We start from the raw sequence: 72,089 nt of genomic DNA, 5'->3' as shown, positions 1-72,089 counted from the left end.
CACACGTGGTTCTGCACCATACACCTCGTACACACGCGGCTCTGCTCCGTAAACACACGTCTCAGCTCCGTACATTTTGTACACACAGGACTCCGTTCCGTACACCTCGTACAAACACGGCCCCACTCCGTACACCTACACACGCGCCTCCGCTCCGTACACCTCGAATACACGCGGCACTGCTCCGTACACATGCGACTCCGCACACCTCGTACACACGGCTCTGCTGCATACACCTCGTACACATGCAACTCTGCTCTGTACACCTCGTACACACGTGCCTCCGCTCCGTACACCTCGTACACACATGGCTCTGCTCTGTACACCTCGTACACACATGGCTCTGCTCCGTACACCTCGTACACGTTCGGCTCTGCTCTTTACACCTTGTACATGTGCGGTTCTGCTCTTTACACCTCGTACACGTGCGGCTCCGCTCCGTACACCTCGCACACGTGAGGCTCCGCTCCGTACACCTCGTACACGAGCGGCTCCGCTCCGTACACCTCGTACACGAGCGGCTCCGCTCCGTACACCTCGTACATGTGCGGCTCCGCTCCGTACACCTCGTATACACGTGGTTCCACTCCTCACACCTCGTACACACGGCTCCGCTGCGTACACCTCGTTCACATGCAACTCTGCTCCGTACTCCTCGTACACACGTGGCTCCACTCCGTACACCTCGTACACTCGTGGCTCTGCTCCGTACACCTCGCACACACGTGGCTCTGCTCTGTACACCTCGCACATGGCGCAGCTCTGCTCCGTACACCTCATACACGTGCGGCTCTGCTCCGTACACCTCGTACACGTGCAGCTCTGCTCCGTACACCTTGTACATGTGCGGCTCCGCTCCGTACACCTTGTACACATGCGGCTCTGCTCCGTACACCTTGTACACGTGCGACTCTGCTCCGTACACCTCGTACACACGCGGCTCTGCACGGTACACCTTGTACACAAACAGCTCTGCTACATCCACACTGAAAACCCCTCCCGACCCCACACATAAACTTCACCTCATCCAGCACCATCCATGACAACCAGCACAGCAGAGTCCTGCAGACACGGAGGGTCGGGATGTGCACACAGGACCTGTGATGAGGTCACAGGAGGGGAGGAGTCAGGGGTCACATGATCAGGGGCATTGGACGCCCCTGATCATGTGACCCCTGACTCCTCCCCTCCTGTGACCTCTTCACAGGTCCTGTGCGCACTGAATAGCCCAGCTATCGGCGATCTGTTATTGCTGGGATTCATAACTGTGGGTGTTAGGAGTCAGGTTTCTGCGGTCGCTATGCAGGAATCCAGACCCTCACATTCTGCAGTCTCTCCTGAGGCTAAGTCCTTCTGTCCTCTTACTGAGCATGCTCATGGGACGATCTCCCATTGGAGATCGGGAGTCATGTGCTCAGGTCCTGCTCCAAATCTAATTGGTCCATCTCAGAGATCTGGAGGCATGTGGAAGGTCCCGGCTGCTATAAAAGGCACTCATGGCTGTTCCGCCATGCGCTAGTATAGACCATACTGGCTGCTGTGTGAATGACAATGAATGTATGATTCTGGTGAATGACTCATTTGAAACCGCTACCCTTTGATATTACGCTTGTGTGAGGGATTGAGTTGAGAACCAGCGCGCCTCTGCTTCATTGTCCACAGCTGCTAGCGTCCGACATTGCGCTTGCGTCTAGCATCGTCGTTTAGCGGCAGTGTCCTACGCCGCGCTGCAGTAGCAGCCAACTTGAGCGTTCGCGGCTGCGACGCTACACACAGTAGGTCTAGAAGGACTTAGTACCGCCATCTTTGGCTATTCCTGTGACCTTATACCGTGTGTGTAACTACTCTGAGTACTTGTGCCCTTAACAGGCTCAGCTCTTTTGTTTATGTTCATAGGCATCTCTGTGATTTAACAGAGATTACTCTGTGCACTTGGGTGACGGTTAACCCTTCTGCCACCACTTAGCAGCGTTTATATCACCTACTGCACGGTGGGCCCCGAGCGGCGAACGCACTTTATTAGTTTTTTATTTAATGCGATCCGCCGTTCCTAACAGTGGGGCTGCGGTGGCCGGTGGGTCTCTCTGGGAGGGCGTGCGGCTCAGTGAAATGCGGGAAAAATAAACAACCGCCCGGGACAGCGGTCAAAAACCGGACTGTCCCGCCAAATCCGGGACGGTTGGGAGCTTTGCATATTATCAGTGTTCAGTTCATAGCACTACATAGAACATGGCATCCTTTAGATTGCAGTCACTACACACGCTAGTCATCCACTGACTAGTTACCGTGGGTGTCCTGCACCGCTGTCTCACAGTCTCTACTCACAGCCGTACACAGTCCTCAATGTCCTCCAGGTCGCAGCCGGGCACCATATCCACCTGGTTGTAGCCATTAAACATGCTAGTCCTTTATTCGGGCACAGGATATCCACCTCTGGTCCCATCACCGTGGAAGGCAGCACCTCTCTGTACGCTGTGGGTGCCAGGCCTATTGGCTCTGCTCTGTCCTGTGCTCTGGACACCAACTGCTCTGCACAGCAACAAGCACCAACTCACTCTGGCCCTGACACGCTTGTACAGTGTCCATTTTAGGACATGATCATATATCAAAATCAAACATCAGAAATACTCTGTCTCATACCTGACTCTGATACCTGATATCTGATACCTAACTCTGATACCTGATATCTGACCCTGATACCTGACTCTGATACCTGATACCTAACACTTGACTACTATCAAAAATCAAATATCAAAATGCTTTACAGATACAGTACTTGAGTGGTTCATTTCATAAGGCAAGACAAAGGAACCTTTCACTGCCAGCTGAGTTGATGGCTGGGTGGTTAAGTCTCTGGTTTATGGAATAGAAAATGTGAGTTTGAGTCTTGTGGAAGGTTTTTTTTTTTTTATATGTCACATTCTTCACTCTTCAGAGAGATGTTTCACTTTGAGTAGAGAAAGTCACATATCATATGTCAATATGAAAATCCGAATCTCGGTGCCAATCGCAGACTGCTGTGATTTTACACGCACGCTGAATACGCCTGATAAAATAAATGCTGATGGGAGCTGCCTCATAGATTAACACTGGGCCGATGTTTTCTCGCATAGCACTCGACCGTATTCTACGGTGTTGTGTGACGCCGGCCTTACAGAGAGAAACGACACTCCGCAGATCTGTGAGATGGCAATGAACAAACGAATGAATAGTATAATGGCTTTTGTAATCTAGAAAATACACATGAGATACTTAGCACAAAATTTGGCCAAAAGATGTGAGCCCATTCACCAACGTCAAGGTGATCTCATTGAACGGTCCCCTATTCTAACTGCCTCATGTGAACTACTGGCTAATAACAAGATAAAGCCTATATTTATGACCTTGACGTTGGTGAATGGGCTCACATCTTTTGGCCAAATTTTGTGCTAAGTATCTCATGTGTATTTTCTAGATTACAAAAGCCATTATGCTATTCGTATTTCACATTTGATATGCCTTAATACAATTGAGTGCAACCATTTCCTTATTTGATATGTAAGCTGTTTTTTGGTATGCACCTATTCAGACTAGTTCTAGATGTGCCGTCAGTTTTTTCTGTCAAATAATAATAATAATAAATTTTATTTCTATAGCGCCGACATATTCTGCAGCACTTTGCATTTCGGAGGGGATTTGTACAGACAATAGACATTACAGAATAACAATAATCACATAGATTATTACAGATACCAAGAGGAATGTGGGCCCTGCTTGCAAGCTTACAGTCTATGAGGAAAAAAGGGGAGACACGAAAGGTGGGTGGTAATAGTTGCCCTGATTGTATGGACCAGCCATAATGTTAAGTATGTAACAGTACGGAAGCAGAGGGCTAATGGATGCATAAAGCATGTGGGAACATGATGCGGGGAGCCTGGTTATGGTAAAACGTTTGACTGTGCCACACAGGGATAGATTAGGTTAATGTGTTGAGGCGATAGGCCAGTCTGAATAAATGCGTTTTCAGGGCATGCTTAAAATTGTGGGGATTGAGGACTAATCGTATTGACCTGGGAAGTGCATTCCAAAGAATTGGCGCAGCACGTGTAAAGTCTTGGAGACGGGAGTGAGAGGTTCTGATTGAGGATGTTAAACTCAAGTCATCAGCAGAACGGAGGGCGCGTGTAGGGTGGTATACTGAAACAAGGGAGGAGATGTAGGGTGGTGCTGAGCCATGAAGAGCTTTGTGGGTGAGGGTAATAAATCTGCAAACTGAAATGCTCACCAAATACTCTTTGTGGAAATGTAGCTTTATTGAAGTTATTTTTTTCTTAAGAGTTTTTTGCACGAACAGACGCACGTCCCCTGCAGAATCAGATAGTGTAAGACACACCCATAGCTCCGTTTTTTGCTGCTACAGGAGGACCATGCTTTGTACACAGTGGATTAGTGACACCCCCTAGTGCTCATGAGTTGTAGCCAGTTCTTGGGTGAATGCAAACAAAAAAATTCTATGAAGTAATTTGATCATTAGACACAGCATGTCCGAAACTCTTTACTAACACGTCAGGAGGATAAAAAGAATGTCAGATATTAAAAGTGAAGCACGATTGGATTTTGTGTGGTAATCTGCTATTTAAAAAAAAAAAAATCAGATGTGTGACTTGAACCCACGTTTCCTATTCAATAAACCAGTTGCGTAACCACTCAGCTGGAAAAGCCAAACTTCACATGCCACAAATGCAAGCTTGTGACCCTGTTGGAGGAAAAGTTGCAAAATCTCGAAGAGAGGTTAGCTACGTTGAAGATCATTAAGGAAGGTGAAGAGTTCTTGGACAGAGCAGAATTATCTCTTCATGTTACAGAAAGAGAAGAAATTCGAAGTGCACCTGAAGAAACAGAGGATTGGAGACATGTGACCCAGAGAAGCAGGAGGATCAGGAGGCAGTCAGCACCCATACTGCTCAGAAACCAGTACCAGGCTCTCACGCAGGAAAACGATGAAGAAATACATCAGGATAAGACTTTGCCAACAAACAGCAACCTTGTACGCCTTCAGAGTCCTCCTGGATGGAGAAAGAAAAATGTTGTGAAGAAGAAACGGAGAGTGGTGGTCATGGGGGATTCCCTGTTGAGAGGAACAGAGGCCGCTATCTGCAGACCGGATATAACTTCAAGAGAAATGTGCTGTCTTCCAGGTGCAAAAATTAAAGATGTGTCTGACAGGATATCAGGACTCTTCAGACCTACAGATGACTACCCATTCCTGCTACTACATGTGGGGACAAATGACACCGCAAGAAACGACCTGGAAACCATCTGCAGAGACTTTGAAGACTTAGGCAAGAAAGTGAAAGAACTGGGAGCGCAGGTGGTCTTCTCTTCCATCCTCCCAGTGGATGGCCATGGAACAAGGAGGTGGAATAAGATTCTGCAGGTGAACAACTGGCTACGTCGATGGTGCCGTCAGCAACGATTTGGATTTCTGGATCACGGAGTGAACTACTTATACGATGGACTACTTGCTAGAGATGGGGTGCACCTTACGAAGACTGGAAAGCAGGTATTTGGAAGTCGCCTTGCTACACTTGTAAGGAGAGCTTTAAACTAGAACAACATGGGAAGGGAAGCAAAAGACCAGAAAAAGCCATACACCTGACAAATGCTACTGAGAACTCTGCTATTAGAAGTGGAAAGGAAGAACAAAGACGAAAGAATCTAATTTAAAAAAATATTGGAGAAAGAGAAACCAATCACAAACTAAAATGTTTCTATACTAATGCACAAAGCATGGGCAACAAACAAGGAGAATTGGAACTATTAACACAGGAAAAGAAATATGATGTCATTGGAATCACTGAAACTTGGTGGGACAATACACATGATTGGAATACAAGACTAGAAGGATACAACTTATTTGCAAGAAACAGACTTGATAAACGAGGAGGGGGTGTCGCATTGTATGTTAGAAATGCGTATATCTGCACAGAGACTGGGAGTTCTGTGGAAACTGTTTGGGTAAGAATACAAGGACAGAACAATGGCAAGGACACCATTGTAGGCATTTACTACAGGCCGCCTGTGCAAGCTGAAGATATGGATGAACTCTTTATGCATCAAATGGCCAAGTTCTCCAAAAAATATGACATAGTTGTCATGGGAGATTTCAACTATCCAGACATTTGTTGGGAATCTCTCTCAGGCAAAACTAACAGGTCAAGGAAATTCTTATCCTCTCTTGCTGACAACTTTATCTTCCAAAAGGTAAAGGAGAAAACAAGGGGAACTGCTACCTTGGATCTAATCCTTATAAACAGGGAGGAAATGGTTGAGGAGGTAAAAGTGGCTGGGACCCTAGGAGGTAGCGACCATGCTATTTTAGAATTTTGGATAACTAGAGGCGGAAGACCTGTGAAGACTCAGACGTCAAGGTTAGATTTCAGAAAGGCAGATTTTAAGGGATTCAGAAAGAGAATTGGAGGGATCCAATGGCTGGATATCCTTAAAGACAAAAATGTCCAGGAAGGATGGGAAATCTTGAAAAATGAAATTCTCAAAGCACAGTTGTTAACAATTCCGAAAAGAGGGAAGAATAGGAAGCATTTAAGGAAACCAGGATGGATGAACACAGAACTTAAGCACATGCTAAAAAGGAAGCAAAAAATGTTTATAAAATGGAAAGAAGGAGGCATATCTAAAGAAGAATATAATGCTGTCTGCAGAACCTGCAAGGCACAAATCAGATTATCTAAAGCTGAAAATGAATTGAGGCTTGCAAGAGATGTCAAAAGCAATAATAAAGGATTTTGGGGATATGTCAAAAGTAAAAGAAAAGTCAAAGATGCTATAGGATTTTTACAGGATGAAAATGATGAAATGGTAAGACAGGATGTTGAGAAGGCTGAACTTTTAAATTCCTATTTTGCATCTGTTTTCTCTCAGAAAGGAAATGTAACATCAACTGTTATTCACTGTCCTATTAAGGGAATAGAAGAATCCAGGATATCTATAAACAGAAAGATAGTGAGGAAACACTTAGCTAACCTAAATGTATTCAAGTCTCCAGGTCCAGATGAATTACACCCCAGAGTACTGAAGGAGATAGCAGAAGAAATTTTTGAACCTCTCTCCATAATCTTTGAAAATTCTTGGAGAACAGGAGAAGTGCCAGAAGACTGGAGAAGAGCAAATGTTGTTCCTATCTTCAAAAAGGGGACCCAGGCAACTATAGGCCGGTGAGTCTGACTTCTATACCAGGAAAGATCTTTGAACAAATTATTAAACAACATGTATGTCAATACCTGGATAAGAATGAAGTGATTAAACAGAGTCAGCATGGGTTTGTAACTAATAAGTCATGTCAGACTAATTTAATTTCCTTCTATGATGGTATTACTGATTGGGTGGATCAAGTAAATGCTGTAGATATAGTATATCTTGACTTCAGCAAAGCATTTGACAAAGTCTCTCATACAATCCTTATTGAAAAAATGACTAAGTATGGAATGGACAAGGCAACTGTTAGGTGGATTCATAACTGGCTTAGTGATCGGACCCAAAGAGTGGTCGTAAATGGCTGCACATCCAGTTGGAAGAATGTCTCAAGTGGGGTACCACAGGGCTCTGTCCTGGGCCCTGTATTGTTCAACATCTTTATCAACGATTTAGATGAAGGAATTGAGGGTAAACTGATTAAATTTGCTGATGACACAAAGCTAGGAGGGATAGCTAATACTAGAGAAGAGAGAGAGGATTCAAAAAGATTTAAATAAACTGGAGAAGTGGGCAGCAACTAACAGAATGGTTTTTAACAGGGAGAAATGCAAAGTACTACATCTGGGCAATAAAAATGAAAAAAGCATATATAGAATGGGAGGAATAGGGCTAAGTGACAGCACATGTGAAAAAGACTTGGGTATACTAATAGATCACAGACTGAATATGAGTCAACAGTGTGATGCAGCAGCAAAAAAGGCAAATGCAATTCTAGGATGTATTAACAGAAGCATACAGTCTAGATCACGTGAAGTAATTATTTCCCTCTACTCCTCTTTGGTCAGACCTCATCTGGAATATTGTGTCCAATTTTGGGCACCACATTTTAAAAAAGACATCAACAAACTGGAGCAAGTTCAGAAAAGAGCGACCAGAATGGTGACCGGTCTGCAAACCCTGTCTTATGAGGAAAGGTTGCAGGATTTGGGAATGTTTAGTTTGCAAAAGAGAAGACTGAGAGGAGACTTAATAGCTGTCTACAAATATCTAAAGGGCTGTCACATTGTAGAAGGATCAACTTTATTCTCATTTGCACAAGGAAAGACTAGAAGCAATGGGATGAAGCTGAATGGGAGGAGACACAGATTAGATATTAGAAAAAACTTTTTGACAGTTAGAGTGATCAATGAGTGGAACAGGCTGCCACGAGAAGTGGTGAGTTCTCCTTCAATGGAAGTCTTCAAACAGAGGCTGGACAGACATCTAACTGGGATGATTTAGCGAATCCTGCTTTGAGCAGGGGGTTGGACCAGATGGCCCAGGAGGTCCCTTCCAACTCTACGATTCTATGATTCTATGATTCAGCTAACAGCTCAATTGGCTGTGAAAGGATCCTCTTTCTTCCCTTAGGAGATTAACCATGCAAGTACTGTAGTGAGGGGTATCTGAAAAACATTTTGATTTTGATCTTTGACTGGTCAAGTGTCAGGACTCAGACAAAAACATTTTGATGTTTGATGAAGTCAAGTATCAGGTATCAGATAAAAAAAAATTTGATGTTTGAATGAAGTCAAGTATCAGGTATCAGACAAACACATTGTGATTTTGATGTTTGAATAAAGTCAAGTATCAGACTCATTCTTCAAAACTACACAGTTGCCATTTAAGTGTAGTGGTAATGTAATGTGTGTAGGATTATAAACAAGGGATTGTGAGTTCAAATCCTTGCAGCGGAGCTTGATTTTTTTTTTTTTATAATTTTTCTTATTATTTTAAACCAAAACTATGTTTGATGCAGATGCCTCACCCTTAGGCTATAGATTATTAAATTAGAAATGAGGAGGATGATAAGAATGTCAGATATTAAAAGTGGAATGCAGTTAGTTCACCCTTAGACTATAGATTATTTTATTACAAGAGAGTAAGATAATAAGAATGTCAGCTATTAAAAGTGTAGCATGATTGGAGTTTGTATGTTAACCTGCATAATTTGAAAAAAAAAACGTGGGATTTGAAATCATGAAACACCCAATTCTCAAGACAGCAGCCTTACCACTGTACTACAAGGCCAAGTGATCCTGTGCTTTCATTTTATTTGCCTATGAAATCTATGTACACTCTCAATGATGTGAAAGATCATTTTGATTTTCATATTGACATATGATATGTGATTTTCTCTACTCAAAGTGAAACATCTCTCTGAAGAGTGAAGAATGTGAGATATAAAAAAAAAGAAAACTTTCACAGGACTCAAACCACATTTTCTATTCCATAAACCAAAGACTTAACCACTCAGCCACCAACTCAGTTGGCAGTGAAAGCTTCCTTTGTCTTTCCTTATGAAATGAACCACTCAAGTACTGTATCTGAAAAGCAATTTGATGTTTGATTTTTGATAGTAGTCAAGTGTCAGGTATCAGGTATCAGATATCAGGTATCAGGTATCAGATATCAGGTATCAGGTATCAGATATCAGGTATCAGGTATCAGATATCAGGTATCAGGTATCAGATATCAGGTATCAGATATCAGGTATCAGATATCAGTTATCAGGTATCAGTTATCAGGTATCAGATATCAGTTATCAGGTATCAGATATCAGGTATCAGGGTCAGGTATCAGGGTCAGGTATCAGGTATCAGAATCAGGTATCAGAGTCAGGTATCAGGTATGAGATATCAGAATCAGGTATCAGGTATCAGAGTCAGGTATCAGGGTCAGATATCAGGTATCAGAATCAGGTAACAGAGTTAGGTATCAGGTATCAGATATCAGGTATCAGGTATCAGAGTCAGGTATCAGGGTCAGGTATCAGGGTCAGGTTTCAGGTATCAGAATCAAGTATCAGAGTCAGGTATCAGATATCAGAGTCAGGTATCAGAGTCAGGTATCAGAATCAGGTATGAGACAGAGTTTACAGATTTTGATATATGATTATGTCCTAAAATGGACACTGTACGCTTGAGACTCCTCAGACTCCCTCAGACTTACTCAGATCTCACTAACCCTTTCCTGCAGGGCTTTTATGACAGAAACCTGTGGCTTTCAGCCACATGGAAAACCTGGGTCCGGAATGGAACAGACTGCAACACTATCATACTGCAATGTGTTTCACAACACAACATCCAGAGCAGGTTTTGCCCATCTTTGCCTTGGACACGAACATATACAAGACTAACACCTACCCCCATTATTAGTCTGCAGATCTGGAAGGTCCCGGCAGCGCACAGCTATAAAAGGCCCGCATGGCCATTCGGCCATGCGTTAGTATAGTCTCTAATTGCTACTGTGTGAATGATGATGGATGCATGAACCTGCAAATGACTCATTAAGATCCCCTCCCTCTGATGTTACGCGTGTGGATAGGGACTTAGCCTTAGAGTCAATGCCAGTCAGTGGCATGCTACAAGCCACAGTGCTCATCTCCACAGAGCTAGCGTCCTACAGTGCGCCCCTCCTGGGCATTGTCATATAGCGGCTGAGTCAGTTGCTGCGCTGCAGTCAGCAGCACTTGTGGGCGTCCGCGGTAGCGACGCCGCACGCACGGTAGGTCTACACGGACACCGACCCTTGGGCCCGAGTCCTGTGACCATATACCGTGCGTGCACACCGCTGAGACCTGTGAGGTCAACAGGCTTGGCATTTATGTTTATGCCTTAAGGCGCATCTGTGAATATAACAGAGTACGCCCAGTGCACATCGGGTGACGTTCAACCCGTGTGCGATATACCGCCATATTGTGCGTCTGCCATTAGTTTAACACCTCTGCACGGTGGACCCTGGGCGGCGAATGCACTTTCTATTATTTTAAATTTAGTGCGTTCCGCCATCCCTGACATTATACTAGCGCCAGGGTCTGGCTAGTAATGGCGGACCTGCAGCAGCTACAGCGGTACATTCGGCAGCTGGAGAGCAGGTTGGCGGCTATTGAGAGCTCCACCTTAGCTGCAAATGCTACAGTGGCCGCTGCTCAGGCAGTCGCAGACTGTCTCACGCATGTCCACACCCACGCCTATGCTGACAATAACCCGCCTCCCGTTGCCCGATAAGTTTTCCGGTGACAGCACCGCCTGCAGGGGTTTCGTGAGCCAGTGCTCTATCCAGCTGGAGTTACTGGCCACGCGATTTCCCACAGAGCGGGCAAAGGTGGGGTTTATTGTTTCTCTCCTATCAGGCAGGGCGTTAGAGTGGGCTACGCCATTGTGGGAGCGTGATGACACCATGGTTCAGGGCGCTGCTCAGTTCCTCACGGCCCTGAAGCAGGTCTTTTTGGGACCATGGATCACGCACGACACCTCTCTCCAATTATTGGCCCTAACACAGGGGTCTCTCTCGGTTAGCCATTATGCCATCCGATTCTGGACATTGGCTTCCAAACTGGAGTGGCCTGATAAAGCACTCATCCCTGTGTTTTGGAGAGGGTTAGCGGAGCATGTCAAAGATGCTCTAGCAACCAGAGAGGTCCCCATAAGTTTGGAGGAGTTGATTGCCATCTCCACCCGCATTGATCTCCGTTTTTCGGAGACCGGGCTGGAGCGTGCTCAATCCAGACGGAAGGTTACTCCGGCTCCCAACCTCTTTGAACCTCTGGAGTCACACGAGCCAGAGTGTTCACTTCCAGAGCCCATGGAGGTGTCTCGCGCCAGTCTCGAGGTGCGTCCAGCACTAAGCTCCACTTGCGGTTACCACTGTCAACACTCTGTTCCCCACAATAACAGGGCCCCACAGTGGCCAACCTCTGTGCCGCCGGGCAAGACCTTTTTCCCTCCTTGCCTTCGGCCGAAGGTTCTCGCGTGGGCACACGCGTCCAGGGTGGGTGGTCACTGTGGCTACATGCAGACCACAAAACTCCTGGCAAGGTCTTATTGGTGGCCGCACAGGGCTCGGGACACTAAAAAATATATTCGGGCATGTGCCTCTTGTGCTTGGAATACCTCCCCTAAACAGAGAGTGAAGACGCCTGCCGATACTCTGCGGCATTCCACTTCTACTTCGGTTTCTGGCGATTTTGCCGCTCCCGTTGTCTCTCATGTGTCCCTTCTCAAACCTGGAGATTTTGCCACCTCTGATGCCTTCCACGTGTCCCAGTTTTCTGTGTCACCTGCCGGGACATCAGACTTGCCTTCGGACGAGTCTGAGGCCTATACCTCTGATGGGCACAAGGTGGTGGATTGGAAGGCTCAGGGGGGAGGGGGCCCTAGGAGGGGGGGTAATGTTAGGAGTCGGATTCCTGCAGCTACACAACAGGAGTCCAGAGCCTCACATGCTGCTCTGCAGCAAGCCATTCCTGAGGCTAAGTTCCTCTGCCGCTCCACTGAGCATGCTCACGAGACGATCTCCCATTGGAGGTCAGGAGTCACGTGCTCAGGTCCTTCTCCAGATCTGATTGGTCCATCTCAGAGATCTGGAAGGTCCCGGCAGCGCACAGCTATAAAAGGCCCGCATGGCCGTTCGGCCATGCGCTAGTATAGTCTCTAATTGCTACTGTGTGAATGATGATGGATGCATGAACCTGCGAATTACTCATTAAGATCCCCTCCCTCTGATATTACGTGTGTGGATAGGGACTTAGCCTTAGAGTCAGCGCCAGTCAGTGGCATGCTACAAGCCACAGTGCTCATCTCCATAGAACTAGCGTCCTACAGTGCGCCCCTCCTGGGCATTGTTGTATAGTGGCTGAGTCAGTTGCCGCACTGCAGTCAGCAGCACTTATGGGCGGTAGCGACGCCGCACGCACGGTAGGTATAGACAGACACTGACCCTGTGTCTTGGGCCCGAGTCCTGTGACCATATACCGTGCGTGCGTGACCTGTGAGGTCAACAGGCTCGGCATTTATGTTTATGCCTTAAGGCGCCTCTGTGAATATAACAGAGTACGCCCAGTGCACACCAGGTGACGTTCAATCCGTGTGCGATATACCGCCATATTGTTCGTCTGCCATTAGATAGCAGCAGTTTAACACCTCTGCACGGTGGATCCCGGGCGACGAATGCACTTTCTATTATTTTATATTTAGTGCCCACCCATGGCCTTCATACACCTCCATGCACATCCTGGGGAGAACACACAGCGACCCCTACCTGTGACATCGGTCACTGCTTCCCCATTGCAATCCCAGCTACACCTGTGACTGCAATGCATTCCCCTAACCTCTATAAGCATCAGTGCACATCCTGGGGAGAACATACAGTGCCCCCTAGCTGTAACAGGGGTCACTGCCTCACACTGCTTAGAACAAAAAACCTGACCAGCACCTCCATATAGTGTGAACAGATGCCTACTGCAATGAATACATAACTTGCAAAAAGGAGGAACTCAGCAGCACTCTGTAGAGACCAATATATATGCAAACACAAAATCAATCTTAATTGCTGAGTAAACTGTAATAAAAGTAAAAATAAAAAAAATACTTACAAAAGTGAAGGTTCTTAGCACATGAATTGGACCTCTAATCTCTCTACTCTCTATTTCTTACCTGATGAACTAGTGGCAGTGGAATTGGTCCCTGGGCTGAGTTCAGCAGACAATGAAATGTGGACCCCTTGGTGAATTCAGGGGCTAATAAATGTAAGCCCATAGGTAAACGCAGGGAACTGTATATAGGTCCTTGGGTAAGCTTGAGGGCGATGCATGGGTCCCTGAGTGAGCTCAAAGGCCTTCAGGGATGTGGACTGTCAAACCCTGTTCCTACCCTGAAAACAACAATCACATCATGTGAATACTGTCATGCGGTTTTATATGTACAAGTAATGTGTGTGCACTGTAATGTATAATAATGATGTACAGTATGTAAAGTATTAATGCATAATATGACTATAACATATGATAGGACAGCATAAGATATAGAATAGAAATAATAGGTTTAGCATATAAGATAGGAAATGGTTAAGGTTAAAACTTGCCCAGTAGGTGGGCACTAGTGTCAATAAAAGGGGGGCACTCCTGGTTAGAGGGAGTTCAGTGTCAGCTAGTGAATTGTCTAGTGTAAACCAATTTCAGGTATGCTGGGTTGTTAAGGGCAGCATGGGTCAACTCTTCAAGGCATTGGGAGGCCAGATAGAATTCGCTGCTGGACATTTCTGCAACATCTGGAGGCTATGGCTTGGTCCAGGCATTGTGTGGCGCCCCTGAGGCTCAGTCGCCACAGAGGTACTGCACCTCCTCCTGAGGTGTAGTATCCCACCATCCAGGTAAGGTGGAGACTCCTGACCACACTCCAACACCTGCACCCCACACCACAAAGTAGTGTAGCAAAGCACCTTCGGCTGCTCCCTGCTTGGAGTATAGCAAAGCACCCATTGGTGGCTCCCTGCTTGGAACACGAAACGTGCTGGGAATCGGGTGGAGTTAGTTTACATAACAAGGAGCGGGAAGAGTTTAGGATTAGAGGTCAGTTGGTTAGAGAGTTGGAGAAGAGAAGTTCCCCGGAGAGAGGGATGGATGGAGGTGCTGCAGCGGATCCCAGTGACCTGGGTCTGCTGGTACGGGAGAGGAAGAGAAAGAGCAACGTAGCCTGAAAGCCTGATTCTCCATAGAAGGAAAGATTAGTACGGAACGTGAGGAGTAAGAGAGAACAGAGGACGTGGGTTAGAAGAGCACCCTTCCTAGAAGTTCTAAGCGCAAGGCCGGGGCCCGGTCCTCGAGGTTGTAAGTATACTAATGGTCCTGCAGCAGACACCGGAGGAATAGAAGCAGTGACCACTTTATTCCCACACAAGACTTGGGGGCACAACAGCAACTGGATAGTGAGCCGGGACTTATTAGCAAGGAGTCCCCGAAGCAGGCTACAGCTGTCTGCCATACGAGTAGAGTTCATAAGAACACCGGACAAGAGGCACTCCAGTGTAACTCAGTACTAGGAGTGCTTCACTTAAAGGCGTTATAAGAGGAGACGTTCAGAAAGACACATGTTGGCAGAGTGTTGGAAAGGAGTATTCCATCTGGCCTGGAGGTTGACTGAGCCCCTGACCCAGAGGACACGGCACGGAGGCAGGCACCTGTTTGTACAACAGACTGTGAGTAAAGCTTTGGAACTACATACTCTCGTGTCCTCCACTCATTCCTGCATCAACCTGCCCAGCACTGCTGCATCCTCTGCGCCTGACACTACACCATCTGCGTGTCACCTCACCTACACTGCCCTGGGACTACAGCCCTGCCTGTGGAGGGCTATAACATCATTGCTGCACCACACCATCTGTCCCAGAGGATCTGTCTGCAGCGTCGGCTTACATCTTCATTGCCGAACACCACAGGTGGCGTCACGAATCACTGATAAACTTTCACTACCACAAGCACACTGAAACAACTCCCCTTTACATTGGGCGCCCAGGGCTACGTGCCGGGCCACAGCTGCACTGACATCTCCCTTTGAGGCTCATCGGGCCCGGTACCGAGTATCCCACAGCCCTGGGAGGGCGACCCATTTTTGGCATCATGAACAGGATGACGAGACCCGATGCCATCGGGTTCTGTGTGCCTAAGACTCGAACCTTTTGAAAATGTGTAGAAGACCCAATTTAATAGACTGTAAAATGAACGCTAAACATGGCCGCCGGTGCGGTGAAGAAGGGCGTGACAACATGGGTGGTCCTAACAAAAGAGCGCGGACTGTCCTGGGCCTCCCCTGTTTGAACTTCTATGCGACAGCAACATGGCGTATACTGGCTTGGTATGGAGGAGTAGAAAGAAGACGCCACCCTCGGAAGGAGGGGCGAGAGCCAGTGGCGGGAAGAGAACCCAGGAAGGAGGAAGAACGCCAGAACGCCATGATGGAAGGAGCACGGAGGCCAGAAGAAAACGGCAGGGAGAAGCCATCCTCCCCCAAGCAACACCCGCAGAGTATATGACCGCTGCGACACCCTTTACAGCTCCCACCACTACCTCCAGGCCGGTGCTGTCACTGGATGCAACCTGCTAAGAGAAGGTACATGAGGGTTCCGGAGGCTGTGGGACAGAAGCTGAGTCCCAGCCCAGCCCTAGCGTGGCCGCGCAGGTTTTTAACGGCATGCCCCCATCCTGTGCCAACACGGATGCAACTACCGGCCGTTCCTCAGTCCACTCTTGGGGTTGCGGCTGCCATAATTCACCCCCCGGTGCCTCGGCAGGAGTCGGCACGTCACCGGGAAGCACCAGATGTGGTCGCCACCCCTGCCATGATCCTGGTACTAGGCGCCGTGCCTGTGGACAGGAATGGTCCGGTGATTACCCAAACCAGTGGTGGCACTCCAATAGCATTCAGCCCGCAACAACCGGCTGTGTTACCACTTGGGATCATGGAGCAGCATCTGTTGGTACGGACGGCAGCCCTTGCTGACTTGTTGGCGGCAGAAATACCATCTGCAGCAGCTGATGTGCACTCAGTACTGGTGGCAGAGGCATCACCAGCGACAGTTGATATGCTTACCCCAGCTGTATCTCAGGCAGCAGCTGTTTCCAGAATTTCCACTGAGGATCAGCGATTTATTAACCCATCTGGACACCCAGAGCATCTCTCCTGGAAGCAGCCCAAGCAATCTGCTTCCAGAAACCCAGGAGGGGATAACTAGCTACAGTGTTGATCTAAACTAACTTTTGTTGCCCAGGAGGGTATTAGCAAGTTCCAGTTTTTCTATTTTTGATTATGAGTCCCCGAAGCAGGCCACAGCTGTCTGCCGTACGAGTAGAGTTCATAAGAACACCGGACAGGAGGCACTCCAGTGTATCTCAGTACTAGGAGTGCTTCACTTAAAGGCGCTATAAGAGGAGACGTTCAGAAAGACACATGTTGGCGGAATGTTGGAAAGGAGTATTCCATCTGGCCTGGAGGTTGACTGAGCCCCTGACCCGGAGGACACGGCACCGAGGCAGGCACCTGTTTGTACAACAGACTGTGAGTAAAGCTTGGAACCACATACTCTGGTGTCCTCCACTCATTCCTGCGCCAACCTGCCCAGCACTGCTGCATCATCTGCGCCTGAAACACCAAACCATCTGCGTGTCACCTCACCTACACTGCCCTGGGACTACAGCCCTGCCTGTGGAGGGCTATAACATCATTGCTGCACCACACCATCTGTCCCAGAGGATCTGTCTGCAGCGTCGGCTTACATCTTCATTGCCGAACACCACAGGTTGCGTCACCAATCACTGCTAAACTTTCACTACCACAAGCACACTGAAACAAGGCTAAGCACACGACGTTAAAGTCACGCAGTGTGCATGGAACCTAAAAGAACCTGCCCTGTTACTCCACCGAGCGGTTGCAGGCCAGGGGGGTGATGCAGGTGGAAACTTTGTTGTTCCCTAGTGGAAAAGAGACTGTTTCTGTGCCTATAGACGTAGGGGCTCTCTCCCTGAAGGAAAAGGAGAGACAGCGCTGGAGAGAAAAGCAGTTATGCTTCTACTGCGGTAAAACGGGACATTGGAAAAGGGAGTGTCCTGATTGTCCATCCTCGACTCAATTCGCGGAAAACGACTAGGTCTGGGTAGTCAGCGGGGAGACTACTCAGACCCTCAGGTACCCTTTTCCTCGTTTTCTAAGGTGTTGCTTCATGTGGAACTGTTAGTGGATGGTTGTTTTTTTCCCTCTACAGCCTTCGTGGACTGCAGATCATCCATCAATCTTATTGACTCACAATTGGTCACACGCTGTAAGATAGGGACAGTTAGACTCAAGGTTCTGATCAAGGTGGTGGCCATTGACTCCTCCCCCGTCACTAAAGAGGGAATTCTCTTTATGTCTGACTTGTTTTCGCTCAGAGTGGGCGCTACCCATGTGGAAAACTTAAGTTGTTTGGTTCTGGACAATCTACCAGCAGGATTGGTGTTGGGCATGCCCTGGATACAACGCCATAACCCAGTTATTAACTGGAAAACGGGGGAGATTGTTCAATGGGGGTTTAATGATTCGATGTTATGTGATAAATCTGCACTACTGGTTGAACTTGTTAAATCTGTATCTGTGTCATCTGTCGAGCTGGAAGGTATTCCAGAATACCTGAAAGAATTTGAAGATGTATTCTCTGAAAGCGAGGCCGAGACGTTGCCGTCACATAGACCCTTTGACTGCGCTATCGAGTTAGTCCTGGGGGCTAAATTGCCTAAAGCCCGTCTGTTTAATTTATCTGGCCCTGAGCGCTTGGCCATGAAAGATTACATTGCTGAGAGTCTTCGCAAAGGACACATACGTCCCTCAGTCTCATCTGTGGCGGCAGGGTTTTTTTTGTAAAGAAAAAAGATGGCGGTTTACGTCCCTGCCTTGATTTTCGTGAGCTCAATAAGATTATGGTACGGAATACGTACCCCCTTCCGTTGATTCCCGATTTGTGTAACCAACTTTCAGGGGCAAAATGGTTCTCCAAACTGGATCTTCGGGGGGCATATAATTTGATAAGGGTCCGGGAGGGGGATGAATAGAAAACCGAGTTCCTCACGACAGAGGGACTGTTTGAAATTTTAGTCATGCCGTTTGGTCTTACCAATGCTCCCGCCATATTTCAGAATTTCATCAACGTGGTATTCTCGGATCTTATAGGTCGTTTTGTTGTCATTTACTTAGACGATATTCTGATATACTTTCCCGACACTCAGTCTCACCTGAATCATGTACGAACTGTTCTCCAAAGACTGAGGGAAAATCATCTGTATGCCAAATTGGAGAAATGTGTGTTTTTTGTTCAAGAATTGTCTTTTTTGGGATTAATTGTGTCCTGTGAGGTTTTTCACATAGACCCCAAGAAGTTGCAGGCCGTTGCGGATTGGGTTCAACCCCAAGATCTTAAGGGTCTTCAGCGCTTCTTGGGGTTCGCCAATTATTACCACAAATTTATTCGGGGGTTTTCACAGGTGGTTAAACCACTCACAGATCTTACATGTAAAGGTGCGGATGTGAGAAATTGGTCCTCGCTTGCAAAAGATGCCTTTGCGACCCTGAAAAGATGCTTTATGTCTGCTCCCGTGTTGGTACAGCCAGATCCATCCAAGCCATTCATTGTGGAAGTGGACGCCTCCGAGGTAGGGGTGGGGGCGGTGTTGTCCCAAGGGCCTGCCACCCTAACCAACCTCAGGCCATGTGCTTTCTTTTCCAAGAAGTTCTCTGCTGCGGAAATAAATTACGACGTGGGCAATAGAGAACTTCTTGCGGTCAAATTGGCGTTTGAAGAATGGAGGCACTTTTTGGAGGGGGCCAGTCACCCGGTTACTGTGATCACCGATCACAAAAATTTGTCATACATTGAGTCTGCTAAAAGACTAACACGCAGACAGGCCCGTTGGTCACATTTTTTTTCCCGTTTTCAGTTTACTATTACATTTCGTCCAGGGTCTAAGAATGTCAAGGCTGACACCTTATCTCGCAGTTTTCAGCCGATGTCTCCCCCTGAGCCACCGTCCTCCATTCTTCACCCTGGGGTTGTGTTAGCAGGGGTCTCGTCTGAATTGGAACAGGAGATTCAGGGGGCCCAGTTGCTGGCTCTGGCGGCCAAGCCGGGGGGTAAGTTGTTTGTCCCAGAGCAACTTCGCCTGAAACTCTTGCAGGAGTTCCATGAATCCAAGCTGAGTGCTTACCCTGGTATACCAGCCACGCGTCTGGCGGTGGCTAGGATCTTTTGGTGGCCAACCCTTAGTTCGGACATTAAAAAATTCATTTCTGGTTGTGGGGTCTGCGCTCGTTCTAAAAGCTCTCATAGCCGGCCGGCAGGGGAGCTGATGCCCTTGGCAGTGCCCGAAAGACCATGGACTCACTTGTCCATGGATTTTGTGACCAATCTCCCTCCATCTAAGGGTAATACAGTGGTATGGGTAGTGGTGGACAAATTTTCTAAGCAGGCACATTTTGTACCCCTGTCCGCACTACCGTCAGCTGAGATTTTATCCAAATTGTTTGTGCAGCATGTGATCCGGTTGCATGGGGTACCCCTGAATGTGGTGTCTGATCGTGGTGTGCAGTTTGTGGCTAAGTTTTGGCGTGCTTTCTGCAAAAAATTAGGGATGTCCCTGTCCTTTTCGTCTGCATACCATCCTGAGAGCAATGGTCAGACGGAACACACTAATCAGTCCCTGGAACAGATCCTCAGGTGTCTAACTTCTGCTAGACAGAATGACTGGTGCGATGTACTGCCGTTGGCTGAATTTCCCTTCAATAGTCGGGTGAGTCAATCCACGGGTATGACTCCTTTCTTGATCAATTATGGGTTCAGTCCTCATTTTGGTGAGTTTTCTCGTCTGGACTCGTGGTGTCCCGGGGCTGAGGGCTCTGTTCAGCGATTAAAGAATACGTGGGCGGAAGTCCAGCGGAATATATCTAGGTCTTAGGGCAGGTATAAGTTTTTCGCAGACAGGAAACGAACACCAGGTCCCACGTTTCAGGTTGGAGAGAAGGTTTGGCTCTCCACGCGAAACATTAAGTTGAAGGTTCCTTCAGCAAAGTTGGGGCCCAAATTCATTGGCCCATACAAGATTGTGGAAAAAATCAATCCAGTGGCGTATAGGCTGTGCCTTCCACCTTCTTTCAAGATCCCTAACGTCTTGCATAAATCTCTACTGAAACCTTTTGAAACAGTCCGGGGAGACTCTGAGTCTGCTGCTCCTCCTGTTTTGGTCGAGGGGCAGGTGGAGTACGAGATTGGTCATATCGTAGATTCCAGGTTGGTACGGTGGTCGGTACAGTACCTGGTTCATTGGAAGGGGTATGGACCGGCAGACAGGTCCTGGGTGCCGGCCCAGTTGATGCATGCGGATCGCCTGGTGTGGGCTTTCCATGCTAAGTACCTGGGCGAGCCTGGGGGTCCAGAGGCCCCCTGTTGAGAGGTGGGTACTGTCATGATCTCAGTGCGGGTTTGTCTCGCACACTTGGGATTAATGTCTGGAACCAGTGCTGATGACTGGCACTTCTGGGGTTAAATGTTATGATCCCAGTGCAGGCTCTTACCTGCACACCTGGGGCCTATTATTGTGGCCTCTTCCTGGGTCTGGGAAAGCTTCTTATAGCCTCAGGAAGCTCCTATCCCCATCAGTTATACTTTTGCCCTTGGCAGAGATGTGTTTGACCCCTGAGTGTGTTTGTGCTGTGCTCTTGTTTGCCTGATACTCTGTGTACGGCTTGGTCTGTTCTCTAGATACTGCTTGTTGGATTCTGCTTGGTACCTTCTATTTCTGTTTGGATTTGACCACTGCCTGGCCCTGACTCACCATTCTGTCTCATCCCTGGTACTTTATTGCTGTCTCTATGTATGACCCGGTTTTGTCTGACTTTGAGTACTCCTGTATTAGTGTCCTGCCATCTCTGGCAGCAGGACACTAAGCCCCGCCCCCTTGCAGTCACATTACCGTAGGTCCTTCACTGCTCACTGACTTCAGCTCCTCCAGGTCCTGTTTGCCTGAACTGTCCCGCCGTATCTCACCCCGGGCCCCTCTGCAGTGTGGGTGAGTCCTTGCTCAGCAGTGGCTGCACACCGACCCCCAACAGGACCGTGACACTCAGCAGCTAGTGTATAGGTCCCAGGGTGAGCTCAGTGGGCTGTATGTGGGTCCTTGGGTAAACTCAGTAGCTAGTGTATAGGTCCCAGGGTGAGCTCAGTGGGCTGTACATGGGTCCCTGGTTAAACTCAGTAGCTAGTGTGTAGGTTCCAGGGTGAGCTCAGTGGGCTGTATGTGCGTCCCTTGGTAAACTCAGTAGCTAGTGTATAGGTCCCAGGGTGAGCTCAGTGGGCTGTATGTTGGTCCTTGGGTAAGCTCAGTAGCTAGTGTATAGGTCCCAGGGTGATCTCAGTGGGCTGTATGTGGGTCCTTGGGTATGCTCAGCAGCTAGTGTATAGGTCCCAGAGTAAGCACAGTGGGCTGTATGTGGGTCCTTGGGTAAGCTCAGTAGCTAGTATATAGGTCCCAGGGTGAGCTCAGTGGGCTGTGTGTGGGTCCTTGGGTAAGCTCAGCAGCTAGTGTATATGTCCCAGGGAGAGCTCAGTGGGCTGTATGTGGGTCCTTGGGTAAGCTCAGTAGCTAATGTATAGGTCCCAGGGTGAGCTCAGTGGGCTGTATAGGTCCCAGAGTAAGCACAGTAGGCTGTATGTGGGTCCTTGGGTAAACTCAGCAGCTAGTGTATAGGTCCCAGGGTGAGCTCAGTGGGCTGTATGTGGGTCATTGGGTAAACTCAGCAGATAGTGTATAGGTCCCAGCGCGACCTTAGTGTGCTGTATATGGGTCCTTGCGTAAACTCAGTAGCTATTCTATAGGTCTGAGAGTGAGCTCAGTGGACAGGGGAATGGATTCCTGGGATGATCCCAGGATGCTCCTTTCTCATACCCATTTTTCCCTTCTTGGTGTGTGTGGCTGTGACTGCTGTGTTGCTCTACTGCTTAGTCTGAGCACAGTTCTTGAGCCCTAGAGTCAGGGATGTGAGCCTGGGGGGACTGGGTGCTGCCCCACTAATTGTCAGACTGGATTTCCCCTTGAGCTATGAGTATGCGGCTGAGAACAATGGTGCTGGGTCTACATCGGGAAGCGGAGCTCGTAATGACCACATCTCTGAAAACCCGGATTCTGCTAATGTCACTTATGATTTTGTTAATGATTTAATGTTGGAGCAATGGAGGCTGCTGGGTCCAACTTTGATTATTGTGAGTCGAGCAGAGCAACTAAAGAAAGTAATTGCGTGCCCTATAAATTGGAGCACTGTGCTGGCATCTTTATTAATTTTAAATTCACACAATGTTTATTGTTTGTGTGTAAATAAAGGAATGTGGCCATGTCTGACATGTGTATTCATTAGGGTTGAAGCTTACTGGGGTTATGGTTTGTTTCCAGGGCGTCCATCCCATATCTATCAGTCAAGACATGCACACATGTGCAGCTACACAGACATACTCTCACACACACAGCTAAACAGACATGCTCACACATGCAGCCACACAGATATGCACACACACGTGCAACTATACAGACATGCACACACACAGACATGTGCACACACGTAAGCAAGCACACACAAACATACACAGACGGATTCACATACAGGCATATACATATTTGAAGACTTATATACAAAAATATAGAAACAGACAAAAATATACACATATATTAGGGTGTTTTTACCTTCCTCTGGCTTTTCTCCTGTCAGCCCCATGCATCAGCATCCTTTCTTATGATTTGTACTTTTATATATTTTTATTGTTATTTTTTCCCTTTTATTCATACTTTTACCTTTGTGATAAAACACTCCGGGATCGGCTTTGCTGGGGTCAAAGGTCATGTGCGTTCAGCATGAAACTCAGGCGCAGAGCTGGGATTAGGGTATAACTGACCCTGGGTCAGGTTTATTAACGGTGAAAGCAATGCAAAAGGAAATAAAACATAAAACAAATCCTTGCCTGTCTGGCACTAACTAAACAATGGACAACCTAACTACCAACTGGCGGGCTTCTCCCGTCCAGCCAAACCACAGTTGCAGTGGGCACTGCTTCCACTCACGTGTGTCTCTCACACAGACAGGCTCTCTGTGTTCCCAGGCTGAGACACTCACACAACCACCTGGCATCCTTTTATATCCACCTCCCATTATTCATTAGCAAGCAGGTGCGATACTGACCAGACTAGGCCACATAGGAAAGGAATCTGGCGAGATATACCTGCCCTCATCCACTATTCCCACATGATTCTCACATATCCCCCCCCCTCTGCTCAGACCACTCCGGTCGAGCAATGACACCCGCCAAACAGTGCACTCGGGACAGGGCATCTGCATTCCCCCCCGGTGCTCCACCGTAAAAGTGTAGGCCTGCAGGGCAAGGAACCACCGGGTCACCCGGCTATTCCGTTCCTTGTTCAAGTGCATCCACTTGAGAGGGGCATGGTCAGTGATCAGCCTGAACTCTCGGCCCACCAGGTAATATTTGAGGGCCTCTAGAGCCCACTTAATGGCGAGGCACTCTTTTTCTACGACTGCATACCTTTGCTCGTGTTTATTCAGCTTCCTGCTGAGATAGAGGACTGGATGTTCCACTCCGTCCCTCACTTGTGAGAGTACGGCCCCGATACCGGTATCAGAGGCATCCGTTTGTACCACAAACTCGCTGCAGAAGTCCGGAGTCACCAGTACGGGCTGAGAGCAAAGTGCCCGTTTTAGGCTATGGAAGGCTTCTTCAGCCGCTAAACTCCATTTAATCATGACGGAGTCTTTCCCTTTTGTAAGATCCGTCAGGGGGGTAGCGATGGCTGCAAAATTGGGTATGAACCGGCGATAATAGCCGGCGATCCCCAGGAAGGCTTGCACCTGCTTCTTGTTGACAGGTTGTGGCCAGTCCTGAACCGCCTGAATCTTATCAACCTGGGGTTTAACAACACCCCTCCCAATTACGTACCCCAGATACCGGGCTTCTTCTAGCCCGATGTGACATTTCTTGGGGTTCGCGGTTAGACCTGCCTCCCACAGGTCGTCAATCACAGCTTGTACTTTCTGGAGATGAGTCTCCCAGTCCAAGCTGTAAATGACAATGTCGTCCAAATAGGCCGAAGCGTACTGCCTATGTGGCCTCAGGACTCGATCCATCAGTCTCTGGAAGGTCGCCGGTGCTCCGTGCAGTCCAAACGGCATATACACATACTGAAATAGACCTTCTGGGGTAGCAAATGCTGTCTTTTCTCTGGCAGCCTCCACCAGAGGGATCTGCCAATACCCCTTTGTTAGGTCTAGGGTCGTAATATACCGGGCTTTTCCTAGCCGATCTATTAACTCGTCGACCCGGGGCATGGGTTAGGCATCAAATTTTGAGACCGCATTCAGTTTCCTGAAGTCATTGCAGAACCGGATGGTGCCGTCCGGTTTAGGAATTAGCACAATCGGGCTAGACCACGCACTGTGCGATTCCTCAATGACTCCTAACTCTAACATTGCCTGCATTCTCCACCACAATGTGATAAAACACTCTGGGATCGGCTTTGCTGGGGTCAAAGGTCACGTGCGTTCAGCATGAAACTCAGGCGCAGAGCTGGGATTCGGGTATAACTGACCCTGGGTCAGGTTTATTAACGGTGAAAGAAATGCAAAAGGAAATAAAACATAAAACAAATCCTTGCCTGTCCGGCACTAACTAAACAATGGACAACCTAACTACCAACTGGCGGGCTTCTCCCGTCCAGCCAAACCACAGTTGCAGTGGGCACTGCTTCCACTCACATGTGTCTCTCACACAGACAGGCTCTCTGTGTTCCCAGGCTGAGACACTCACACAACCACCTGGCATCCTTTTATATCCACCTCCCATTATTCATTAGCAAGCAGGTGCGATACTGACCAGACTAGGCCACATAGGAAAGGAATCTGGGCGAGATATACCTGCCCTCATCCACTATTCCCACATGATTCTCACACCTTCTACAATATTAGTACATCGAAAAAGCATTTATTCCTCATCTATTATTTTACGCTACAGTCCATGCATCAATCTTCGTCCTGGAAGGAACATTCAGACAATCTCCTGATCTTCTAGCTGTGCAGGACGGAGGGACCAGTCTCCTTTATGACGAAGTACCAACAATGACTATGGGGTCCAGAGGACTTCTACTGTTCCAATATCTTTATCTTCTACAAAGGGACTTTAAAGGGATCCAGATTTTCCCAATTGTATCTGTCCCTACTAAGGACAGAGCAAAGTCCTATAATGCACAGGCACTTATTAACCCAAAAGTGGTTGGTGCCAGCGCATGCCCAGTACGAGACTGTGCTTTGCCTTTAGTTCAACTGTGCAGGTACATGTCTCAGTGAATAAAGCAGTTAAGGGTGATGGCTTTAGTTTATATTGGAAAAATCAGGTGATAGGTTTGTTTTAATTCACTTTTTTAATAAAATTAAATTATAATACATATTCCGGGTTCTGCTCTGTTCTGTTCCCGTAAGTATCGAATTTCGTTTTGCAGGGCTGACATTTTGTCATTAAACCCTTGTTTCATCATCATTTCTTGTTCCTAATATGGACACAAAAACAGAAGTAAGAAGAGGTAAAGATTTTTCAACACAAAAAATTAAAACCATGACTACTTAACCAGTTCAGGACTAGGACATTTACCCCCAATTTTCGGGGAGTTGTTTTTGCCATACATGTGATTTTAAAAGGTGTAATTTGTTTTCATGTACAGATATTCAAAATATTTTTGTGTCTTTTTTGAGGGTTTCATTTGTATATCACTGTCACAGTCTCTTGTTTTTGCTCATATCTGTCGATATCAGTGAAAAAATAAGGGAAATAAATGTCTGTTTTTCCCATTTCATTTATTTTTTTATCATCACAACAATACATTCAAATACGTATGTGAGACCCCCCCCAGGAAGCGGGAACTACTGAACGCAAAACGCACGTCGGGGTATGTGGCTCAGGTCCAGGCGGGATTGAACACAATTCTGGGTAATTATTTCCCTTTTCATTAATATGATGTTTGAATTGAAAATGTCTTAAAACATGGAGCAATATAGTGATGGTTATATTTTGTGCACTTTATTTTATACAAATCTTGATGCATTATATGCAAGCTCGCTATATTTAAAGGCACATGCACTTAATATTGGGGTATACATATATACAGAGTTTTTTTGCTCCCCCCGCTTTTTCTCTCTGTTCTGCCATCATTAGATATATCCCCACCTGAGTCCTCGGCTGTTGTTTACACTCTTGGATTTACTTACATATTTACAACTATGTAACCCATGTAATATATTTATAGGAATTGAGTAATGATATTGATATATTTTTTCTATGGAAATGGAATTTTTTTGGCATTTAAGGACTATTTTCTCCTTCTTAAATTTTATGCTGTAAGTCACCATTTACATGGGTGTAATGATTTACTGGTATTCTTTTAAGATACTTAAGATATCTTAAAAATGTGTTGCTTGTTCTAAAAAAAATATTTTTAAATATTGGACACTTTTTTTTACATGAGCGAGACTGGTAACAGTAATTTGGCATTTTTATTTTATTTTTATTTATTTTTTACATGTTATATTTTATTTCCTTATTTTTCATATATTTTGCACATTGTGCACCCCCATAATGCCATAAAGACCTTTGTTTGGGGGGGAGGAGTGGGGGGCATTTAAATATTTATATTTTCATCTTATTTCCTCTGTAACTGGGGATGGTATATTAGCCCCAGTTACAGGGGACATCCAGCCTCATGGCTGCATTGCAGAGCGGTGTGTATCTCATGTTACCCAGTGGAGCCTCTACCACTCACTATAAACTTCTGTGTATGGAGGAGGAAGCACCTTCAGTGCTTTCTATTACTAAATACACAGAGTTTGTTGAGTATTGGGTATACAGCAATGGGGAAGGTAGAGACGGTGATAAACCGTCTCTGCCTTCTCTACGGGGACTCCGGCTGTCCTTGACACCTTCATCTACAGGATTACCTGAGCTCCTATGCAGGGAGGTTTTAAAATGTCACTGAAGAATAGGAGATGGACAATCCAGACGTTGAAAGTCTATAGGTGGTCCGGAAGAAGTTCAAATGCTGATGAATTGAGATGATATCTAACAAATGTTTTTTAATGACTCCAGTTACCTCACTTTTACAGCTAATAGAACCCTCAACTTTTTCCAGTAGTCTTATGGACATTGTTGGATTTCTCTCAAGGAAGCTTCAAGTGAATGCTGAGATTTTCGGTGGAAGAACCATGAGGAACCACCAGAAAGACTTTAAGGTAAGCAACTTGATATGCCAGTAAAATTTACCAAATCATTCCGATTTTATAATCACATGCACCAGAACGGACAATTTAGGGAAATCCAGCTGAGCTTTACAATACTTTACCTTGAGCTTCTGAGATATGACTAATTCATTTTGCTGAACCATCATCTTTCTGTCTTGCTCCATCTTGTCCATGAGCATTGCCTTATGCTGCTCAAAACTTCTTTCTTGATCTTCCATGCGTTGTTGCAGATTTTTATTATTTTGCTCCATAATTTGTTTCTCCCTCTCTGCGTTCTCGGTTTGAGCACGTTCCTCTAAAACCGAAACAGGTAAGTGATTAACAATCGGTATAACTAAGAATGTATCAGATGGTAGATCACAGTGCCTGGAATCCAACCGATCCTGAGAATGAAGGACCATTGACGTTGATTTACCAATGTGGCCTCTTCATTGTTTTCAATGCTCCAACCAAGTGAATCAGTTTGTGCAGCTTTTCCCCACTTCGGGCCACCCACTTTGTTGAAATTTGGCAGCAAATAGTCACCCAATGATGTTATAATTTGCCCAGTATTTGGTTCCAGAAACATAATGAGCGAAATATTGCGTCAACGTCCATGACATTTGTCGGCGTCACTACGACAGCCCGTCTCTCACCTGCTAGCTGTCTCTCCTTGTCAGTCAGAGTCTCATCGGCTTGAACAATGGCAGCTTCAATGTCCTTATTCTCATGGATAAACTCCTGCATCACTTCAAGAGCCTTTGGTTGCGAAAGGTGAAATTGGTTATGGGGATAACTAGCATAAATACATAAATAAAGGGGTATATCATGTCAATTTAAGGGGTATTGTTATCTTAGACATGAATTGCATCTAATTTGGTATTTGATGGATGAATCTCACTTATCACTTGAATAGACCGGTGAATGGAAAAGTAGCCGGTTGGCCACATGTACTTGTCCCTCCGTTCACTTCTGAAGGAGCTATAAATACAGCTGAGCAAGTTCCATATAAATCCCAAATTTCACTTTGGAGTTATTTATTTGGCAATCCTTTTTATTTCCCACTAAATAAGTATTTGACTCCATCATGTTATACTTCAAAGTATCCCCCAAGTCTGTGCGACCCTACTTATATAGACCCTTGTGTGGTGGTGACCAATACTATTAACATGCTCATATGGAGATCTGTATGGAGTACAAGAGCTAGAGGTCACTGGACACCAAATAGGACTTAGGGTAGTTTCACATTTGCGTTTAAGGACGCCGCTAAGCCCCGTCCCCTGCCGCACCTCCTCTGGTAGCTCCGCCTACGGGCGCATGACGCTGCATGAGTCCTGCGTCCCCTATCTTTAGAATTGGGGGCGCAGGCCATGCGCAGATATGCGTTTGGCGGCGCATGCGTCCTTTTGATGCTGCGCCGACCAGCGCCAACGCAACCTGTTGCAATTTGGTGCGGTCGGCGCAGCGTCAAAAGGACGCATGCGCCGCCAAACGCATACTTGCACATGGCCTGCATTCCCAGTGCTAAAGATAGGGGACGCAGGACGCATGCAGCGTCATGCGCTCGTAGGCGGAGCTACAGGAGGAGGTGCGGCAGGGGGCAGGGCTTAGCGGCGGCCATGCGCAGGCCGTCGCTGCGGCCTTAAATGCAAATGTGAAACTACCCTAAGATTTTTTTTCCACTCCAAAACTGGAAAAGTGCTATCTTGGTAGAAGGCTCTGGGTTACGATGTGTCTGGTTTTTTTCTTTGCTTTTCCAAATTAGTAGTTTTTCCCTCAAAACAGTAAGTCAAATGTAAAACTTCTACTATTGGAAGGTCCTCACAGATCAGATGAAGGATGGCCATTAGAATACCTTAAGAGTTATGGCCCGAAAAAAAAAACACATGTCATTTGTGATGCCAGAGATTTTTATACTTTTTTCCTTTATTTTTTTTTGCAAACTCACCTTCATACCTTTCCCAGGTCTTGTGTTATAATATTCCATAACTTTAAGCTTTTCCATTAAATACAGTTTGTGTCCTCCTGGTACGGAATATTTTCCTGCCAATATGTCTTTCTCCATAGTGGCACTGAGCTCCTGGAGAAGATTTCGGCAATAATCTCTCGAAGCCTTTTCATTTTTTGTAGAATATTCATTCGATTTATTATCAATTAGCTCCTGTTCAAAAAAGAAATGATGAAGATATAATGAAGTTCTCCTTAATCATCTTGGAAACTGTAGTAATGTTATAAATGATGAGTATAATGTAAAGCTGGGAGTCACATGAGATAGTAGATGATTTAGCAGACAGTTATCCCACCTGACTTCCTCATACGCGAGTGCATTGTTTAGCCGATGGTTCATTTTCAAAGGGAAGATTAGAAATCTGCTGCTTCCCTGTCCCTAACGTTAGGGGCATCATAGCTCGCCCTGCTCCCCTGATTACTTCTGATGGTGAAGATGCCAGGGCCACGTACCTTGCCTTAGCTCCTGAACCCACCCTCAGTCTGTACCCTTCCCCCACCCAGGGAAGAGGGGAACAGTAGCGTACCGTAATACATCAACCAGACTAAAAAGGTACTAGGTACAGGGAAAAAGGAAAATATCAAACATACAAATATACACACAAAAGCAGAGGTAAACATCGAGGAGTGGAGAATAGGGTCAAATCAATGTAAAAGAAGGGGAATTAGCACACACTCAAAACCTAGCAACAGTTACAGATAAATCCACCAAACGCCTTCTTCAATAATAACCACCAACAATCTCTAGCCATGCAGCAAAAGCTAACACTGATGAGTGCTAGCCAGGACAGTTTATATAGTAGATTGGAGTGGCTAACAGTGCACAGCTGAGCCTTAATGCAGGAAAGTTTCCAGGAGCTCGCAACTGAGCAGATTAACTACTGCACTGCTAAAAGAAACTTATACAGTTTAATATGAAAGTGAAGTGCTTCTAATCAGTGCAGGAGTATGAGAAATCAGACACTGCAGTCTTCTGGCTCCTGTCTGTCGTGGTAAACACACAATCCCACCAGCATCGGTGGGTTCTGCAAACGTAAAAGACTACTCTCGTTGGATGAAATCTGGAAGTTGTAAAAAAAATAGAGGATGTCCACTGTAAAAAAAAAACAAGAAAATCTATTTACCCAGTTCCAGCTTTGATGTGAATATAGACTATTTGTCATAACTTGTAAAAAATGTATTAACAATTGTTAAATCGGTTTGGAACGCATCATGGACTTGTTACCATTCACCATTATGTCAGGGGCAATAATGGAAGGCTGTTCACAGTCCTATAATGGCAATGGATTATCCAGGGCATTGCACTACTGTGACCAGCATTAATAATTGCCATTCAGAACACAGGAATACTGATATTCAAGTGTTCTCATTGGCGGAGCTAAACATAAAGAAAATGCCAAAAATGATAATAATATGATCAATAAGTTGAAAATAAATAGAACTAATTTTCTTGCAGTCATCAGTCTTCAACAATGGAGCCTGGAGTTCCTGGTAAGTTATTCTTAATGGTTCAAGGGAGGCTTACTGCTTAACCTAGTGACTGACCTTCAGCTTCCGTTGATATTTTTGATTCTTGTCATTGAGGGAACGTCCCATGAAGACTCTAATGGCCTCTTTCTCACATTCCATGTGTATGTTCAGGAACTCTTGTTGTGTTTCCGTAGGGAACTTCGGGACATATTTGTCCATCTCACATTGATATTTTGACATTGCGTCTTGTATAGCTCCGGTATTTTCTATCTCTGCCAGAGCCAGAACTGCATTCTCCATGCAGGGGACTGTTCCGCTCTGAATTGCCGACACATACGAAGCTGTGAGAATGGCTAACACTGAAAGATAAAATTCAGACATTTGGCATTACACTACCATAGTGTTATGTTTTCTATGACTATAAAATCTGTTGTGAAAGTGAAAATGTATTTGTATGCATAATTTGTTTTTCCTTCTTTGCATTTTCGGTTTGATACCCTCCCCCACTTTCTGTACAGAGACAAAGACCCACTCACACTTTCTGTAAAGGCACAAAGACCAACCACGGCATTCTGGACAGAGACAAAGACCCAACCCCCACTTCCTGTAGAGAGACAAAGACCCATCCCCTCTTCCTGTAGAGAGACAAAGACCTGTCCCCACTTCCCGTAGAGAGACAAAGACCCATCTCCACTTCCTGTAGAGAGACAAACACCGGTCCCCACATCCTGTAGCGAGACAAAGACCCATCCCCACTTTCTCTAGAGAGACAAAGACCCTCTCAGACTTCCTGTAGAGAGACAAAGACCCATCCCCACTTCCTGTAGAGAGACAAAGATCCAAGGACACTTTCTATGAACAGAAAAAGACCCTTACCCACTTTGTTGACAGAGATAAAGACCCACTCCAACTTCCTGTAGAGAAACAAAGACCCTCTCCCACTTCCTATAGAGAGACAAAGACCCTCTCCTACTTCCTGTAGGGAGACAAAGACTCACCCCCACTTCCTGTAGAGAGACAAGGACACACCCACACTTCCTATAGATAGACAAAGACCCTCTCCTACTTCTGGTAGAGACAAAGACCCTCACACACTTTCTTTAGAGACACAAAGACCTTGTGCCACTTTCTATGAACAGAAAAAGACCCACCCCCACTTCCTGCAGAGACAAAGACCCACCCCCACTTCCTGTAGAGATACAAAGACCCACCCCCCTTCCTGTAGAAAGACAAAGACCCTCTCCCACTTCCTGTAGAGAGACAAAGTGCAGTCTCCACTTCATGTAGAAAGACAAAGACCCAACCCCACTTCCTGTAGAGAGACAAAAAGCAACCCACACTTCCTGTAGATAGAAAAAGACCCCCACACCTTTTCTTTTGAGACACAAAGACCCACCACGACTTTCTATAAACATAAAACCACCCCCAGAGAGAGAGAAAAAGTCCCACCCCCACTTCCTGTAGAAAAACAAAGACCCATCCCCACTTCCTGTAGAGAGACAAATACCGGTCCTCACTTCCTGTATAGAAACAAAGACCCTCTCCCACTTCCTGTAGGAGACAAAGCCCACCCACACTTCTTGTAGATAGACAAAGGCCCTCACACACTTTCTTTAGAGACACAAAGATCCGTTGCCACATTCTATAAACAAAGACTCTTCCTCACTTTCTTTAAAGAGATAAAGACCTGCCCCACTTTCTGTAGAGATGTAAAGACTTGCCCTCACTTACTGCAAACTATCTTGGCATTTTTGTTTCCAGAAACAGATTACGCCTGACAACAGGCAGTAAACTATAAGTTAGACCAAAGCCAGACTCCTCATGGCCGGCACTATGGAGGAATTTTTAGAATGTAAAATTATCTCATTTTTAAATCAAAATATTTTCTGATTGTCCATTTATCACATTAGCCAATAAGATCAGATTGTCTGTAAATAAAAAAGGGTGTCCTTATTTATTCAAACCATTCTATGATACCTACTTCTCCCAGTTACTTCAGCTCCTCCAGCCAGGGATTTAACACGACTGTGATGTATCATGTAACTGTAGAATCTTTTAGTTTGTTCCACAAACTCTTCTTCCAATTCACTTTCTTCTAATTCTTCTAAAATCTGAAGTTTTTTCGTTGATGCCGGACGGTCAAATACAAAACATTTGTGTGTGTGGAAAAAGTGCAGTATGCACTCGCGGGGTAAATTATAATCCATAATTTTTGTGCCATTACCTTGACGACATAAATAAGAAATGTTGATATAGATTACGTGAAGCCAGGAAAGATGTGAAGACAGTTGACAAATTTTTCAGGCTTTATGAACTTGACTTCTTGCTCGACAACAGGTGTGTCAAGGTAATGCTGTCTCCTGCCTTCATTGCGTCAATGCAGAGGAGATTATCACCACTGTCACCAATGATGATGGATGATGATCCTTCATTAATGGGTCTAGTGGGTAGGTGGAATAAAAAAAACAACATGATATTTACCTCCTGGACCGGCTGTGATGCCCCATTCAGATGTTGACAATTGTGGGACTAAGAATTAACTGGCGAAGAGGAGAGTTTGTTCGAGACGTAAATATCATTTTTTTTTTTTTTTACCTCCCTTGATCTGGTAGCAAGTGCTTTCCCAGTGTTGGACAACCCCTTTAACATTTAATTTAGAAAGCGAAGGAGCAATAAAATAGTTGTTATGAGGTTAGGAAACCTTTGTAGACGTCAAAAAGTGATAATAAAAGTTGCACAACTTGTCCATTTCAATTCTCAGAAAGTAAGTAAATGAACCCAGAAATTACTAAAAATTAACAGAAGTGAAAGTTACTGGCATTATCAGTCTAATGTGATTTTATGGATGTATTTCTTCGTTTCAAAAATTCCCCAACCACACTATTCTAAAACAAATTCTTCCAAATTTATTACCTTTCTTGAGCTCCAGAGAAGACATCAGATATTCATCTTCCGTTATTGCTTTTCCATTCTTCTCCAGTAACAGGGAGAAGTCTCGGACGCACCAGGTAAATGATGGGAAATATCTCTTATATTCCCCGGTGTTGTCGTCCTCAGTAGACGATTTCAGCTTGATCAGTTTTGCCAGTTCGGTGACGTAACTGGGAGACGGCGGTTATGGAAAATGTGAATCGGTGATAGATTTAGTAAAAAATGCAAATTTTGCCACAATTTTTTTTTATACACAGATTTCAGCTTTTCTATTGAGTAAGTTGGAATGTGCAATGAAAATTCACTGCAAATTTTGCAACATGATTGAAAACCTGCCATGTGTGAATGCGGCTCATTAAGACACATGGATGGGTCGTGTTGAAATTGGCAAAAAAAAATGAGCATAAAGGCAGGAGGACTGCATATTACATCTCCAACCACCTCTTCCCCCACCTACATGCTTGTACTGGCCCATAGGGGGACAGATGAATCCCCCCAGTGGGCCCCCCCATCCTCCTATATGAGCAGTAGTTGGCCCGATACGCTTGATTTACTATGTACTGACAAAGGTGCATCTTACTCACCATTTCACGGGCAAGCTGTGAGACAGGGTAGTCAGGAGTCAAAGGAGTGGTCAAGAAACAGTCCAAAGTCAGTTGGCTAAAAGGACTAGAATTACATACAGAGAGGAGGCCATATCTCAGGAATTGAGAGGGGCATAAAGAAGAGAAAAACATCGTTGGATTCAGGAGAACAGCTGCATTTGCACCAGGGGAGAAGAGACAGGCCATCTTTTAATGTAAAAAATAGGTTTCTAAAGAAGTATATTTTGGATACTGTAGCTGCTCCATAGACTGTTGATCAATAGTCCCCAAACTGTTAAACACCAAGGAGCTGCTCAACATGACGGCCAAGGAGAAGATCCAGGCATCGTTCTTACAGTCGCCCTGAAGAACAAGAAGAGAAAAAGATTACTGCTGATCCGCAACACCGGACAGGGAAGGAGGAGACTGATCAATGTCTGACCAATAGGAGACGAAACAGAGGCTGTAACTCACCTTTTCCACATCACCGAGTCCCTCCGTGTCCAGGAGAACAAGTGTCTGTCCGGATTTCTGAGGGTGAGGAACGCACCACATCCAGATCCCTTTAGTCTTTGACTGGATGCTGGATCCAAGAGCAAAACCTGGAGATATTTATAACCAAACAATTTATTTCTGTAGCACATAAGAGCAAATAAATAGCTCATCGCTACTATTGTTACTATTGTACTGAACCTGAGTTACCTCCTATATTATACTCCAGAGCTGCACTCACTATTCTGCTGGTGCAGCCACTGTGTACATACACTACATTACTGATTCTGAGTTACATCTTGTATTACATTCCAGAGCTGCACTCACTATTCTGCTGGTGTAGTCACTGTGTACATACATTACATTACTGATCCTGAGTTACATCCTGTATTATACTCCAGAGATGCACTCACTATTCTGCTGGTGCAGTCACTGTGTACATACATTACATTACTGATCTGGAGTTACATCCTGTATTATACCCCAGAGCTGCACTCACTATTCTGCTGGTGCAGCCACTGTGTACATACACTACATTACTGATTCTGAGTTACATCTTGTATTACATTCCAGAGCTGCACTCACTATTCTGCTGGTGTAGTCACTGTGTACATACATTACATTACTGATCCTGAGTTACATCCTGTATTATACTCCAGAGATGCACTCACTATTCTGCTGGTGCAGTCACTGTGTACATACATTACATTACTGATCTGGAGTTACATCCTGTATTATACCCCAGAGCTGCACTCACTATTCTGCTGGTGCAGTCACTGTGTACATACATTACATTACTGATCCTGAGTTACATCCTGTATTATACTCCAGAGATGCACTCACTATTCTGCTGGTGCAGTCACTGTGTACATACATTACATTACTGATCCTGAGTTACATCCTGTATTATACCCCAGAGCTGCATTCACTATTATGCTGGTGCAGTCACTGTGTACACGCATTACATCCTTTCACATCTTACACATAATGATAAGTACATTTAGTGCGATGTTTCTGTGTTAGTGGAGCAGTAATGTCAATGTATGACCAAGTCTCCCATAGACAATAGTGGAGCAGTGGGCAGTCACGCACATGTGACCTCTGTGGATGAGCGGCGCTCCCTCCTGATCAGTGAACGGATTCTGGGTCATACATTATTCATACGTAGGACATGTTTGGCGCTCGCCTTTATTACTCACCCGTTCTGCTTCCGGCCAGTTTGTTCATCAGATAAGATTTTCCTGTCCGGTATTTTCCTACGATTGCGATCACCACCACCGGCTGTGAGATTTCCAGAAGGATTTTCTCGGCTTCATTATTGAGAACCAGTTTATTCCCATCAACATTTTCTATCAGGCAGATCGGCCATGGCATAGGAAGGAGCGGAGCCATCGTCACTGGTGTTCTTCTACTTCTTCTGTAAGAGAATGTCATTATAGGACATCGCGATGCTCAGAGTCTTCGGCTCAGCTGCACTGTCTATAGAGGGTCTGCGGTGGTCTGAAATCTCTTTTTACAGATTTCTGTTTTATTCTTCTGAATGCTTACACTACAGATTTTTTTTGCTCACATTGGCTGCTGGGTATAGTACAATCTCCACATAATGTAATATCAAAAAAGTCATACAGTATAGTACTAGATTACTAGAGCTTCCTGGGGGAAAAAGTGTATTAGGGCGCCTTATCTGTATGACTAGAGAGTGATAAAAATCATAATAATCAAATCCTTCCTATTTATTTATCATATTACTATTTTTTATCACTGTATAGTCATCCAGCTTCTTTTCCCTTTCCCACACCGTTCCTTCCCATTTATTTTCATTCTCCCTTTTCTTTACGCTTCTCCCTGTGCACGGCACACTAAGCCCCTAAGTCTGGGTTCACATTGCATTGTGGGCAATGCGCTGATGGCAGACGTTACATAGCGGCACTAGCGCTATGTAACGGATGCGTTAACGCACGCATTGCCCGCAATAATAGTAGCGCATCCTAACACATGCCAAAATCGGCATGTGGTAGCGATGATGCGTTACTTCATGACGCACCCTCGGACACAGTCTGCAGCATCCGAGAGTGTGTCGGGTCTAGCACACAGCAAACGAACGCATTCACTGTGCATAGACCTGTATGGGCTAACGCATGGTAGCGCATGGTAACGAAATGCTACCATGCGTTAGCGCATACGTTAGCGCTAGGTCACAAAAGATGTCAAAAATGACATCTGCGTTAGCGCATCCGTTTAACGGATCCGTTAAAAGGATGTCCCTAACAAAATGTGAACCTAGCCCAAGACTCACATATTCTTTTAAGTTCATCTTAATACTTTCCCTTCTCACGAGCTTGACCCACCAAAATGCACCAATTCTGGCATTCTGAGTTTTGGTACCTAGCAATTATTTTGTAGGCATGAATACAGGAATAAAAGTACTGTTAAATGCTTTAGATGGTACAGGTGCTATTGATCTCAGCAGCTGCGGGGTTATATAATGGACCTAGCTGTAATTAATGATAATTAATGTTAGCCCCTTCCCTCCCTATATAGGGGGTGCTATTGTATAGATCAGCCTGCTCCACACTCACTCACTGGTACTGGAAAAAGAGACAACCTCCTATGCCGCACCCACACCCAACTGGTACTGGTACAGACTAGAAAGACTCCAGCTGGACAATTCAAAAACACCACCTCGGAACTGGCTCCTTAAAAGTCCATCAAGGGGTTTCTGGTATGTCATGAGGAACCAGAGGAGTGGCTGCAACACACTGCCAACAAGAGGAGAGGAATGTGTGCAAGAAGATACAAAATCCACATGACAAATTTAAAACATGTTCATACAGTATAAGGTAGACAGCAGTAGCTAAGGAGAGGCAAAACTAAACTAAACAAGTATAACCTCCCAGAACCTAAAGAGGTGAAAGGAAGAGGAACTGGGAAGGAATAGAAACAGATTCACAGCAGAAATTCAACTGGTGTTTACCATGCAAGGTAAAACCCTGAGCTGAAGGGCTGGAACTCCTAAACCGAAGTCCAGTATAATCAGCAAGGAAGTTCAGTGAATGGTGAACATTAGAGTTGAGCGATACCGTCCGATACTTCAAAGTATCGTATCGGATGGTATCGGCCGATCTTTAAAAAAAGTATCGGTATCGCCGATTCCGATACCGGAAGTCCCATTCAAGTCTATGGGACTTCCGGTATCGGAATAAGAAAAACCCTTTCCTGCCCTTGTACAGCCTCTCTGGGGTCTGTACGGGCCTTTCGGGGGGCTGTGCCGGCCTGCCAGGGGGTCTGTGCAGGCTCCGGTGGTCTGTGCCGGCCTGCCGGTGGTCTGTGCAGGCTCCGGGGGGCTGTGCCGGCCTGCCGGGGGGCTGTGCCGGCCTGCCGGGGGGCTGTGCAGGCTCCGGGGGGCTGTGCCGGCCTGCCGGGGGGCTGTGCCGGCCTGCCGGGGGGCTGTGCAGGCTCCGGGGGGCTGTGCCGGCCTGCCGGGGGGCTGTGCCGGCCTGCCGGTGGTCTGTGCAGGCTCCGGGGGTCTGTGCAGGCATCGTCCGATGGGACTACAAGTCCCATCGGGCGATGCCTGCTACCATGACAGTGATTGACACATTAGCCAATGATGGGACAGTAGTAGTCCCATCATCCGGCTAATGTGTTAAATGTAAAAAAAAAAAAAAAAAAAAAAAAATTACATGCTACATACATACAACATGCATACTACATACATGCTACATTCATACTACATACTACATACATGCTACATTCATACTACATAAATACTACATGCAACATACATACTACATATATACTACATGCATGCTACATACATACTGCATGCTACATACATACCACATATATACTACATACATACTACATGCATGCTACATGCTACATACATAACACATATATACTACATGCATGCTACATACATACTACATGCTACATACTACATATATACTACATGCATGCTACATACTACATGCTACATACATACTACATGCATGCTACATACATACTACATACATACTACATATATACTACATGCATGCTACATACATACTACATGCTACATACTACATGCATGCTACATACATACTACATGCTACATACTACATATATACTACATGCATGCTACATACATACTACATACATACTACATATATACTACATGCATGCTACATACTACATGCTACATACATACTACATATATACTACATTCATACTACATACTACATATATACTACATACATACTACATACATACTACATACATACTACATACATACTACATGCATGCTACATACATACCACATACATACTACATGCTACATACATACCACATATATACTACATACATACAATACATTCATACAATACATACATAGACATACAGTACATATAACATAGAGTAACATACTTACCAATACTTGTCACATTGTTCCCCGAAGCCATTGTCTATTCCGGGATAAATATTAACATAACAAACCACAAAAATACTCACCCACGATCCGAAGCAGTCCACGAGTGTGTCCCACGACGATCTTGGGTAGAGAACTGCAGCATCAGATGATGCTGCCGTTCTCTACGGGCTGCAGGAATCCAATGACGGAAGGTAGGTATCCTTCCGCACTGTATTCCTCCGCCACTTAAAAAAAAAAAAGTCCCTAGTCTCACTTTATGCCATTGCTGTGTGGGAAATTCCCACACAGCAATGGCATAAAGTGAGACTAGGGACTTTTTTTTTTTAAGTGGCGGAGGAATACAGTGCGGAAGGATACCTACCTTCCGTCATTGGATTCCTACAGCCCGTAGAGAACGGCAGCATCATCTGATGCTGCAGTTCTCTACCCAAGATCGTCGTGGGACACACTCGTGGACTGCTTCGGATCGTGGGTGAGTATTTTTGTGGTTTGTTATGTTAATATTTATCCCGGAATAGACAATGGCTTCGGGGAACAATGTGACAAGTATTGGTAAGTATGTTACTCTATGTTATATGTACTGTATGTCTATGTATGTATTGTATGAATGTATTGTATGTATGTAGTATATATGTGGTATGTATGTATGTGGTATGTATGTAGCATGCATGTAGTATGTATGTAGCATGCATGTAGCATGCATGTAGCATGCATGTAGTATGTATGTAGTATGTATGTAGTATGTATGTAGCATGTATGTAGCATGCAGTATGTATGTAGTATATATGTAGTATGTATGTAGTATATATGTAGTATGTAGTATGTATGTAGCATGCATGTAGTATATATGTAGTATGTATGTAGCATGCATGTAGTATGTATGTAGCATGTAGTATATATGTAGCATGCAGCATGTATGTAGTATGTATGTAGTATATATGTAGTATGCATGTAGTATGTATGTAGTATGTATGTAGCATGCAGTATGTATGTAGCATGTATGTAGTATGTATGTAGTATATATGTAGTATGTATGTAGCATGCATGTAGTATGTATGTAGTATGTATGTAGCATGCAGTATGTAGCATGTATGTAGTATGTATGTAGTATGTATGTATGTAGTATGTATGTAGCATGCAGTATGTATGTAGCATGTATGTAGTATGTATGTAGTATATATGTAGTATGTATGTAGTATGTATGTAGTATGTATGTAGCATGCAGTATGTATGTAGCATGTATGTAGTATGTATGTAGTATATATGTAGCATGCATGTAGTATGTATGTAGCATGCATGTAGTATTTTTTTTTTTTTTTTTTTTTTTTAACATTTAACACATTAGCCGGATGATGGGACTACTACTGTCCCATCATTGGCTAATGTGTCAATCACTGTCATGGTAGCAGGCATCGCCCGATGGGACTTGTAGTCCCATCGGACGATGCTTGCACAGACCCCCGGACATCAGCACAGCCCCCCGGCAGGCCGGCACAGCCCCCCGGCAGGCCGGTACAGACCCCCACAGGGTGCACAGACCACCGGCAGGCCGGCACAGCCCCCCGGCAGGCCGGTACAGACCCCGGGCAGTCCACACAGCCCCCCGGCAGGCCGGCACAGCCCCCCGGCAGGCCGGCAGAGACCCCCGGAAGGCCCGAAATGACGGCGCATCATGATGCGCACACACCGCGCATCATGATGACGTCAGGCCGTCAATCAACTGAACTTCCGATTCCGATGCCGAATTCCGATATTGAAAAAATATCGGAAGTCGGTATCGGAATTCCGATACAGCAAGTATCGGCCGATACCCGATACTTGCGGTATCGGAATGCTCAACACTAGTGAACATATAAAACCACACCCAGAATGTGATGGGGCAGACCAAAACAGGAAAATGGAAAAAACCTAGAGAGGAGCAAACTAACAAGGGGGAAAAAACACAATTGGAACCATCAGCATTTAGACAGGGAAGAAAAGGCAATATCTCAGCAGACTGGGGAACAATCTTGGTGGGGTACCCGTTGGCCACCCCTTGAAGAGGTAGTTGTAGCGCCCCCAGGAGTATGGCCGCCACAGTGGCCTTGCCTTCCTCCAGGGAGGGTAATGCCAGGCTTGGAAGCAGTGAAGGGTCTCCCTCGCAGTTAACCTATACATGCAACACAGTTCCACTCCAGGCCAGCAGGGGGGACTCTGAACCGGAATTAAGGGGAGGAGTGCTCTCTGAGGGCCAGGAGGAAGGAGTGGTTAGTTAGTGTGAGGAGGGTGAAGTGTGCAGACGTGGGGAAGAAGCACGGATATCAAGCAGAGAGGAAAGGCTCATCTCCAGTGAGAGCGCATGAACTGGAGCCTGGTCTCCACGGTTGTATGGATACTAATGGTCCTGCAACAGACACCAGAGGAGTAGGAGGCTGTAAATGTGTAGGGTTGAGCAGGTTCACAGGATGCAGTGATGAGACACTAGACGGATGGTGGTTTGCAAAATAACTTTTATCTAACTGTAGCCACTGGTGTTATGAATGAGTCATCGGAGGAGGAGAAAACAAAAATACAAGCTAAGTCCAGAAAACCGGAGAGGTTGGTAGCTATCGGATTGCAGACCCCTGATCCTATTCACCACAACTAACAGTAGCCGTGGGGTTTCCTACGGTGCCCTAGACCCCTCGTCACAGCCGGAGAACTATATAAGCCTAAAGAAAGAAAGGGGAAATCTAAACTGCCCCAGAGCAGACCCCAAAGCAATAGACAGCCCCCAACATGTATTGTCGGTGAAAAACAGATGAAAACACAAACACAGACAGAAAGACAGGCTGAGCAAACGATGGGGCCCAACTAACTAGATAGGACAGGACAGAAAAGATGCTGGCTGCAATCCGTCAAAAAACCCTAGAAAATATCCCAACCGTCTGATAGGAAAAAAGGCCCTGAAGTCGCTAGACTTCAAAAACACTATATCAGCACTCAGGTATATTCTGAAAACAGAGCAAAGAGATCAACTGATCAGAGGCAAAAATGGAATTTAGCCAGTCCCAACCAGGACTGGCTGAATACAAACACTAAGGAAACCAGACAAAACCTCATGGAATAATAGCAGGGTAAAAACTTAGCTTTTAGTAGACAGGAACTAAAACTGGATGCCAGAGCTCAGAGCAGAAAGGATCACCAGCAAACCCTGCAGGGCGTCGGCTGCCTTATATACACTCAGAAATTCCAGATGTCCAATCACACTCCGCCTGTTCAGATGACAGGTTCTTCCCATCCCAATCAATTTCACTACCTCTCTTCACCAGCATCAAAGGGAGTTCATCAGACATCAAAGGTGAAGGGGAAAATGAACTCACAACACACTGGGCTTGGCTGAACAAACATAAATTAAAGACAAAAACAAACAGTCCACGCAGGGACTCAACAATCTTAACAAGATTATAATGCCACTTAGCCTTCCAGGGACTGCTGGTTTTGTGAGCGCGGCCGCGTAGAGGTCGCTGAGGCGGCTGTCCTGAAGCCTCGCTACTCCGGGAAGGAATGGGGCTCAACAGGCCCTGAAGAAAGCGATGTCGGTGGGGCGCAACAGACCCTGAAAAAAGCGATGCCACTGGGGCGCAACAGGCCCTGAAGAAAGCGATGCTGATGGGGCGCAACAGGCCCCGAAGTAAGCGATGCCGGTGGGGCGCCACAGGCCCTGAAGAAAGCGATGCAGGTGGGGCGCCACAGGCCCTGAAGAAAGCGATGCCGATGGGGCGCCACAGGCCCTGAAGAAAGCGATGCCGGTGGGGCGCAACAGGCCCTGAAGAAAGCGATGCTGGTGGCGCGCGGTGATGACGCAGTACCACAGATGATCTGAAGCCGTCTTTTTCAAGGAGTCTCTCCAAAAGCTGGGGTAGCAGGCCTTTAATCTCGCCTATGATGAGGTGGCGTATCTTCAGGCCGGTGACGGCAGGGTCGCCGTAGTGGGGGAAGGCTGGGGGGAAGTGTCCAAGCCTCTGCGGCCTGGTTATGTGTACTCACGGCCACAACCTGAGGTAAAGATTCTCTCCCACAAAGGCGGGGGGCAGCGGGGATGATTCTCTGAGAACGGGGGGCGGGAAGCAGTCTCTGGTAACAGTCTCTCCCGTCTCTCTTGTCGGTAAATGCGCAGTTTCCTACTCACAGGCTCCTGTCCGTGCCCCTGCAAGTCACCCTGCTTCCCACCTTCTCTCTGGCTCTCCCAACTCCCACCTCAGCGCGCCCCCTGCTCCTTGTGCCCTAGCACCGCCCCCTGTTGCCCTGACAACTTCAGTCGCATGTCTCCCTTTGTAATCCCCCTGGTGTGGTTCCTTCAATAATCCTGATGGTGGTCTCCCTGGTTCCGGCCCAAACACTATATGGGGGTCCTCCTCCCCACATTTGCACTACCCCCATCTAAGACTCGGAGGCACAACAGCACAGAGTGAGCCAAGAGAGGAATAGCGGCTACAGCTGTCTGCCATACGAGGAGTGCTAGTAGAAGAGAATTAGGAGGAACTCCAGTGTAACTCAGTACTCGGAGTACTTCACTCAAATAAGCGCTAGGAAGGAGACTGCACAGCCCATCTGCTGAGAGAGAATCCCTGAGTTGCTTCCAGGCTAGCCTGATCCGGTACCATCTGTAATCAGGGCCCTGGACTGCATTTATCAAGTAAAGGTACAGAAATTGCACCCCGCTGTGTCTTGTCTGCTTCCTACCCTTCCGGCACCGCTACATCCCCGTGCCAACCACATTTACACTGCCCTGGGACTACAGCTTCACCTGTGGGGAGCTTTTACTTATTTGCTGCACCTTACCATCAGTTCCAGCGGATCTGCATGCAGCGTCGGCTTAACACCTCCCTTGCCGAACACCAAAGGTGGCGTCACGAACTTTTCATTTAATCAATTACCTTCCATCATTCAATCTCCCCCATTGCTTGGGCACCCAGGGCCATGGACCGGGTCACCGCTGCTGTGACATTCCCTTCTGAGAGACCAGCCTGGTACCGAGTACCCCACAGCCCTGGGAGGGCGACCCATAGTCGGGTGCCAATGGTTTGTCATGCAGTCGAGTGCCTGTTGTTCCCATATGACAATTTCTTTTCTTTTTTTAAAGTGTTAAAAAATATTAAAATATAATTCAAAACAAAACATAAAAGTTTGAATAATCCAACATTTTCCATTATCCAAAAAATATATACACACTGCCATATCTGTAAAAGTCCTTAGGTACCAAAATTTTTTAATTATTTAACCCGAAAGGTAAAATAAAAAAATATATATGCACAAGTTTGTTATCGCTGTAATTATACTGACCCTGAGAATTATGTTGCCATCTAATTTTTACCATTGAATTAATGCTAAAAAAATTATTCCCCTCCTCCACAAAAAAAATGGCGGAAGTGCATTTTTTTTAGCTGTTTCACCTCATTTCGAATTTGTTTGCCACTTTTCAGTACAATATTTGATAAACTGAATGGCGTCATTCAAAGCTAAAATCAATCCTGCAAAACACAAGCCCTCATATGGCTGTTTATTCCAAAAATGAAGAAGGGTGAGAAAAAAAACCAAAGCTTAAAAACAAAAATTGTCTGTGCCCTTAAGGGGTTAACGTTCCTCACGTGGCTGTTGCTCCAGTCCCTATTTGACTAGAATCCTGACTTATCAGTGGGCAAGGTGCACATTGGGGGTGGGATCGTGGTAGAATGGCACGACAGATAAAACGGGCATGGTTATGGAGGAACATGTTCAAGCGCATCTGTTGACCAGAATAAAGTTTAGAAAAATTGTCACGTTTAGAGAGAAGGGTGGGAAGAGGTTAAAGAGTACCAAACAATGCCCACATAATAACAGTCCCATATAGCACGTATATAGCAGTGCCCACATAACAGTGGCATATACCACCTATATAACAGTGCCCACATAATAACAGTGCCATATGGCACCCATATAACAGTGCCCACATAATAAAAGCGCCATGTAGCATCCATATAACAGTGCCTTCATAATAACAGTGGCATATAGCATCCATATAACAGTGCCTACATAATAACAATGGTATATAGCACCCATATAACAGTGTCCACATAATAAAAGTGCCATACAGCACCCATATAACAGTGCCCACATAACAGTGGCATATACCACCCATATAACAGAGCCCACATAATAACAGTGCCATATGCAGTAGCATCCATATAACAGTGACCACATAATAACAGTATGCAAAACACAAGCTGCGGAGACACCATCACATGTTTCTCAACGCAAGCAATAACTAGCCAGGTCTTTCCCCGGGAAGGAACAACCACCGGAAGGGCAGTCTCCAATGAAGGAAACCACCTATGCCAAAACATGGTATCCATCCACAGACAGCTGTTTCAGGGTATTGCCCCTCATCAGTGTGGATTAGGAAACTGGCCAGTAGGAGCAATGCCTAGTAGAAGACTGTGAAAAATGAGGATGAATGAACTCATGGAGATCAACATCCAACTCCGCGGAGACACCATCACATGTTTCTCAACTCAGTGATTCTAGAGCAATGCCCCCATCCCTTATGGGAAATATGTAAAACATGCAAAACACAAGCCGCGGAGACACCATCACATGTTTCTCAACGCAAGCAATGACTAGCCAGGTCTTTCCCCGGGAAGGAACAACCACGGGAAGGGAAGTCTCCAATGAAGGAAACCACCTATGCCAAAACATGGTATCCATCCACAGACAGCTGTTTCGGGGCATTGCTCTAGAATCACTGCGTTGAGAAACATGTGGTGGCGTCTCCGCGGTGTTGGATGTTGATCTCCATGAGTTCATTCATCCTCATTTTTCACAGTCTTCTACTAGGCATTGCTCCTACTGGCCAGTTTCCTACTCCACACTGATGAGGGGCAATACCCCGAAACAGCTGTCTGTGGATGGATACCATGTTTTGGCACAGGTGGTTTTCTTCATTGGAGACTGCCCTTCCCGCGGTTGTTCCTTCCCAGGGAAAGACCTGGCTAGTCATTGCTTGCGTTTAGAAACATGTGATGGTGTCTCCGCGGCTTGTGTTTTGCATGTTTTTACATATTTCCCATAAGGGATGGGGGCATTGCTCTAGAATCACTGCATTGAGAAACATGTGATGGTGTCTCCGCAGTGTTGGATGTTGATCTCCATGAGTTCATTCATCCTCATTTTTCACATAATAACAGTGGCATATAGCACGTATATAACAGTGCCCACATAATAACAGTGGCATATAGCACACATAAAACAGTGCCCATATAATTACAGTGGCATATAGCACCCATATAGCAGTGCTCACATAATAACAGTGCCATATAGCTCCCATATAACAGTGCCCACATAACAGTGCCATATAGCACCCATATAACAGTGCCCACATAACAGTGCCATATAGCACCCATATAACAGTGCCCACATAATAACAGTGCCATATAGCACCCATATAACAGTGCCCACATAATAACAGTGGCATATAGCACCCATAAAACAGTGCCCATATAATTACAGTGGCATATAGCACCCATATAACAGTGCCCACATAATAACAGTGGCATATAGCACCCATAAAACAGTGCCCATATAATTACAGTGCCATATAGCTCCCATATTGTCACGCTCACACCTTGGCTGACTGGCGTGAGCCAGGGGGTTTGTGGCCCCACTGTGCCACAAACCAGACTACCCTGGAAGGGGCGTGACTACGACAGCTATCTCAGTCTTCACTGGAGCCTCTGATGGTGAGGTCAGGCTTGTGCGGCAGGTAGCTGTCGGGTGCCACTCCAGGGTGGTGTCTGGCTGTGGCTGCTGATCCCACTCGGGGACAAGTCACTTGGACAGGTGTGACTAACAGGCAGGCTGAGACACTGGGCAAGCAGGCACGGCTTGGTACACTGGCAGGCAGGCACGGCTTGGAGACACTGGGCAAGTGGGCACGGCTTGGAGACACTGGGCAAGCGGGCACGGCTTGGAGACACTGGGCAAGCGGGCACGGCTTGGAGACACTGGGCAAGCGGGCACGGCTTGGAGACACTGGGCAAGCGGCCACGGCTTGGAGACACTGGGCAAGCGGGCACGGCTTGGAGACACAGGACAGATTGGCGTGGTATGAGAAGGGGCAGGTAGGGACCTGTTCACACAGCAGGTGTAGGCAGGAGGGAGTGGTGTATGATGGAACAGGATTTGGAACTGTTCACACAGGAGGTGCAGGTATGGATACAGGCAGGAGTGTGGAGTAGGCTGGCCGGCAAGAGAGCCGGGGAGGCAGAGCGGCTAAGGAGCCGAGCAGGCAGAGCGGCTAAGGAGCCGAGCAGGCAGAGCGGCTAAGGAGCCGAGCAGGCAGAGCGGCTAGGGAGCCGTGCAGGCACAGGGGCTAGGGAGCCGTGCAGGCAGAGCGGCTAGGGAGCCGTGCAGGCAGAGTGGCTAGGGTGCAGACGCACAGATAGGGAGGACACAAGGAAAGACACGGCAGAGAAGGAACCACAGACAAGGAGACTGACAGGCAGAGGTAAAACTGAGTTCAGACAGAGACTCAGAGACAAAGACACATGGACCAGGATATTCTGCCTCCTGGCAGGCGGACAGAGTACAGACAAGGTACTGGGAACAAGACTCAAGGGCCAGGATATTCTGCCTCCTGGCAGGTGGACAAGGTACAAAGTGAGACAAAGAGTATTCCTACAGAGAAGGAGATACACAGAACAGGGCCTGGCTTCCTCAGCAGCAAGATACTAACTGAGTATAGACATTGCACAGGCAATGTTTCAGTGGGAGTGGCGAAACTAAATAGTCAAGGGCTCTAGGTGATTGGTAAGGGACATATTACACAGGTGCACCCTGACTGCATAAGAACCAGAGAGTTCAGGCGCCGTCCCCCTATACACACAGTCTGGAAACATGGAGAGCAGAGGCACAGAGCTGGCAACAGACAGAATTCACAGCATGGCTTGAAGCAGAAAGTAAGTTGGTTTGCGGGGGATGGGAGGCCATGCAGTGATGCCAGCAGGGTTGTTACACATATAAAAGTGCCCACATAATAACAGTGCCATATAGCACCCATATAACAGTGACCACATAATAACAGTGCCATATAGCACCCATATAACAGTGCCCATATAATTACAGTGGCATATAGCACCCATATAACAGTGCCCACATAATAACAGTGGCATATAGCACCCATAAAACAGTGCCCATATAATTACAGTGGCATATAGCACCCATATAACAGTGCACACATAATAACAGTGCCATATAGCTCCCATATAACAGTGCCCACATAATAACAGTGCCATATAGCTCCCAAATAACAGTGCCCACATAATAACAGTGCCATATAGCATCCATATATAGTGCCCACTTAATAACAGTGGTATATAGCACCCATATAAGAGTGTCCACATAATAACAGTGCCATATAGCACCCATATAACAGTGACCACATAATAACAGTGCCATATAGCATCCATATATAGTGCCCACTTAATAACAGTGCCTTATAGCACCCATATAAGAGTGTCCACATACAGTCATGGCCAAAAGTATTGACACCCCTGCAATTCTGTCAGATAATATTCAGTTTCTTCCTGAAAATGATTGCAAACACAAATTCTTTGGTATTATTATCTTCAATTAATTTGTCTTAAATGAAAAAACACAAAAGAGAATGAAGCAAAAAGCAAAACATTGATCATTTCACACAAAACTCCAAAAATGGGCCGAACAAAAGTATTGGAACCCTCAGCCTAATACTTGGTTGCACAACCTTTAGCCAAAATAACTGCGACCAACCGCTTCCGGTAACCATCAATGAGTTTCTTACAATGCTCTGCTGGAATTTTAGACCATTCTTCTTTGGCAAACTACTCCAGGTCCCTGATATTTGAAGGGTGCCTTCTCCAAACTGCCATTTTTAGATCTCTCCACAGGTGTTCTATGGGATTCAGGTCTGGACTCATTGCTGGCCACCTTAGAAGTCTCCAGTGCTTTCTCTCAAACCATTTTCTAGTGCTTTTTGAAGTGTGTTTTGGGTTATTGTCCTGCTGGAAGACCCATGACCTCTGAGGTAGACCCAGCTTTCTCACACTGGGCCCTAAATTATGCTGCAAAATTTGTTGGTAGTCTTCTGACTTCATAATGCCATGCACACGGTCAAGCAGTCCAGTGCCAGAGGCAGCAAAGCAACCCCAAAACATCAGGGAACCTCCGCCATGTTTGACTGTAGGGACCGTGTACTTTTCTTTGAATGCCTCTTTTTTCTCCTGTAAACTCTATGTTGATGCTTTTGCCCTAAAAGCTCTACTTTTGTCTCATCTAACCAGAGAACATTCTTCCAAAACGTTTTAGGCTTTTTCAGGTAAGTTTTGGCAAACTCCAGCCTGGCTTTTTTATGTCTCGGGGTAAGAAGTGAAGTCTTCCTGGGTCTCCTACCATACAGTCCCTTTTCATTCAGATGCCGACAGATAGTACGGGTTGACACCGTTGTACTCTCGGACTGCAGGGCAGCTTGAACTTGTTTGGATGTTAGTGGAGGTTCTTTATCCAACATCCGCACAATCTTGCATTGAAATCTCTTGTCAATTTTTCTTTTCCGTCCACATCTAGGGAGGTTAGCCACAGTGCCATGGGCTTTAAACTTCTTGATGACACTGCGCACGGTAGACACAGGAACATTCTGGTCTTTGGAGATGGACTTGTAGCCTTGAGATTGCTCATGCTTCCTCACAATTTGGTTTCTCAAGTCCTCAGACAGTTCTTTGGTCTTCTTTCTTTTCTCCATGCTCAATGTGGTACGCACAAGGACACAGGACAGAGGTTGAGTCAACTTTAATCCATGTCAACTGGCTGCAAGTGTGATTTAGTTATTGCCAACACCTGTTAGGTGCCACAGATAAGTTATAGGTGCTGTTAATTACACAAATTAGAGAAGCATCACATGATTTTTCGAACAGTGCCAATACTTTTGTCCACCCTCTTTGTTATGTTTGGTGTGGAATTATATCCAATTTGGCTTTAGGACAATTCTTTTTGTGTTTTTTCATTTAAGACAAATTAAATGAAGATAATAATACCAAAGAATTTGTGTTTGCAATCATTTTCAGGAAGAAACTGAGAATTATCTGACAGAATTGCAGGGGTGTCAATACATTTGGCCATGACTGTAATAACAGTGTTATACAGCACCCATATAATAGTGCGCCCACTTAATAAGTACAAGATTATTTTGCCCTTGCCGTACTCTTGCTCGGTTTCTATATAAGCATTCATCATCACTGGGGTAAGTGTGAGGATGATGGGTGTGATCATCTCCTGCCCACACATGACACAGAACAGGATGGCGGATTACCAGGTCCTCACCGTACAGCACTGCTCCCTCTCCGGCCTCCAGTTGTTTGTGTTTTCTTTTGGTTGCATTTTCCTATTATAGCAACGATTCAAAACTGAAAGAAAATAATCCTGTGACTCACAATGAAAGTGAAACAGATGGAGACATTAATGCTAAAATGCAAGTTTCACCACAGTGGAAAATTCCAGAATTTCTTAACAATCGGAAAGCCTGAAGCAGTTGAAAGTAGTAATAAAAGACTGGAAATGTGTATAATGTCTATTTTATATTGCTGTTTTTGCTCGGCAGCTGTCCTGCTGTGCTGGTAGAGGGTTGTTCTGGTCTGGGGTCTATATACAGGGACACTGCTTTGAGGTCTTTATACAGGAGGCTCTAATCTGTATACAAAAGAGTCTATATAAAAGAAGCCTGGTATGGAGTCTACGCACATGGGTCTGATATGGGGTCTCTATATAGTGGGGTCTGGTCTAGGGTCTGTATATAAATTGTCTGGAGTCTTTCTTGGAGTCTGCATATTGATTAATCTGGTTTAGGGTCTAGATTAGGGGTTCACAACATTTTTTGGTCCAAGTGCCACATTCTTATTCTGAACCAATCCCAAAGGCTGCAAACAAATATAAAAAGGTACTTACTAACTTATAGAAATTCTCCAAATCCTCCTCATAATTTCAAAATTCTAAGTTTTGACATTTTTTAAGCTTTAGTATAGTCATGAAACACTTTTTGATTGCTACATGTGAACAAGATCAGAACCACCATCCGCACATGAAGGCAATACCAGAACAACCATCAGTTCATGAAGGCAGCATCAGAACCACCATCAAAACATGAATGCAGTACCAGGAGCAATCCCAGTATATGAATGCAGCACCAGAAGCACTGTCAGTACATGAATGCAGCACCAGAACCACTGTCAGTATATGCAGCATCAAAACTATCACCAGTACATGACTGCAGCGCTAGAACCACCACCAGTACATGAATGCAGTGCCAGAACTAAACTCAGTACATAAATGCAGTGTCAAAACCACCATCAGTACATGAATATATGACCAGAACCATCATCAGTACATGAATACACCACCAAGCTTAGTACAGCGATTAATTGCAATGTCAAGTCTGCCTCATATACAATTGTATTGTATAAATCTATAACTCCCAGTATGTCCTTAACAATGGTAAGGAGATACTAGGAGTTACTTTTGCTAGCCATTATCAGACTACCAACCATATAGGGACCACAGTGCTGATGAGATATAGGCAGTATCATAAATAAACATTTACATTCAGTTACCTTATAGATGGCATATTCCCATCTCTTTTGTCTTCAAGTAGTACAGAGTCCGAGATGATATTTCATGCCCAGAGCTTATCTCTTCTGACTTCTCTCTTCTCAGTCTTCAGCTGCAGAACCCAACATAGTGCTCTTAAAAATAAAAGTGTCCCATAAATAAAAATGTCTCCCATGCTGTTCTCCTGAATATATTGTGGCACCCCTGAGAGTTCGATCACCACAGAGGTACTGCACCTCAGCCAGAGGTGTAGTATCCCACAATCCAGGTAAGATGGAGACACCTGACCACAGTCAGACACCTGCACCCAACACACACTTAGAACAGCAGGGCACCCTTTATGACCCCTGCTTGGTTCATGAAGGGTGTTGGGAGGTGGGTGGAGCTTGGGTTTAGAGCGGGAGAACTGTAGGAAGTTAGGACAGTTCCCCTTAGGGGGAGGAAGTGGAAGGACATGTCTGCAGCAGCTCCTAGTCAGGAGGAGCTGCTGGACGGAGTGATCTTTGGAAGGAAGTTTCCTGAGAGGGAAAAGAGGTTCTCCCAAAGGCATGGGTGGAGAGTGCTCCCCATGGGGCTCGTGCCACGCTGATGGATGTCAGGTTGGGGAGAATCCAGATTGCAGAAGGGTCTCGGCCCCTAGCCTAGTCAGTGGACATCAGACTCAGCTAGCAAGCCGACAACTGTGGCTACTTTAGGGACCACAGTCAACTACCACATTTATCTTCTCCGGAAAGGCAGCCAGAAGGGATCAAGGAAACGTAGTGGGTCATGTTGTCCGACAGGATCCGCGGCAGCTGGCCTGGGACACTGACTGTGAGGTTCTGAAGGGAAGGCAAGTGGAAAGAAGCACTGTGGAGACGGCCAGGGAAGGCACATATTGAAGGGAGTGCTGGAAAGGAGTACTTCATTGATCTTGGAGTTTACTGAGCCCCTCACCTGAAGAACACGGTACAGAAGTGGGCATCTGTGTGCACTAGAAACTGTGAGTAAAGCTTTGAAACTGCACTCCACTGTGTCCTTTGAATTTTTGCCTCTACACTCATTCAGCATTGGTGCATCTAACACCAGCAGCCATTATATCTTCCACCAATCACCACTGCCCTGGGACAACAGCTCTGCCTGTGGAGAGCTATTCCAACGCTGCTGCATTATACCATCAGTCCCAGAGGATCTGCACTGCAGCGCTGGCCACTATTGATCAGATACCACAGGTGGCATCACGAACACTTAATACCAAAACTCTTTACTTCTCATCCCCTGTTAATACACCCCCTTTTATTGGACACCCAGGGCCATGGACCGAGTCACCACTGCTGTGACACTGTCCCTTTAATAAAGCAGCCCAGTACCGAGTACCCCACTTGCCCTGGTGGGTGCTCCAATTTTGGCTTCATAAACAGGATTACGAAGCCCGGTGCCACCCGATCCTGTGTGCCGAAGACTTGACTGAATTGAGAAATAACCAACCAAAATGTGCAAAGGAACAGATTTATTGAATTGTGAATTGAACTGTGATTTTGACTGTAAAGATGGCGGCTATGGCGGTCCCACGAGGTGTGCAGTAAGGTGTGCCATCATGGGCGGTACCCAAGAAAGAGCGCAAAACAGTATGAACCTCCCCTGCCTGTACTTTTATGCAACTGCGTCATGGCCGACTGTGAGAGCGGTTCGGATCCTAGCCTGGTATGGCAGCAAAGGAAAAAGACACCGCCCCCAAAGGGTGGAGAGAAGCTCCACAGCGGGAAAGAGAGCAGAGAAGAAGCCAGAAGACCAGGAGGCCATGATGGAGAACGGAAGGAGGCCTGTGGAGTGCGGTGGATACCAACTTCTCCCAGCTCAATGGAATCAGGCTCCGGGCCCTCAGCAGACCTAAACCTAGCAAAGCTGGAGAGGGAGATTGAAGAGCTGAAGAGGAGTCTGCAACAGCGACAGGCACTGCTTGTGCAGAGAAGACAGGATGCCCAGGAGGAGCCCACCACCTTGGTAACTCCCACCACCGGTACCCGTTGCCATCCCTCAGGTACCATTGCCACCGGTAACCACAGTCAGACCCCAGGTACCCTCACCACCGGTACCCGCATGCAGTTCCCCGATGCCATCATCACCGGTACCTGCTGTTGCACCCGTCTTCCCATCACCGGAGTCTGAGGAGGATCATTGCGGCCCTGGAGTAACAGATACAGCTGTCGCCCCTGGGACATGGGAAGCCCTGTTAGGTCCCATTGGGTTACCACCAACCCCAAAGTCTGGCCAGGTGGTAATGGATGTTGCCTGGGACCAGAAAATAGCGCCCAGAGGAGGGATACTGGAACCTGTCCCCATACTGCGGTCACCTCCAACGTGCAGCAGGACGGAATTCCCCAGTGGGAAGGAGCAGGGAGCAGATGTGATGGGGTTCCCTATATCGACCGAGGAGCTGTGCCACAGGCAGATCCACAAATTTGAGCAGGAGGAGAGGGAGTGGCAACAACAGAGACTGGCCCTGGCAGAGCGGGTTCTCAGGAGCAAAAGGCAGGTCTGAGGGGAGCGCCTGGATGATTGCAACCCAATGGGATGGGGCAGAGTCCTCAGTTTTGATGTTGATCGAGGGTTTGGCTTCATCCAGGACTCCCGCAAAGCATCTGATCTCTTTGTGAACCAGCGGGACGTTGAGCGCATCTTATTAGGGGGCATCCAGACCGTGATCTGTTCCATGGGGAGTATGTGTCCTTTACGCGCCACCTGGGAACTTGCGGCTGGTACGCACTTCATGTCAGGAGGATTACTACAGAGCTGGCAGTCCCACATGACCACCAGGGGGCTACAGTACCAACCTCAGCAGCCCCAATAGCAACCACAACGGCTCCAATAGTGGCACAACCGCCTGCGCCACCCACAGCAGCAATGTCACTGGCTGCTACCAAGCAACAAGCTTTCATAGTTCCACAACAGGCAGCTCCTACTCCAGCGCAACTGGATGAAGCACTGCAGTACACGCTGATGGAAAATGCTTGTCTCATACATCCTGAAAGGAGGAGTGCAGAGATTCTCCCCTGGAGGCAACAAAAGCCCAATGCTTCCGATCCTTAAAAGCTGGACCAGTCAGCTTTATCCAGCAAGTTTTGTACATAGTTAACCCCTGTAGGGTATTTGTCAAAATGTTCCACCTGTTTAGTTTTATATAATTAGGCACAGTAGCGTAGCTACCGGGGGGCAGAGGGGGCGGTGGCCTCGGGCCCCGCACTCTGAGGGGGCCCACCCGGAGCTACACTGCTGTAAACTGTATCTGCGGCAGAGCAGGGAGAATATCATCTCCCTGCTCTCTGCCGCTTTTTCTCTTCTTGGCCACAGGACCTGTGATGCGGTCACAGGAGGGAAGGAGTCGAGGTCACATGATCAGAGGCCTCACTGACTGTATGCACTAGTCTATGCAGGACTCTGCTGTGATAGTGTCCTGATTGTCATGGTGCGCTGGATGAGAAGTTTATGTGTGGGTTAAGGAGGGGTTTACAGGGTGCATGTAGCAGAGCCATGTGTACACGGTGTACGGAGCAGAGCCGCGTGGGTACGAGGTTTACGGAGTAGAGCCGCGTGTGTACGAGCCGTGTGTGTACGGAGTGGAGCCGCATGTGTACGGAGCGGAACCGCATGTGTACGAGGTGTCAGGAACACTGTACTGCACTTGCTCACTGAGCCAGTGCGCGTGTCCTGAGTAGAAAGCCAGTGCTCAAAGATACCTGTGGAGTGGGACAGCAGAGGTGACGATGCGTGCTTCAGACTCTCAGGACCTGAAGCACGTGACTGCTGGGGGCGTGACCTAAGCTCCACAGAGCTAGGAGCTGCAGGGAAACTCCTAGAAAGGTAACTACGGGACAAGTTACCAAGTGGCATAGACAGAGACAGAAACCAGATCAAGCTGGGGTCAAAGCACGAGATAGAAGGACAGTACCAAAGGGTTAGACAGAGCAAATAGTCAGGACGTAGCAATAGATCAGAAAACCAGAACGGGCAATGGACGGTATAATAGGGAAAAACTGTAACGGAGTAACAATAGCCAAGCCAGGAGGTCCGAACCGGAGAAGACAATGGTACCAAAACGAGAGACGGAGTTCACAGTGAGGGGACAGACCGGGTCATACACGGGAATCAAATAAGCAATGCAGTATCCACGCACACCAGTGGGGTCAGACACACAGCCAGAACAGTATAGCTGACAGGGAATCCTAGTCTGGAGTGAGTATAAATACCCCTCCCAGATCCAAAGGGAGGCCAGCAAAAGTTAACCCTGTGAGAACAGGACATTAACCATGTCCTAACCATGACAGTACCCCCCTCTTAATGGGGGGCCATTGGACCCTCAGGTTTCTCAGGGTATCTGGCATGAAAAGCCCGCACCAGTCGATCAGCGTGCACCGAACTGGCCGGAACCCATGACCGATCCTCAACAGAATATCCCTTCCAATGAATAACGTACTGAAGTCTCCGGCGCACCCACCATGAATCAACGATGCGCCCTACCTTGTACTCCAGTTGACCCTCTACCAACACTGGTGGAGCCACGGATGAGGATCTTCTCTAACTGTCCCCACAGGTTTTAATAGGGACCTGTGGAAGACGTTAGAGATTTTGAAGGAGGTGGGCAACTGTATTCTGTATGCCACCGGGTTGATCACCTCTACAATCTTGTAAGGGCCAATAAATTTGGGGCCCAACTTCATAGAGGGTATTTTAAGTTTGATGTTACGGGTGGAAAACCAGACTTTTTCCCCCACTGTCAACGCAGGAACCACCCCCCTCCTCCTGTCTGCAAAATGTTTGAACTTCTTCTGGGCTTTGGAGATGTTCCCCTGCACCTCCTTCCAGAGGGTTTTTAACTGTTGTACCATCCCCTGGGCACCAGGGCAATCCAAATCCATCAGGGAAAATTCCCCAAACTGCGGAACAAACCCATAATTGACCTGAAAGGGAGACTGTCCGGTAGACTGATTAATCCGACAGTTGAATGCAAATTCTGCCATGTGTAAAACCTCACACCATTCTTCCTGTCTGGAGGAGGCCAGGCATCTCAAAATCTGCTCCAATGACTGGTTGGTGCGTTCAGTTTGTCCGTTGGATTCCGGATGATAGGCAGAGGAGAATGACAACGTGACCCCCAACTTCATACAAAACGCTCTCCAAAACCTGGCCACAAATTGCACATCCCTGTCCGACACCACGTTCACAGGCACTCCATGCAGCCGAACAATGTGCTGTGTAAACAAGCAGGCCAAGGTTTCAGCAGATGGTAATGCAGGTAATGGCACAAAGTGGGCTTTCTTAGAAAATCTATCAACCACTACCCATACCACTGAGTTGCCCTTGGAAGATGGAAGATTAGTGATAAAGTCCTGGACAGGTGTGTCCATGGTTTATCCGGAATTGGCAAAGGCACCAATTCCCCGGCCGGCCGGACCTGAGAGCTTTTAGAGCGAGCACACACCCCACAAGTATTCACAAACCTTTTTATATCAGTACCCATAGAGGGCCACCAAAAACCCCTAGCTACTGCCCCCGGGTAGCTGCAATAAAAGGGTGTGCACTTAACACAGAATTATGAAATTCTTGAAGGAGTGTGAGACGGAATTGTTCGGGTACAAACAATTTACCTGGGGGTTTATTCCTGGGAGCTTGTGCCTTGTGCTTCCAGAATCTCTCTCTGTAGCTCAGAGGAGATTTCGGCTACAACCACTCCCGGTTGAAGAATGGAGGAAGGAGATTCTGGAGGGGACACAGAATCAAAACTTTGGGATAAGGCATCCGCCTTTATATTTTTAGACCCTGGTCGGAACGTGATGGTAAAATGAAATCGAGAAAAAAAGTGCCCACCGAGCCTGTCTGGGGGTCAATCTCTTAGCAGACTCGATATAGGCTAGGTTTTTATGATCAGTGATGACCGTAATGGGATGAGCGGCCCCCCTCCAAAAAATGCCTCCATTCTTCGAAGGCCAATTTAACTGCTAACAATTCCCTGTTACCGACATCATAGTTTCTCTCGGCCGAAGAGAACTTCTTAGAGAAAAAGGCACAGGGTTTGAGGTTAGTCAGGGTAGGGGGGCCCTGTGCCAATACTGCCCCCACTCCCACCTCCGAAGCGTCGACCTCGACGATAAAAGGTCTTGACGAATCGGGTTGTACCAACACAGGGGCTGTAGTAAAACACTTCTTTAATGTAAGGAAGGAATTTTTTGCGGCCACGGACCAATTTTTTACATCTGCCCCTTTAAGAGTGAGGTCCGTCAAGGGTTTCACCACCTGCGAGAACCCTTTAATGAACTTCCTATAATAATTAGTGAAGCCCAGAAATCGCTGCAACCCCTTCAGGTCATGAGGCTGCACCCAATCTGGAATGGCCTGAACCTTCCCTGGATCCATGCGGAATCTCTCCCCGGATATAATTACACCCAGAAAAGATAGTTCTTGCATAAAAAATGAGCACTTCTCCAGCTTAGCATACAAATGGTTCTCCCGGAGTCTCATAAGAACCGTACGTAGATGGTGTATGTGTGACTGACTGTCTTCAGAGTAAATCAAGATGTCATCCAGGTAAATTACTACATAACGTCCAATCAAGTCAGAAAAGACAACATTAATAAAGTTCTGAAAAACAGCAGGAGCGTTAGTGAGGCCGAAGGGCATAACCAGGTTTTCAAACAGCCCCTCAGTTGTCAGGAACGCTGTTTTCCATTTGTCCCCCTCCCGGATCCTTATAAGGTTATAAGCCCCTTGTAGATCAAGCTTAGAAAACTATTTGGCCCCCGTGAGTTGGTTGCATAGATCAGGAATCAACGGGAGAGGGTATGTGTTCTTAACAGTAATTTTGTTCAGTTCCTGAAAGTCGAGACACGGTCGCAACCCACCATCTTTTTTCTTTACAAAGAAAAACCCCACTGCCACGGGTGAGACCGAGGGCCGAATTTGCTCCTTTCGAAGGCTTTCGTTGATGTACTCTTTCATAGCTTGGCGCTCAGGCCCGGACAAATTAAACAAACGAGCCTTGGGTAATTTGGCTCCAGGTACTAAATCGATAGCACAATCAAATGGTCTATATGGTGGGAGCGCCTCAGCCTCGCTTTCGGAAAACACATCTTCAAAGTCTTTCAGGTACTCCGGAATACCCTCCAGACCGACAGATGACACAGATACAGATTTTATCGGATTGACAAAAGGAACCGGGTAACAACACAGACCATTATCATTACATCCCCATCGGGTGATCTCCCCCTTCACCCAATCAATAAGAGGATTGTGGCGTTGCAACCAGGGCATTCCCAATACCAGTCCTGCAGCCAGATTATTCATAATGAAACAACTTAAATTTTCCACATGAGTGGAACCCACTTTCATAGAAAAAAACTTCAGACATAAAACAAATTCCATCCCGGGTAAGAGGGGATGAATCCACAGCCACAATTTTAACAGGGTCTTTTAACCTGTCTGTCCTTATCTTAAGAGTCACAACTTGGGCATCAATCAGATTAATGGAGGAACCACAGTCAACAAAGGCAGTGGTCATAACAGGACCGCCAGCAAGTTCCAATTCAACCTGGAGCACCATTTTTGTGCGTGAGAAAAAATGTACCAGGGAGTCTGGTCAACCTCCTCGATTGTTGCCCAGACTCAGTCATTTCTCTGAAGAAGGGCAGGAGGGGCAATTCCTTTTCCAATGTCCAGAGGCTCCACAGTAAGAGCATAGATTGTCTCTACGGAGCCTTCTCTCTTTCTCCTTAACCGAGACTGACCCAACCTCCATGGGCTCAGATACAGGTGCAGCGTCACACAATTTGGGGTACAAGGGAGACTCTTGTTGCATCATTCCTCTAGCGTGGAGTCTCCGGTCCATACGGATCGCCTGCATCATGGCGTCCTCCAGGGTATCAGGAGGAGGATGTAATGCCAGAGCATCCTGCAGATGGTCAGACAGGCCCCTGCGGAACAATCCCCTCAGGGCAGCATCGTTCCATGATACTTCGGACGTCCAACATCTAAACTCTGAGCAGAACCATTCAGCAGAGTGCCTTCCCTGTGTCACACTCATCACCATATCCTCTGCCAGATGCACTCTATCAGGCTCATCATAAATGTACCCCAGAGCCTCAAAGAACAAATTCACAGACATACGTTCAGGAGCAGAGGAAGAGAGAGAGAAAGCCCATGCCTGTGGAGCCCCCCGAAGTAGGGAAATGACGACCCCACCCTCTGGAACTCATCCCCGGAGGAGCGGGGCCTCAGAGAAAAAAAAAGCTGGCATCCTTTTCTGAAAGACCTGAACTCCCTTTTATCCCCTGAGAAAGGGTCTAGAGATTCGGGGGATGCCAATGACACATCTCTATCCCCTGCACTAGGAGCCCCTGCAGCGACAGCCCCCTGCACAGTATCCACCAACTGTTGCTGGGTATGGGCCATCGTGCGCTGTTCCACATTGAGTTTGTGGAACATTTGGGTCAGGTGCTTGACCTGATCAGCCAAAGCTTGTATGGGATCCATGAGGATAACACACTTTTTTTTTTTCCTTCAGAGGAAAAAAAAACTGAAAAGGTCAGCTATAATGTCAGGAACACCGCACTGCACTTGCTTGCTCACTGAGCCAGTGCGCGTGTCCTGAGTACAAAAACAATGCTCAAAGATACCTGTGTAGTGGGACAGCAGCGGTGACGATGCGTGCTTCAGACTATCAGGACCTGAAGCACGTGACTGCTGGGGGCGTGACCTAAGCTCCACAGAGCTAGGAGCTGCAGGGAAACTCCTAGAAAGATAACTACGGGACAAGTTACCAAGGAGCGTAGACAGAGACAGAAACCAGATCAAGCTGGGGTCAAACCATGAGATAGCAGGACAGTACCAAAGGGCTAGACAGAGCGAATAGTCAGGACGTAGCAATAGATCAGAAAACCAGAATGGGCAATGGATGGTACAATAGGGACAAACTGTAACGGAGTAACAATAGCCAAGCCAGGAGGTCAGAAGCGGAGAAGACAATAGTACCAAAACGAGAGACGGAGCTCAGAGTGAGGGGACAGACCAGGTCATACACCGGAATTAAACAAGCAATGCAGTATCCACGCACACCAGGGGGGTCAGACACATAGCCAGAATAACAGTATAGCTGACCGGGCATCCTAGTCTGGAGTGAGTATAAATACCCCTCCCAGATCCAAAGAGAGGCCGGCAAAAGTTAACCCTGTGAGAACAGGACATTAACCATGTCGTAACCATGACACGAGGTGTACGGAGCGGAGCCGCGTGTGTACGAGGTGTACGGAGTGTAGGGAGCAGAGCCGCATTTGTACGAGGTGTACGGAACGGAGCCGCGTGTGTACGAGGTGTACGGAGCGGAGCCGCGTGTGTACGAGGTGTACGGAGCGGAGCCGCATGTGTACGAGGTGTGCGGACTGGAGCCGCCTGTGTACGAGGTGTACGGAGCGGAGCCGCATGTGTACGAGGTGTACGGAGTGGAGCCGCCTGTGTACAAGGTGTACGGAGCAGAGCCGCATGTGTACGAGGTGTACGGAGCGAAGCCGCGTGTGTATGTGTACGGAGTGGAGCCGCCTGTGTACGAGGTGTACGGAGCGGTGCCGCCTGTGTACGATGTGCACGGAGCGGAGCCGCCTGTGTACGAGATGTACGGAGCGGAGCCATGTGTGTACGAGCTGCGTGTGTACGACGTGTACGGAGCCGTGTGTGTACGAGGTGTACAGAGCGGAGCCGCGTTTGTACGAGGTGTACGGAGCGGAGCTGCACGTGTACAAGGTGTACGGAGCAGAGCCGCGTGGGTACGAGGTGTTCGGAGTGTAGCCGCATGTGTACGAGGTGGACGGAGCGGAGTCGTGTATGTACGGAGTGGAGCCGAGTGTGTACGGAACGGAACCGCATGTGTACGAGGTGTACAGAGCAGAGCCGCATGTGTACGAGGTGTATGGAGCAGAGCCGCGTGTGTATGATGTGTATGGAGCGGAGTCGCATGTGTACGAGTTGTACGGAGTGGAGCCGCCTGTGTACGAGGTGTATGGAGCGGAGCCGCCTGTGTACGAGGTGTACGGAGCAGAACCACGTGTACGAGGTGCACGGAGCAGAGCCGCGTGTGTACGAGGTGTATGGAGCGGAGCCGCCTGTGTACGAGGTGTATGGAGCGGAGCCGCCTGTGTACGAGGTGTACGGAGTGGAGCTGCCAGTGTACGATGTGTACAGAGCGGAGCCGCCTGTGTACGAGGTGTAGGAGCAGAGCCGTGTGTGTACGAGCCACGTGTGTACGACGTGTACGGAGCCATGTGTGTACGAGGTGTGCGGAGTGGAGCCGCGTGTGTATGAGGTGTACGGAGAGGCGCCGCTTGTGTACGATGTGTACGGAGCGGAGCCACGTGTGTACGAGGTGTACGGAGTGGAGCCGCGTGTGTACGAGGTATGGAGCGGAGCCGCGTGTGTACGAGGTATGGAGCGGAGCCGCGTGTTTACGAGGTGTGCAGACCGGAGCCGTGTGTGTACGAGGTGTACAGAGTGGAACTGCGTGTGTACGAGGTGTATGGAGCAAAGCTGCATGTGTACAAGGTTTACGGAGTGGAGCCATGTGTGTACAAGGTGTACAGAGCATGGCACGTGTGTACAAGGTGAAAGGAGCAGAGCCGCATGTGTACGAGGTCTACGGAGTGAAGCCATGTGTGTACTGAGTGGAGCCGTGTGTGTGCGAGGTGTACGGAGTGGAGCCATGTGTGTACAAGGCATAGAAAGCGGAACCGTGTGTGTATGACGTGTGCGGAGATATGCGTGTTCAAGGTGTATGGTGGGGAGCATTCTTACCTCCCAACCGTCTCGATTTTGAGAGAGAGTCTGCCCTGGTCGGGAGCTTACTTTTCCCGCGGACACAGGAATACACAACAGAGCCCCGAGGAGCACTTTAAAATTCGCACGTGACGTTCCACCGGAAGTGACATGCTGGAAGCTGACCGGAAATTAGGTAATTCCGGGAGGAAATTGTGACGGAACCATGGAGGCACTTCAAAGAATGCTTCAGATCCATCACTGTCTCCTCCGACAGCGCGGACAGCGGGATCGCCTTGGACTCGGGGATGTCGGCCATGTGAGCAGATCATGATATGTCCTGCTCCAGGAGGCTCAGGTGGGCACTACAATGGGAGCTGGGCTACTATAGTATCTTTATAGAATCTTTCTTTCTCTCTGTTTCTCTCTCTCTCTGTTCTTTCTTTCTCTCTCTGTTCTTTCTTTCTCTCTGCTCTTTCTTTCTTTCCCCTCTTCCTTTCTCTCTCTCTCTATTCTTTCTTTAGCTCTGTAATTTCTTTCTTTCCCTTCTTTCTTTCTCTCTAATCTTTCTTTCTTTTTATAATCTTTTCTTTCTCTCTCTCTGTTCTTTCTTTCTTTCACTCTGTTCTTTCTTTCTCTCTCTCTCTGTTCTTTCTTTCTCTCTCTGTTCTTTCTTTCCTCTCTTTCTCTCTCTGTTCTTTCTTTCTCTCTGTTTTTTCTCTCTCTCTTCTTTCTTTCTTTCTCTGTAATGTAGCCCCATTCATATGGTATAATACAGCCCCCCAAAGAATATAATATAGCCCTTTCAGAATATAATGCAGCCCCCCTCATAGGGTATCATGCTGCCCCCTTCATGGGGTATCATGCTGCCCTCCCTTATATGGGGTATCCTGCTGCCCCTCCTAACGACCGGTATCATACTACCCTCCATCTTACGGGGTATCATGCTGCCCCCCCTCATACAGGGTATCATACTACCCACCTCATACGGAGTATCATGCTGCCCCCGCTCATACGGGTATCATGCTGCTGCCCCCCCATACCGGATATCATAACCATGCAACCAGGGCTCACTATATAAATTTAAAAAAAAACTATACTCGCCTCTTCTCCACGCTCTCACACTGATTTCGGCGGCAGCTCTGCTCTGATGTCAGGAGCTGTGCTGCAGTCAGACCAGCACATAGCTGGGACGCGATGAAGTGACGTCATCGCGCACCCACTGTGTGTCAGAGGAAGAGGGTAACGATGGGAGAGGGAGCGTCATGTGATGCTCTCTCATCCATTATTGCGGTGCGCACTAAGGGGCTGCGCTGATGCCGCAATAATGGAATATATATATATATATAGTTTATATATGGGCAGCACGGTGGCTCAGTGGATAGCATTGCAGCGCTGGAGTCCTGGGTTTGAATCCCACCAAGGACAACATCTGCAAGGAGTTTGTATGTTCTCCCCGTGTTTGCGTGGGTTTCCTCCGGGTACTCCGGTTTCCTCCCACATTCCAAAGACATACTGATAGGGAATTTAGATTGTGAGCCCCATCAGGGACAGTGATGACAATGTGTGCAAACTGTAAACCGCTGCGGATTATGTTAGCACTATATAAAAATAAAGATTATTATTATTATTTTTGGCAACAGCGCGGTCATCTGCTGAGGTTCTCTGTTTAGGTGCCCACTCAGAAGTTTCGCCCCCCCTGAACCAAAACCCTAGCTATGCCTCTGATTAGGCACCATTAAGGAACAGACTGAGTGATCATGAAAGGTGAATGGTCCACAAACTGCATTGTATATAGTTCAGCATCTATTTAGGTGCTTCTTCTTGGTTTTACAAGGAGACTAAAACTTTACTTTTCAAAAGGATGACCACAGAACAAAAACCAGTTTGGTGTGGCTGAATATAGGAGGTCCAAGGGGGAGACCAACTATGTCTTGCAGCCCACCCAAGACCAACGTTGGAGGTTTTGAGCGGGTCCTCCATACAGCACAAAGGACACTAGAATATACCCCGGCTGGGAGAGTATCATGGACACTACCTCAAATAAATCTGAATGTACCTAATAAAAAGGTTACTATACTTGCACTATTATGACGCACTTAAAGTATAGCATATGACTACTTGTATTTGATAGAAAACAGATATGATGCATAGTATAATATCGGAATGTTTATTAAGCAGAAAATTACCCAAAGTTTTGATATTTGCACAGGTGTGTAATAATAAAAAGAATGTGTATTTTTATAAAAGTACTTAGGAGTAGAGTTGAGTGGAACGGGTCGGTCAAATTCATAAGTCGCCGACTTTCGCTAAATTCGAGTTTCATGAAACGAAATCCAACCATAGCATGAGGTTGGCCATGAGGTCGTCGACCAGAGTGCCAAAGTCGTGTTTCAAATGATGCTTCCAGCGCCCTTTTTCAACCAATGATGGAGGAGACGCACACTGTGGGCAACGCGATGAGATGGACAGCAGCCACCACCATCTTTGAGAAGGGCATGCAAGTGATTGGCTGGCTTTATGTGGCGTCACAGGGCCTATAAAAGGGCATGCACGCCGACCGCCATCTTACTTCTGCCGATCTTAGCATAGGGAGAGGTTGCTGCTGCTGATTCTGAATAAGGGAGAGCGTTAGGCAGGGAAGAAGAAAACAAAACTGCTTCTGCTGGTAGCGATTTTCACTGTACAACACAACAGTTTGTGTGCAGTGACAGGTATACTGTCCTCATACACGTTAGCAGGGTGTGCAATGAGACATGTAGCTAAACCCCCTGTCTTCTTTAAGAAAAGAGGCTGTAAAATTGTAACCTATTATTGATTGCAGATGTGACAGGAAAGGGTGAAACAACTATGCTTAGAGCAGGCTGTTTAAGAAGCATGAAGAACACGAATGGTGTAGTTTCTCCTAAGACACATGGAGGAATAATGGCTGCTGTTCCCCTCAAAGTGTCATAAACAAGACTATGATGTAACAGGAACAATCCCACAATACATTGCAAATTAAACTAGAAGCTATGCATTAAACGGCCAGCAGGTGGTGCTGTTACCTTACAGTATGAAATATATGAAGGATTAATGCACACAAAAATACAATGTCTGTAATAATCGAAGACATAAAAAATGACTAGACCTTCTAGACAGCAATTATGTGGCTGGGCAGAACAACAGGGGAGGATATATTTTTGTGCATCAGCTGTGTTGGTTATTAGGCTGCCTTATAAGGCTCCCTGCTGCATTACTGTTCGCACACTGCTGTGCAAACTGCTTTTTTAAAAGCAAAAATACTTTTCTTCCTCTTTTCTGCAGTTGCCAAGCGTTCATTTTTCCACACTTTTGTGTGCAGCAGTCCTGCTTATTAGGCTGCCTGCTGCCATACTTGGACTGAGAGCATCATTGTCAGCCTCCTAAAATCTCTAGGGAGATTCAAATTCTCCCCAATACTATATACACCTTGTACCTTGTCATACACCAGCCAATTTCAGCCTGTTAAATTGAGGTGTAATCTATAGTGGGCCTGAGATAATAGTTCAGCCTCCTAAAATCTCTAGGGAGATTCAAATTCTCCCCAATACTATATACACCTTGTACCTTGTCATACATCAGACTATTTCAGCATGTTAAATTGAGGTGTAATCTTTAGTTGGCCTGAGATAACAGTTCAGCCTCCTAAAATCTCTAGGGAGATTCAAATTCTCCCCAATACTATATGCACCTTGTACCTTGTCATACACCAGCCAATTTCAGCCTGTTACATTGAAGTGTAATCTATAGTGGGCCTGAGATAATAGTTCAGCCGCCTAAAATCTCTAGGGAGATTCAAATTCTCCCCAATACTATATACACCTTGTACCTTGTTTTACAGTACCATATAGCTGGTGGTATTTTGGGTACATTTTCCCAAAAATGAGGAAATATGTGGAAGAGGCCGTGGAAGTGGGCGGGGGTTGCCAGCTGGTACTGATGGTGGTGGTGCACCTGCTGATAGTGGCAAAAGCACAATAGCACCTAAGGCAGGAGGTGTTGAGCCTGCGTCATTGTCTGGCTCCACAAGGCCTCGAAGGCTCCCTTTTCTGGGAGTAGGTAAACCGGTTTTAAAGCCGGAGCTTCAGGAACAAGTTTTGGCTTACATTGCTGACACAGCCTCCAGTTCTATTGCCTTCTCTTCTGAAGTTTCAAAAAATAAAAGCACTGAGTCGTCAGTGGAGGCTCCTGGTCAGGAACAACACCATTCCTTGTGTCCTTCACCCCTAACAAAAGTGAAGGATGCGGCAGGCCACACTACAGATTACTCTATGGAGCTCTTTTCACATACCATGCCTGGGTTATCAAGTCAAATCGTGAATTCCCCAGTCCAAGATGAATCTGACATGGAGTGCACTGATGCACAGCCACTGCTAGATTTTTCTGCTGGTACATTCACTCAGAGCACTACATTGTCCTCGCAGTGTACTGAGCCAGAATCTGACCCTGATGAAACTCAGGTGCCCCTTCCCGCATACTATACCATCTTACACGGTGACACAGAGGAAGGTGCACATGAAATTGAAGAGAAGGTGATGGATGACCCAGTTGTTGACCCAGATTGGCATCCATTGGGGGAAGAGGGTGCCGCTGCCAATAGCTCAGAAGACGAGGAGGAGGAGGATCTGCAGCAGGCATCGACATCGCAACAGCTGTTATCTGGCAGGCCCATAGCAGTCCAAAAACGGGTTACAAAAACCAAAAGAGTTGCAGGACAGCTTGGCCAGACGGTCAAATTAGCACAGCGTGCAAGGCCTCAAAATGTCTTCCATACTAGGAAAAGTGCAGTGTGGCACTTTTTTGAACAAAATCCTAATGATCAGGCAAAGGGTATCTGTAAGAAGTGCACAAAGACCTTTAGCCGAGGGAAAAATCTGAGAAATTTGAATACCAGTTGCATGCTTAGACATTTAACCACCATGCACTTGCAAGCGTGGACGGACTACCAAACCTCATGTACCACATGTGCACCTGCTCCGAATGAAGGTAGTCAGCAACGCTACATCGCTTCCCCCACTGTAAGCCCACTGGTTAGCACACCACCAGCAGCAAATGTTGAGGTGTCGTCGCAAGGCCAAAGCAGTCAGGGAATCACAATGTTATTGCTACAAAAGACTGAATCAGGCCATCAGCAAGACCACCAACACCATCACCAACCCTCTCTCAGTCCGCCATGTCCACCGCTAGTTCCACCATATGCAGCTCTCAAGTCCAGCTCACCCTACCAGAGACTCTGAGTAGGACAAGAAAGTACACATCCTCTCATCCGCGTACACTGTGTTTGAACGCCCACATTGCCAAACTAATCTCGTTAGAGATGATGCCCTACCGGTTAGTTGAAAGCGAAGCTTTCCGCAAGCTCATGGCCTACGCAGTACCACACTATGACCTACCCAGTTGGCACTTCTTTTCTCGAAAAGCCATCCCAGCCCTCCACCTGCATGTGAAAGACCGCATTGTCCATGCACTCAAGCAGTCAGTGAGTGGAAAGGTGCACCTCACAACAGATGCATGGTCCAGTAGGCATGGCCAGGGCCGTTACGTGTCCATCACTGTGCACTGGGTTAATGTGGTGGATGCAGGGTCCACAGGGGACAGCGGCTTTGAGACAGTGCTGCCTAGCCTACAGTATAGGAAACAGTTGGCTGTAGGCGTTCGACCCTCATCCTCCTCCTCCAGAAGCAAAAGCTCGTCCACAGAGTGCAGTCGCACGAGCACTCCATCCGCATCTGCCAGTGTTGCACACGAGGTGTCCCACTATCGAACAGCTAGTGGTAAGCGTCATATATGCCCACGCTAGCGTTTTTAAACGCTCAGGAATCGCATCCCCTTTCCCAGAAAATGCGCGTCTTTTTCCGCGCGATTCTTGCGCGGTTTTTGCCAAAAAGCCGTGCGTTTTGACAAGCGTTTTCTGGGAACATTGGGGGAATGCTAAAAATGCTCAGCTATGCGGAAATTAATGAGCATGCTGCGTTTGTAGCCACTAAGCGATTCCTGAGCGGTTAAAAACGCATGCATTGGCACAAAAAAGCCAAAAATGCATGCAAATTAATTGGAAGCATCTTGTAAGCGTTTCTGCAGCGTCTGATCTGGCACAAACGCTGCGGAAACGCTTACAAAAATGCAACGTGGGCACACAGCCTGAAGCCCGACAAAAATCACCCTTATATCCTAACCCGTCTGCCTGTTCACATACTGCAGCCCTGCTCTGCTAAGAAGCTCTGCAGTGTCACCCCAGACCGCATTGTGCATAGAGACTCTCTGTATATTATACATCGCTGCAGATTGTCGGACTGCAAAACCCCACAATTCTCTAAAAACACATTGGGAATCTCATCAGGACGTCTTAACTAAGCTGCACTGCGATTTCCAGCCCCCAATTCAAAAGTTTCTTAAAGAGACAAATGGCTGAAAAAGACCCTGCACAGTCTCCCACTGCTGAAACAGAGCAAATACTACCCGATACTGTCCATTATGAAGAGGGGGAAACAGAGCCAGCTTCAGAAACAGACCAAGACTCACGACGAAGACGCTCTGTCAAACCATCCATAAAGGCTGTCGAAAACTATCACAGTACAAAGGATGAGTTCAATGACAACATGGACAACCTATGGGAATGAGTCACCTCCCTCATGTCAAGCATCCAATGTCTCAAAAATGATGCAGCGAGTCTACAGGACACTATAAAACTGCTAGACACGGCCCACAGAAGATACAAGAGAGTGTCCGCAAGGTACATTGCCTTCCTAAGGGACTCTAAAATTGATGAAGCCTCATCAGAATTAAGCAAAGTAGATTCCACAGAAAGAGAAAGGGATGCCACTGTGCAAGATGCCAAAGGTAAAGCGGAGCTCCGTATCGCTTATCTGCAAGAAGCTGGATCTCACAGGTCAGGTTCATCAAAGCACTCTTCTCGGTCATACAAATCATCCTGCTCAAGAACTTCAGCCCTCAGCGACAGAATCCTAGAGGCCTGTTTAAACGCAGAGCGATCAAAACTAAGACGCTCCTACACAGAAAAGAAAGCGGAAGCAGAGGCAGAAAGCAAGAAAGCAGAGGCAGAAGCCAAGAAAGCAAAAGCAGAGGCAGAAAGCAAGAAAGCAGAGGCAGAGGCAGAAGCTAAGAAAGCAAAAGCAGAGGCCCAAGCAAAGATCCTTCAAACAGAAGCAGAGCTCGGGCAAAGATTCTTCAAACAGAAATGGAGGAAAAAATCGCATTAGCTGAAGTAAAAATACTTGAGCAAGCATTGAATCAAAACCTCGACTCGATTTGCCTACCACTACTGGAAGAAGAGGACCCAGCTGTCCGTACCAGTGACTACGTGCAGAAACAGATATCTGCAGCACACACCTTCTCCAGCGACGTTCAACCCAACAATGTGGAAACGTCCAAGTCAGCCCAACTTACGGTGCCAGTGTTACCCACAGCATCCGTAGAGACCCAAGACCAACGCCATAATGTGTCGCCTCAGGTGCAGCAATCATCACAAGACGATCACAAGACGCATTCCAGTCCATCTCCACAGTTCAAGCTGCAGTCATCAAAATCTCCAGAGGTTAAACCGCAGCTCAACCCTGCAGCAACATCATTTTACCCGGGAACAATTCACCCTTCCACGCCACACAGCTTATACGCCCGAGAGGCAACACAAGCTTACACGGTAACAAGGTGTGAAGGATCGGACATGTCCGAGTTAGCCTGGTTTATGGTGAGCAAAGAGCTAATCAGCACCAGCCTCTCAAAGTTTGACGACTGTGCGGAGACCTACAGAGCCTGGAAAGCAACCTTCAAGGCCACCATTGCTGACCTCAAACTATCTGTAGAACAGGAGCTCGACCTCATGGTAAAATGGTTGGGTCCTGACTCCACAAACCGTATCAAGTCTTCGGACTGTCTACGTGGGGCAAGCTGAAGCAGGTTTCGCTGCTGCCTGGCTGAGACTCGAAAGAACCTATGGCAGCGCTGAAGCCATAGAAAAGTCCCTATTTAAGAGACTGCAGAACATTCCAAGGATCAACCTTAAGGAAGCCCGCAAGCTTCTGGACTTAAGCGATCTGCTTATGGAACTGGAACTCGCAAAAAGAGACCCTTGCCTGTCTGGATTATGCTACCTGGACACTGCCCATTGGGTGAACCCAATCGTCTCAAAGCTGCCACATAGTCTGCAAGAGAAGTGGGCAGTATGCGTTTCCACGTACAAAAGGTCACATGATGTCACCTTTCCTCCGTTCAATCAGTTCTGCAAGTTTGTCGACGAACAGGCCCAAATGAGGAACGACCCTAGCCTAGACTTCCTGGAGTCTAACACTACAGCTCCAGCAACACCGTCATCAAGGTATGAAAGTGTCTCACATAGACGCAAGCACTTGAGGAGCATTATAAGGGTCAGAAAGACTAACCTGCCACCATCTGCAGTAACTGCCGATAAACAGTACACTATTCCATCGAGAGATAAGTCTTTCAATCGTAGTGTCCCATTCACAAAAAACCGCACTCACTGAATAAATGTAGAGGCTTCAGGTCCAAAACCATGCAGGAGCGCAAGAAAATCCTCAGCGAACTTGGGGTATGTTTCAAGTGCTATGCCTCATTGGAACACATGGCCAAGGACTGTAAATTTGCCATTAAGTGTGAAGAGTGTCATAGTGACAAACACCCATCAGCTTTGCATCCAACCTCAGCCACGAGCGATCCAGCAGGCGCAGTTACCTCTAGTCCGGCCACAAGCCATGGCGGGGAGCCACAGAATAACGCCAATTCTACCACGGCTGTCTCCTGCTCATGCTCAGAGGTATGTAGGGAGAGCCAAAGTGATAAATGCTGTGCCAGGATATGCCTAATCAGAGTTTACCAGAAGGGCAACCAGAGAAGGCAGTAAAAATGTATGCCATCATTGACGATCAGAGCAATCGATCCCTA

At 46.8% G+C, this 72,089-nt stretch overlaps 1 protein-coding gene across 2 annotated transcripts; it reads right to left on the bottom strand.

Annotated features, from left to right (window-relative positions):
- Positions 1 to 25,986: 25,986 nt before the first annotated feature.
- On the bottom strand, positions 25,987 to 51,163 carry LOC141085376 (guanylate-binding protein 3-like). 2 transcript variants are annotated; one of them, XM_073570677.1, is made up of 11 exons: positions 51,099 to 51,163; positions 36,535 to 36,752; positions 35,318 to 35,445; positions 35,097 to 35,206; positions 34,242 to 34,429; positions 33,310 to 33,552; positions 31,404 to 31,687; positions 29,800 to 30,012; positions 28,508 to 28,610; positions 27,974 to 28,167; positions 25,987 to 26,131 (listed from the first exon to the last, which is right to left on the bottom strand). In XM_073570677.1, the coding sequence occupies exons 2-11, from the start codon at positions 36,725 to 36,727 to the stop codon at positions 26,015 to 26,017; spliced, it is 1,773 nt and encodes a 590-aa protein (XP_073426778.1). In that variant the 5' UTR covers positions 36,728 to 36,752; positions 51,099 to 51,163; the 3' UTR covers positions 25,987 to 26,014. The 2 variants fall into 2 exon arrangements, with proteins under 2 accessions (XP_073426778.1, XP_073426777.1); XM_073570676.1 differs by having other exon boundaries at positions 51,088 to 51,160.
- Positions 51,164 to 72,089: the final 20,926 nt, after the last annotated feature.

This window comes from Dendrobates tinctorius, unplaced genomic scaffold (assembly GCF_039654945.1).
Source record: "Dendrobates tinctorius isolate UK_male_01 unplaced genomic scaffold, ASM3965494v1 ptg000028l, whole genome shotgun sequence".
NCBI lineage: Eukaryota > Metazoa > Chordata > Amphibia > Anura > Dendrobatidae > Dendrobates > Dendrobates tinctorius.
This window is presented reverse-complemented; position numbering and strand designations above follow the sequence as displayed.

Bases quoted from the DNA above. Each gene is read 5' to 3' on its own strand.
- LOC141085376 (XM_073570677.1), bottom strand. From the start codon at position 36,727: ATGGCTCCGCTCCTTCCTATGCCATGGCCGATCTGCCTGATAGAAAAT. The intron at 35,446-36,534 runs GTGAGTAATAAA...AAATATCTCCAG, and splicing joins ACTGGCCGGAAGCAGAACGG to GTTTTGCTCTTGGATCCAGC. The intron at 28,611-29,799 runs GTGAGTTTGCAA...TCGCAACCAAAG, and splicing joins GACCTGGGAAAGGTATGAAG to GCTCTTGAAGTGATGCAGGA.